The 72,089-nt window shown below is 36.9% G+C and overlaps 1 protein-coding gene across 1 annotated transcript; it reads left to right on the forward strand.

The window, feature by feature from the left end:
• Positions 1-21,935: 21,935 nt before the first annotated feature.
• LOC120782281 (tyramine/octopamine receptor-like) lies at positions 21,936-57,598 on the forward strand. Its single transcript, XM_040114483.1, has 6 exons — positions 21,936-22,603; positions 45,756-46,522; positions 50,670-50,772; positions 51,026-51,151; positions 52,755-52,938; positions 53,738-57,598. The coding sequence occupies exons 2-6, from the start codon at positions 45,805-45,807 to the stop codon at positions 54,683-54,685; spliced, it is 2,079 nt and encodes a 692-aa protein (XP_039970417.1). The 5' UTR covers positions 21,936-22,603; positions 45,756-45,804; the 3' UTR covers positions 54,686-57,598.
• Positions 57,599-72,089: the final 14,491 nt, after the last annotated feature.

Genomic DNA, 72,089 nt, shown 5'->3' on the forward strand with positions numbered 1-72,089 from the left:
AAGTTTAAAATATTTGTACAGCAGTTCACCAAAGTCTCTTGTTCCAACTTACTCCAAGGTCTATCCAAAAATGTAGCAGCATCTCTCAAGTTAATTTTTTTCAATGATTCGATCAATTCGCAATCATTAGAGAAAATAGCTGCTAACAGAGAATTTTGATAATGTAACATTGCTAGTCTTGTTACCTTTCGATCAGTTGGTTTAATCAAAGGAGTGACATTCCGCGGCAAAATATCGCTGTAATTGAGCCATCAGCGTTGCAAGAAGTAGTGAAGTCTCTTGAGAGAGCTTGAACGGCCCATGACGCTTTAATTCTGTAATTCTTGCTTCGTTGTAATTAAAACACTTTTTAAAGCGCATTTTTCATTGTTAGAAGTTCTGAAGTACGGAGTTTTTTACGCGTTATTGTTAACACATTCTAACATTTGTTTTTCTTTTTTTACATTTCCACAAATTGTGGACTTTGTTATATTGAATTTTTTGGATAGAACGAGCAAAAGTGAGAAAGCAATTATCCGTCCCCAGAATTATTCGCTGGGTTTGAGACCCCCAACGTAAAAAAACACTAGTGAAAGTATCAAAACTACCTAGGTTGAGTGACCCCCTGTTTGATGATGACCACTGTAAACGTGTTAAGGATTTTGATTTAAGGGCATGCACCTGAAATGTCCGCTCCCTTAATTGGGAAGGTGCCGCGGCCCTGCTGGTTGTTGTCCTTGTAAGAGTAAAGGCTGACATCACTGCCGTCCAAGAAGTGCGATGGATGGCACTAGGACTGAGACAAAAAGATCCTTGAGACATGTATTACAATGGCCATATAAAGAAGCTCAAATTCGGTGTCGGATTCGTGGTGAGAGCGAAGTTCTTCAATCGCCGATTTCCACCTACGCCCCGACGGAATAGAAGGACTATGTGACCAAAGATGTCTTCTATTAGCTTTTGGAGCGCACGCCAATAAAGAAGAAGAATATCATATGTTTTCGTGTATAACATGATAAAACTATCTTGTTTGGGTTTTAAAGTAGCCAATGGAGAAAAAAAATATTCAAGTTTCCGAACGTCCGAGTTAATGGCGTGGCAGTGGTCCGATTACGCCTATTTACGAACTCGAAATTTTTTTGTACTAAGAAACCCGCATACCAACTTTTATCGAGATATCTCAGTTTTTACTCAAGTTACAGCTTGCACGGACAGACAGACAGACAGTCAACTGGATTTCAACTGTTCTGTCACCCTGATCATTTATAATATTTAGGTTGTCAAAAAAGTCTTGCGGTATTTTCGTTAGTTGGCGCTGAAAGCACGTAGTTCTAGTTTTATTCGTCGCATCGGGTCATGCTATATGCTTTGTTTGATTGATTGTCGTTTCTTTTAAGTCGTTCATAGTCTCATAAAGTTATAAGTTATAATGGTCCGAAAACATAGTATTAGTTGTATTTGCGTAAACTTATTTGAGTATGCAATGCAACAACAAATTTTTTAAACTAGTATAAAAATTTATGATTTTATGATTTTACGATGCTTTATTACACGTTGCGAGTACCCCAATTATATATCTACTTGTATTAAATATGTATACGAATGCACGAGTAGCCAGCTATAAAAGCGCGTTACATATCCGCGTGAACTAAGTTTAATCGTTCACAATCAGGAAAGTGCGATCAAGTCATATATTATTAGCAGTTATTTGAGGGCGGCCACAGCCTTGTTGTTGCAAGTGCCAATGTGTGTTAGCTAAGCAGCTGAATGGCGCGCTAAATTAGCCAATTAGTTTGATTATTACTTTAGGAGATTATTTCTGAACAAAAACGTATTACACATATTAATCGCACAGGTTGCACTGCCTATGCAACTCTGTTATAGAGCTAATGTACGCAGTGATATCATGCCATTGGGACATGTGTGTGACATTAATTTTGTCCCAATACATTTGTATTTGATTGTATTCGCTAGAAACAAGCAGTTATGTACATATGTACAGTGGCATGGCAAAGGGAGCTGGGTTTGGGAATCGCCGACTAATTTTAGTCACCTTAAAACCTTTGAAATTTAGGAGGATTTCAGTTTGGCAAAAAGGAAATTAAGAGATCTTCAATAGAAAGAAAAATAATCCTTATTAAGATTATTTCAAATTTGTTTTATCAAAATATGTAAATTAATCGTATAACAGACTGTTGATATCATTAAATTATATTAACTTATGAATTTTTCTTTAATTAAGCAAAAAACAGGAAAAAATTTTAACTTCTCAAATAAAAATGTTTCCAAAGAAGACGTTGATGCTGATGCATCAGTTTGTATGGCAGCTATATGCTATAGTGATCCGGTTCAACTGTTACAATTCTTCGTAGATTGCGCCATTGCTTTGGCAGTAATCTGTGACAAGTTTCATGATGATATCTCATCAAATAATACAGCTTTCTATACAAGCGCATGATTCCGATCGTTCAGTTTGTATGGCAGCTATATGCTACAGGGTCGAAGTGTAACCAATTTCAGACCTTTCGCGCAGCTGTCGCACTGGAATCAGCTGTTTATAAATTTTCTGAATGACAATTCGGAGTATTGTTCACAAGTGTACAAAAGCGTTTTGTCAAAAGTGAACGCAAACAAAAGTGATCAACGATGGAATTCAAACGTAATAGTGTGATTGCTTTATATTTAGCTGGAAAATCACAACCAGCAATTGTTCGTGAGCTCAAACACCTTAATGTGGATAAAGTTTTTGTTTATCGCACCATCACTCATCACAATGATACTGGTAGCATCGCAAAACGCCATGGAGGTGGTCATCAAAAGACTGCAACGTCACGTCAGATGGTTCGGAAAGTGAAGAAGCGACTTGAGCGAAATCCATGACGAAGTGCCAATCAAATGGCTAAAGAACTGAAAGTATCCGACCGCAGCATCCGACGCATCTTGAAAAATGAGCTCAAGGTCAAGCCTTACAAGTTCCAAAAGGCACATGATCTCCCACCGAAGCAGCAACAAGTAAGACTTGAGAGAGCGAAGCAGTTGCTTCGCTTGGCCGAAAGCGGTCAAATTTCGAACATTGTGTTTTCGGACGAAAAAATTTTTCCAAATGAGCAATTCGTAAACTCTCAAAACGATAGGGTTTACTTGACCGACTATTCATACGAGAATCTAAGTCACAGGTTGGCCACCAGGAGGCAGCACCCGCCACAAATATTGCTTTGGGCCGCTGTCACCGCAGATGGGCGCTCTCCAATTGTTTTCATCGAGCTTGGCGTCAAAGTAAATGCGACAAATTATCAGAAAAGTATTCTGGAGGCTGCTTTGAAGCCGTGAGCAAACAAACAATTTGGTCGCAAGCCATGGACGTTTCAACAAGACTCAGCACCGTCTCACAAAGCGCGAGTGAACCAAGAATGGCTGAAAAACAACGTTCCGAACTTCATTACCACCATATAATGGCTCTCGAATTCACCAGATGCGAATCCAATGGCATATTCTTTCTGGGTCATTTTGGAGAGCAAGGTCCGAGGTAAACAAGTGTGTGAGTGGGCCAAAATACCGGCAAGTCAGATTCGGGCAGCTTGTGATTAATTTTTTGACCGTCTCAAGGCCTTAGTTAAGTCAAAAGGTTGTCATATCGAGCAAAAGTGAATTGCTCTTGAATTTATGATTATTTTCACACATTTTGTACTTTAAAATAAATAAAAATAATTTTCCAAACCGAATTTATGGCTTGTTTAATTGTTTACTTCGAGAGCCGGACCCTGTATGGTGTGATTCAATATCTACTTTCCAACATAACAGCTTCTTGTGGAGAAAAGAATGTTCGATATCTCAAAAATTGCAGGACTAATTCGAGTATATGCAGGCAGACGGGCATGGCTAAATCGATTCAGTATGTCACCCTAATCATTTATAAAATATGTATTTAAGAGGGTATCTCAAGTTTCCTATTGAGCGTTAAAAACTTCGTGGCAAGCTTAATACACCTTCTTCAAGGTATAACTGTAGGAAATTTTTAACTTTTGCAGTTTGAAAAATGTTGAAAGGTGGCAACCTTTGTAAAAAATTAAAATTCCATATTAAAAACATTATTTTGCATTCTAATATTTATTCAGTTAAATAATTTAACTGATGGCAACTCTTTTAAAAAAACAATTGAGGCAAATCAGTCTACGCACTAATGGTGCCATGTACTTGTATACTGCGAGTTTGACGGAATTTAAAAAGCCCCAAGCTTTGTTGCAACTTACTCTAGTCTATAGATGTTTCACAACAAAAATATTCTCTCTAAACGAACATAATTCACATCATACAAGGTGCGTTCCAAAGTAAACAGGACTTTAAAAACAAAAACAGAACAATGGGTTTTTTCGGCAAAATCAATTTATTTTATTCAAAATAGTCTCTTTCTACTTTAATACATCTTTTTGAACGGTCCAAAAGCATGTCGAACGAGTGCTTTAACTCGTTGGTCGGTATGGCCACCAGTATGCCGGTGCAAGCCTTTTGAATGGCCCCTACGTCAGCATAACGGTTTCCTTTCATGGGCAAATGCATATTTCCTAAAAGGAAGAAATCGCACGATGCCATATTAGGTGAATACGGGGAGTGGTTAATGGTTAAAATGTGATTTTTGGTCAAATAATCGTCCTTCGAATGTTGGATTCTGAGCAATTTTTGGTCGTCAGTCAATTTGTGTGGAATAAACCGTGCACACACCTTTCGTAAGTCCAAATGTTCGGTCAAAATGCGATAAATCGATGTTTTGGAGATGTTCAATTCCATTTCCATGAATTTCAATAATGATTTCGGCTGATTAATTCACGCACAGTTTCAATGGAATTTCCGGTGATCATGGATTTTGATTGGCCCACATGTTGATTGTCCTTTATGTCCTCACGACCACTTTGAAAACGTTGAAACCACTAACCATTCGTGCACTCTACTACGGGATAGGCAATCATCGTCATAAACTTGTTTCATCAATTGAAACGTTTCCGAAAAAATGTTACCATTTTTAAAACAAAATTTCATGTTGGCTCTTTGTTCGAAGTTCATTTTCCCACCGATAACACAAACATACTGACACTTAAAACGCAATAACTTCACTTCCAATCAATGAAATATCATGAATTCTCACTGGATAATTGATAAAGATAGCAGATTCTAACGCATCAGTCGAAACATAGAAAGTCCTGTTTATTTTGGAACGCACCTTGTATTTGAGGGGACTCACTACAAAACAACTCACCGCACATCAAAAGCTTTCTTCAGCCAGTAACTTAAATATTCACAGTTGCTTAAGACAATCTTGATTAACATGAAGTTATTTAAAAAGTTCTTATTTGCCTCTTTGCATTTTCTAGCCGCTTTAATCCATCCACAAACGTTCCCACCGAATAATAAACAACAACTGAAGTTTAATGTGTTGCCGGAGATAAAAGTTTTTGCCATTCTTCCATTCTCGACTGCAACTAAAATAGTCTAACACAACAACAAACGACACTTTAGTTTACTTGCAGCACATACGTACCCCTGACTTTCCCCTTCCGCTGATATGCAGTTATTTCGAAAAGCTTTATAAAACAGATTGATGTAAATGACAAAATATATAGAAGAAAAGAACAAATTAGAAAAGAAAAAAAGTATTCCGGAGTTCTTAAGAAAGTTAGTTATTAAGAGTGAAATGCGACAACAAATACAACCAAAGTCAACTGAACGCTTGCTGTAAGGAAAATATACTCTTGTTAATTGGATTCGGCGAAAAGCGTACAATTGTAATACCTAACTGTAACAAAAAATACTTATGAAGCGATCTTCTCATTTTATTGACAAGACAACGCGAACCCGAAATGTTTGCTCAAATGTTAATATTTTCACTTGTGATTGTTAAGTATGCCATTTCCTTTGTAGCAGTCATCCCATTTTGGTTCAAGCGCAGTTGAAGACTTCATTCTATGGTCAAAAGTTTCGCATTTCAACAGGAAATTCCATATTAACCTGACTTGATCATTAGGCGGCGGCCTTGGAATTGACGTTTCATCCGTCTATAAGCAACCACAAGACCCCGGTAAAAGAAAATTTACTTTGCGATGTCAACTTTTGTGCGTATGAGTTCATTAATCGGCCGGGCAGAGAGTCATTTCTCATTCAAAAATCGCGGCTTAGTTTGTAGGCGGAGTTGCACTTTATGCAATACATTTTTGCGAATAACTTCCTGCTTTTTTCCGTATTCCAAGTGTTATGATCTCTGGCGCTTTGTACCTTTCCTGCAAATTGTCCGGTCGTTCAATGTAAATTAAATTACTTTCTTTTTTTTTGAGGAATGTGAGAGCCCCGACTTAGAGTTTATGGTAAAATTAGTAGTTTCTAAGAGCTAAAATAATTTAAGTATAATTTAAATTTAAATGATTTTTTTTTCTTTTTAATTTAAGTATAATTCTTTATGTTATAAATTTTAACAGCGGAGTCGAAATATCGCTGACAATCAACTTGAAGGATGTCAAGTGTTGGAGCGCAGTAAAAGCACTCGAAAATAATCAAAATTTTAACTTCTAAACCATTTTTTTATGCAGCATACAGTTGCGTTCATAATATTAGCATTTTCAATTAGAGTAAATAAAATGGAACATTCTAAGCCCTTAACTGAATGAACCAAAATACTTAATCACGAAGATTTCAGAAACAAAATAAGGCATACGGAGCTAATTAGGTGTTCTCTGAAACTTGAGAAATAAACAAAGAATGAGTGGTTGGTGCGATTATTTAGAAACCATTTGCTGGTTAGGAGTAAAATTACGTATCGGTTTCTCATTGGTAAGTGAACTAGTTACATTTCATAGCAATGATTAATCCGGTTTGTATGCTGAAATGTGAATAGACACATGAATGCTTAATTAGTGTGCTATCGCACTTTTACTGCACTATGTGGAGTGAGCGGGGTCCTTACATTTATTGGGAGTTGGAGCCTAAGCTTGATCATATAAGATGTGCCAAGTCAAATATTTTATTTTTTGTATGAGCATAGGAAAAGTGAAAAAAGTTAAAAAGACCTTAAAGTGATATAAAATGCCTCAGTATACTATAAAAGACGATTCTATTTTCTCAATTGTAGGTCTGCACTGCTATTAATACGAACACTTCTGTATGCCAACATATTCTTAAGCATTTGACAACTTTTTGACATTTCATGCCTTATGGCGGAGATTTACACGTCCCATTGCCCAATCCGCCAAGCATTCCTTTATGAATTCCCTAAATATTAAAAATGTTTTCAACTTTTCTTTTGTTGTTTTACAATGCTATGCTTTGTGTACACGTATGCACACATACACAAGCACAAGTGGCAGAGAAAAATTTGACGTCAAGCTGCGAAGCGAGAGTTGCAAATATTTGGAGAGCACTTCAAGCGAAACCCGCTAAAAAAACTTTTGCTTGTGAACTTGAAAGTTTCTATGGAGGTATATTTCCATAATTTAATTGCCGAGTCGTGTACCTTAAAAATTCAAACATAATTACATACACATACATAGCTTCTGCATAAAAGTTAATTTAATTAATTAGTATAAATGGTTATTGTACAAAAAACCGTCTGTATATACATATATGTATGTACATATGTACATACATAATTTTGAAAATACGTCCATATAACATATTTGTTGTGATATAAACCGGGTATCCTGGAAAAATACTGTCAACGAGAGATCTTTCGGAATAGTGAATTAGAGTTGGTCCAGATAGGTGACACTCTAAAGATATCAGGAGAAAGTGTTGGGCATACTGTTCATGGATGAATCATGAGTATGCGAAAGCTTTTAGGAAATTCGCCTAAGATTCCAATGGTCCAATAATATCAACGAAAACGTTTCTGTTGTTTTTGGAACCCAAATGTGACAATGGACTGAACATGATTCAATTTGTTAATTCTAACCATCTCGATTGAACAATTACACAGATCTGCGGTGGGAGTGTTGCCCTGGACATAATACCGAACTTGGATTCATTTGTGTTCATAATTCATGAAACTATCAATAATTTTGTAAGATTTGCGCTCGCTTATCTTTAAACCTTTATTCTCAATTTACATTACAAAAATCAGACGGCGTGAAACAAAATAACACTTTCGTATTGAAAATTAAGGATACATCGATGAAAACCGAGCGAAAAATGTTAAAAAATATGTTTTAATTCAATAAATCGCCTTTAATGAGGGATTATTTTACAACTTTCCAGTAGAAAATCTACATATTTTTAAGAATCAACAGTAATCTGCCAGTTTTATTAAAGAATATCGATATATCGCTAAGATTTATCAGGTTATAAATATTCGAGCGCTAAAAATTAATCCACTTCAATCATCTTATAGCGCTAGAAGATTGCTAATCAATAGACATCATTTTCAATAAATCAGGACTACCGTTAAAAAATATTTTTATTTATTAATCAAACCAAAATATTTTCATCAGATACGGACATAAGAAAAACTTTTTGATCAACGTGCTCTGCTGTGAGCCTACTTCTGTTGCTGGGTACTGCGAGATTTACAACAGATGCCACTCTCTCTGAGTAAACAAAGGACGCAGGAAAGAACTGAGGTAAAACGACGACAATCATGTCAGAATTTTTCTGGATCTTCTTTTTTAAGTATGACAGGCTGATCTAGGCTTTGCTCTAGTTCGCTAGGCATACCATCATTGCCTTAAAGTAAACTGGAGTTTGGAGCTGTAGGAAAATCTATCAAAATTTTTTCATGTCCAGACGGTGGAAAACTTTTTGAGTTTGAGAGAATTGTGATAGCAGATCTGAGTTCTGGTGAAAGTTGTTCTCGTCTTCTATGTTCTAGGGGTATTTCTTTTGACAATGCGTTTATTGTCGTGGAAACAGTTGGGGCGGAATTAAAACGAATGGGCTTTAAAGCGAGAATGTAAAATTGTTGCTTTATCAAAATGCAAATGTCGCTTTAAGGGGTTAGGGGTAGTCAGAGGCACGAAAAAATGAGAATTTTAAGTATTTTTTTGCTATTAAATCGTGTTATTTTACAAAAGTAGTAATATGACATTATTATACAATGTGTTGACTTGAAGTCACGAAAATTTCAAAAAAAATTCATTTCCAAAGTTGTAGTTGTTTGTGTTTACCCAGTTCCAAAAAAAGATACTTGCGGTGACAACCATAAGTCCTTGGAGATTCATCTAAAATCAATCGGACAAAAAAAATTAGTTTTATAAATAGATAAACTCGGGCCAGATTTTATTTCAAAAATTAACAAAATGGCGGCCTCAGGAAAATTTTGTCTACATTTTTGGGAAAAATCAACAGTTAATTGGTCTTCCAAAACCGAAATTTTTGAAAAAAATCCTTCAATCAAGCCCGAGTTTATTATGTATTCTAAATGCTGTATAAATTTCATTAAAATCTACTGAGCTGTTTTCGAGTTACAGTTGTCACCAGTTCAAAAAACATAGTTTTGAAAAAAAACGCGATTTTTGTCGAATAACTCAAAAAATAAATAAATAAATAAAAGCCACAATAGCAGCTAGCGATCACTTGTTAAAACAATATTCCTTATCCAACTTAATTTTTGTTTTAAAATACCTGTTATAACGAATGTATAATAAAATATTATTAATAGAAAAAATGGTTAAGATAATGATTTAATATTATAAATAATTTGCTTACAGTAGAAATTAAACTCATACATTTTTTCAATCCAGATTTTTCTACACCCGATATAGGCATGATGCCATTGCAAATCATGTGGATCAAAGCTTGATTTATTTGGCAACTGTTTTGACTCCCTTGCTAAAATTAGAACATACTCTTAGAATTAAACATAAACGATATAGTAATCTGATATTAACAAAAAATCCCTTCATAACTTGAACTTCTTTCAAATATATCTGTAACAAAATATTATTACATCTTAAGTCAAGTTAGATCAAAATCGACTTAAGGCCATATTCTAGTTTATCTTCTTCCAATGCACATTTTAATACAATCCGTTTTCACATTCTATGCTTTTAAAAAAGTATCACGGTTTATTTTTCAACTTCCATACTTTTTGAATATATTTCCTACAACATAATATCTTAAGTAAACCTAAGTTTTTTGAAATGTCTAACTGATTTTTAAGGATTTTTTTAAAAAATCTAAATAAAATGTCAGCATAAACTCATATTTACTATTCAATATTCGGCAAATTCAATATTATAAAAGATCTTATGTTTACTTTAGTCTTAATGTTAAAAACTGTTTTTCAAATTTCCATAACTCCAATGGATATACATACGTGCTTACGGTAAAATTAAAATTATCAATCATGTGAAATATGCCGTTTCATATGTAAGTTTGTGTGTGTGTGTTTATTCCTCTTTTTTTTCTACTTGAACTGTTCAGTTGCTTAAATACTGTTGAACAGTTTAGAGTATTTCCTCAATAAAATGGAAAGTGATAATTTACTCAGCCTATTAGACATTATCAAATTGTCTAGTGATGATTTGGTTGTTGATCCAAATTTAGATGCAAGCAATTGCACTGCGCCTAGCTCGTTGTAAGTTCCAACTCATTTATTGGCTAATAATAATCAGAATTAAAATTTAGAAAAATTTAGAAAGTATTGCAAATAAAGTGGTGCCAAAGACTGCGACGCGAAATGAATTAAGAAACCTCGGGAAAGTTATACTTCAACAGCAGAAAAAGCTGTTCCTGCTCGTGTTGTGCGCCCCCTGGAATCTTGCCGAAAAAGATGAACTGATAAAAAATGCTTCAGATTCACGTTATCCGAATTAAATTAAAACTTGAAGGATGTGGTGTCAGTGGAAATTTGCGTGGAAAACACACGTGCTCTAGGCAAGAGTCGCACTATGCTCGTCGTGATACTTTTAGCTGAATTGCATCGCCTCTATAAAGATAAATACTTAAACAAACTGAACATCTCAATCTAGCACAACTAGCTTATGATGCTAAGAAAAATGATAAAGAAAAATCTCCAAATGATACTAAACTAAATGTGTTGTATTTATGTAGATTTACAGCATCGCCTTCCTGCACCTTTTTTGTGAACTTCATTGCCATTCTACAAAAGGCTTTTATGGACCTTTCATCTTATCATACATGACTGTGCAACAGATCAACCAACTTGCTACATGTGGTATGAAACAATAGCTGGACTGGCAGATATGTTTGTGATTTTCTTGCAATTGGAAAACAATGTAAGCATTATGACCATCAATTTATGGTTGCTGATCACACGCACATGGCGTGTAGATAGAGCGATAGAGCAAAGGAAAAACAAAAGAAAAACAAATATTCAATAAAAATCCATCATCCACGTGACTGGTACCAAATTTATAAGAACAGTTGGAGTAAAGAAAAAATGTCTGATTAACGAAATGGGTCAATCAAATATTTTAGACTTTGCATTCGCATCGAAAAATGTATTTACTTGGAGAAAAGTAGATAATAACGGTGATAAATTCAGTTGGCATGACGTTAAATGCTTCAGATTTACAAAGAAATATGGTAAAATATATTTTAAAACTTCTTTGAGTGCAGATGATCCTTTCAAATGCATTCATGTAACAAAGCGAGGAATCAATTGTGTTAAAATAAAGATTAAAAGTTTTGCGATAACTCACTAATGAAAATTAGCGGTAGAAAGAAAAAAATGTCTCATGGACCTGCTGCCGCTAGTATAGATGAAATTTATAGAGACTTTTCTATGAATTTAACTTCAGAAGTTATTTTTCATTGTCATCCAGATCTAACCGAAAACGACGGAAGTAACGGAATGATTATTTAATTACATTGAAACCAAATATTAGTAAGCTTGAGAGAAAAACTTGAATATTACATTTCACTTTCTTTTCTGTTTTTAAATTAATATATAAGAAGTAAACACTGTAAAATATTTAATTAGAAGTTTTTTTTCAAATAATAAAAGCTAACAATGTTCCTTATAAATTGAAGAACTGTCGTTGCGGCTATTAAGTCCAATAAGGCAATCTTTTACTTTTACTTTCGTTTTATAAAGCATTTTAAAGTACAAAACAACTAGAAAAATATTTTCAAAGGAACAATTTTTAAAAATTTGCCTAAATTAACTTAAAAGTAGTTTTTATTACTTTAAAATATTTATAAAACTTTAAGACAACAGATTTTACACAAACTCATTAATATCACCATATACGATTTTGGGGTTATGACAAAACGACACAGTTATTTATGGGTGAAATCTTCTTCTTCAAGCCTTTGCTATGAGCATTTTTAGATGATTCAGTCCGAAAAAATCATTGAATATTAATGACATATTTTACTACACTTATCGCTATAAAGAGTGTTAAACTTTAAATGAAAACTGCAAAATATAAATTTATTGATATGGTACTTTAGTAATTACACAACATTAATTGACTGGTATTTGTTATGAAAGAGCGATAATTAGATTTTACACCAGTATCAGCGTAAAATCGAAGATTTTGACAACTCATAAGTTATTTTCTACCTCCAGCAGGTTCATCAGTCATGGTGGTCATATAGTATTACTTGAATTCGTCGACAAAACAGGTCAACTGGGTTCTTATTGTCGTTCGGTGAGGTCATGACACCTTCGGTATAATATTCACTTCACTTGACATTGCGTTTGTATTTGTAATTCTGAAAAACGCATGGCGATGTTTATTTTTAGATTTGCAGCCAAATTCGTCGTATTGCCGCTTGTGTTATAAGGTTTCCACATAGATTGCAGGAAACATTGGGTTTGTTTCTTTTTTTTTTGAAAAGCTCCATACAACACTATGCTTAGAAAATAGAAATTCACTTCAATGCTCATATTATTTTGTTAATTAAATTGATCACTCGTTGATTGTTTGAGAACTGTGCAGAATGCTGAGAAATATACACGTACTGAGGTCATAATTTCTAAGTCCAGTAATGCCAACAAAAGGACGGACAGTTAAAAAAATACATACTGTGAGCGAGGCTACCAAAAATAAATCTGTGAGTGTCAAAATAAGTAAACAGCAGTTCTATCAATATTAAAGTGTTTATAACAACGCAGTCTTTAATGCAACAATAAAAAGTTGTATTACAGAATTCAAGGCTTATATTATAAGAGTTTAACTTAATATAAATAATAAACAAAAATTAAACACAGCCAAAAATAATTCACATAAACTAAAAATACTCTCATTTTTTCGCGTCAAAAAAAAGTAAACAGTAGCAACAACCGTTGATTGTTTTTAATACTTATTTCGGGGAAGCGCCAAATATCCTTTGGAAACAGTTATTATTCAAGAGGTTAAGTGCAGTAAAACATATTTTTTTATATCATTATGTTTTTTTTTTGAGGTTAAGTTGCTAAAATATCAATATTTGTAATGGGTAAGCGAACGACCACTGAAACGGTTGAAAACTCATATTAGACATGCATAAAAAAGATAAATCTTTGCGCGAAATTGGAGAAATGGATGGAAGACACTATTGCACAATAAAAAAAATTATTCATAAACATGGTACACATCAGACTGTTGAAAATTTGTCACGGCCGAGACGACCAAAGCGCCTTACTGACACTGAAGCGCGATAAATAGTACGGGAAGTAAAAACAAATCTAGCTTCAAACGCTGCTCAAATATCAAAAGATATAGCGGAGACATCGGCTTGCAAACCAGTAAGTGCCAGTACAATCAGGATAACTTTGCACAAAAGCGGTTTGCATGGACGAGCACCACGCCGAATGGCCCATACATCAAAGACGAATAACAGATGAACTTGGAATTTTCAAAAAAGTATACAAATCAGGCTGAAAATTTCTGGGAAAACATTTCTTTTATGCAGACGAAAGCAAATTCGAAATATTTGAATCGAAAAAGTCTCCAAAATTTGAGATCCAAAAAATAAAGCCTTTACTGATAAGTGTGTTACCCACACCGTAAAGCACGGTGGAGGATCGCTTATGGTCTGGGGCTGTATGGCAGCATCTGATGTTGCGAATTTGGTTTTATTGAGCCCACGATTAACACATTGGATTATTTCAACATTTAAAAAAAAAATGTTGCTCAAAGCATTGAAAAATTAGGTCTTCCTGTCCGAGGAAACTGGATCTTTCAACAGGACAACGATCCTAAACACAAGTCCAAATTTGTTAGTGAGTGGCTGTTATATCAAACACCAAAACGCTGATAACCCTCCTCAGACCCCAGACATTAATAATATCAAGCATCTGTACAAGCACCTTGACCGAAAAAATCAGGCAGAAGGACATTTCAAGCAAGGACGACCTAAATAAGGCTTTTGATTGAAGAATGGAGCAAATCTCCCAGAATTTGCATAAAAAAAATTTGCAGAATACATGGCCAGAAGAGTAAGTGATGTCCAGAAGTCCAAAGGAAAGTAAACAAAATACTAGAATAAATATTAATTTAGTTTACGTACATAGATTTTAACTTTACAGAACTCTGTTTACTTTTTTTTGACGCGAAAAAATGAGAGAATTTTTAGTTTATGTGAATTATTTTTAGCTGTGTTTAGTTTTTGTTTATTATTTATACTAAGTTAAACTCTTATAATATAAGCCTTGAATTCTGTGATACAACTTTTTATTGTTGCATTAAAGACTGCGTTGTTATAAACACTTTAATATTGATAAAACTGCTGTTTACTTATTTTTGACGCTCACAGTACGTAAAATAGAATATAATAATAATCGATATAAGCAGAAAACAAATTTTATTTTTCATTTTAATATTTTGTTGTGTGCACACAATTTTTTTAGAATTGCTTGGCATCGTCTGGGCGTGCTCTCCACTAATATCCTGACACCTCGTTTGTGGGTTTGCGTACCATGCCTCCTTGCATTCAGTACAAAGGTTTTCCGAATTTTGAAATTTTTTTTTTCTGGGCAATTTGTATCTTAAAGTCGTTCCATAAATTTTCAAACGAGTTTGCATCGGGACTTTGGGCTGGCCACATCGGGGCGTTAACACTTTCTTCAGTGCGCCAGTTCTTCATACTTTAAGCTGCCTGCTTTGGATCATTGTCATGCATAAAAATCAATTCACTAGCATCGATTCCAAATCGAGATGGTTCTATGGTAGTTTGAGAAAGTTTAAGTATGCAAAGTGCTCCATTCTACCATCTAACCTTACCAATGGTCCAACACAGTACCAGTAAGACGCTCCCCAGACGCTACCTCCGCTGGAAGGATGGAAAAATGGTTTCCATCCTATCCGATACAGTTCACCTTAGTTTCATCGCTCCATAGATACCTTTTCCAAAAATTTGACGTCCGTTTCTAAATGTTCTTTAGCAAAGTCCAGCCGTGATCTTATGTTTTTTTTGCCAGGGTGTGGTTTTTCGACTTATTCGTCCAAACAACAGATCTTCATATAGACGGCTTCGCACAAATCTACTGGAAACGTTAAGCCCGAATTCGTTGTTTATTTCCGCCATAAGCTCTCGGGATGATTTAAAGGATGCCCCTTGCTTTTTCTAGTGATGGCTGTATCGACAAGTTCCGTTGTTTACGCCCAGGAGCTTTGTGTAGTTTTTACTTTCGATCAAATTTTGATCCCTTTTAACAAAATTGATGGCGTTGTATACCATTTTCCTCGAACAACTCATAATTTCGGCAATCTGAGGTTGAACTTTTGCCTTTTGCATGGACCAAATATTATTATCCTTTTTTCAGAATATAATGCATATTTCTGCCCATTTTGAAAATTAATTATGTTAATTTTTTTTATAGTTATAGTTAAAACAGGTATTTTTGCACGATTGCTATTTAATAATTATTATTTATATACATAACTAAAAGTGTGCTATTTCATTGTCCAACCAAACTAGTTACTCTCCGAGTAAAACGAGTGACAACAAAAACGCTTACCGTTATAAGTTGCGGAAGTCATGCCACACATAAACGTGGAAAATTGTTAAGATTCACTTACTTCATGAAACTGAAAACTTATTTGAATAACTTACTTTGAATAATTTATTTGGACAGAGAAATAGCCATGACTGTATAGATTTCTGCCATCATGTGATGATCTCATCAGTTTCACAGTCACAATCTCGATACTTCATTAATTACCGTATTTGAGGACCACAAAATTTCCAAAATGATTATTTTTTGAACCAGGCTTTAGGAATTTTCAACAAATGAAGTTAAAGCAATATCCTTGTAAGTCCTGAATTGAGAAAAACTGATTAAGCACATATTTTTGCGGAAAGCAAGGGGAGTTTTCATTGGGTAAAACGGGATATTTTGTGAGAGCGTAGGCCTTTATTGCACCAAGTTTGATTTTACTAAAACATTCCACATAATATTTCGCTATATTTTTTGGTAAGGAGCTTGAGTAGAGAAGGTATAGCCTCCACGATGACACATCCCCAAATTTGTTGAAGCTGATCGACTGCGCCGGGGCCCGAAATAAGGTTATCTGTAGTACTAGATTCCAGCATAAGAAAATTCATCAAGCCACCTGGCTGCCTCTGGATCGAAAAGCCACTAAACAGATCGATCATGTGGTATTAGACGGAAGCCACGTCTCCAGTGTTTTAGATGTGCGTACGCTCCGAGGTTCTAACATCGACTCGGATCACTATCTTGATGCAGCTAAGATTCGCACCCGCCTCTGTGCAGCAAAAAACGCACGCCACCAAACCCAAGGAAGGTTCGACGTCGAGAAGCTGCAATCACAACAGACGGCCGAACGATTTTCTACTCGGCTTGCACTCCTGCTCTCTGAGAGCACTCGTCAACAACTCGGTATAAGGGAACTGTGGGAAGGCATTTCAAACTCCTTACGTACAGCTGCAACCTAAACCATTGGTTTTCGGAAAGTGCAAAAGAACAGCTGGTACGACGAGGAGTACCGTGTCGCAGCGGAGAAAAAACAGGCTGCCTACCCCCCAACGTTATGATCGACCACTACACGTGCGGAATGGGATAGATACCGATAATTAAAGAGGAAAGCGAGACGCATTTGCAGACAGAAATAGAGAGAGGAAGAAATGCGTGGGTATGAAGAGCTTGCCAAGCTGGCCGACAGGGGTAATGCACGAAAATTCTACGAAAAGATGCGACAACTAAAAGAAGGTTTCAAGACCGGAGCATACTCTTATAGAACCCCACTTCGCCAGCCTGCTGAATGGCGGTGAAAGTACAACGCCAGGAGAAGGCGAACCCGATTCCCCAATCGATGACGATGGAGCAGACGTTCCATTACCCGACCATGAAGAAGTTCGAATAGCAATTGCCCGCCTGAAGAACAACAAAGCGGCAGGGGCCGACGGATTGCCGGCCGAGCTATTCAAACACGGCGGCGAAGAACTGATAAGGTGCATGCATCAGCTTCTTTGTAAAATATGGTCGGACGAAAGCATGCCCAACGATTGGAATTTAAGTGTGCTATGCCCAATCCATAAACAAGGAGACCCCTCAATCTGCGCCAACTACCGTGGGATTAGCCTCCTCAACATCGCATATAAGGTTCTATCGAGCGTATTGTGTGAAAGATTAAAGCCCACCGTCAACAAACCGATTGGACCTTATCAGTGTGGCTTCAGACCTGGAAAATCAACAACCGACCAGATATTCACCATGCGCCAAATCTTGGAAAATACCCGTGAAAGGAGAATCGACACACACCACCTCTTCGTCGATTTCAAAGCTGCTTTCGACAGCACGAAAAGGAGCTGCCTTTATGCCGCGATGTCTGAATTTGGTATCCCCGCAAAACTAATACGGGGAAGGACCTCTCCGAGCCGTTCGATACCAAACGAGGTTTCAGACAAGGCGACTCCCTATCATGCGACTTCTTCAACCTGCTTCTGGAGAAAATAGTTCGAGCTGCAAAACTTAATAGAGAAGGTACCATCTTCTATAAGAGTGTACAGCTGCTGGCGTATGCCGACGATATTGATATCATCGGCCTCAACACCCGCGCCGTTAGTTCTGCTTTCTCCAGACTGGACAAGGAAGCAAAACAAATGGGTCTGGCAGTGAACGAGGGCAAAACGAAATATCTCCTGTCATCAAACAAACAGTCGTCGCCCTCGCGACTTGGCTCATAACTTTGAAGTTGTAGATAATTTCGTCTATCTTGGATCCAGCGTAAACACCACCAACAATGTCAGCCTGGAAATTCAACGCAGGATTGCTCTTGCCAACAGGTGCTACTTCGGACTGAGTAGGCAATTGAGAAGCAAAGTCCTCTCTCGACAAACAAAAACCAAACTCTATAAGTCACTCATAATTCCCGTCCTGCTATATGGTGCAGAGTCTTGGGCGATGTCAACAACTGATGAGTCGACGTTGCGAGTTTTCGAGAGAAAAATTCTGCGAAAGATTTATGGTCCTTTGCGCGTTGGCCACGGCGAATATCGCATTCGATGGAACGATGAGCTGTACGAGATATACGACGAAATTGACATAGTTCAGCGAATTAAAAGACAGCGGCTACGCTGGCTAGGCCATGTTGTCCGTATGGACGAAAACACTCCAGCTCTGAAAGTATTCGACGCAGTACCCGCCGGTGGAAGCAGAGGAAGAGGAAGACCTCCACTGCGTTGGAAGGACCAAGTGGAGAATGAGCTGGCTTCGCTTGGAATATCCAATTGGCGCCACGTAACGAAAAGAAGAAACGACTGGCGCGCTGTTGTTAACTCGGCTATAATCGCGTAAGCGAGGGTGTACAATAAAAAAAAGAAGAAACCTGGGAGCGTGATTTGTTTGCAATAATCATTATTGGTCCCACAAAATTTACCCAGAAATCAACAGTTATAGCGGAGAATGCATAGCCTCCAAATACAATTTGCGATGCATTTTCCTTTGATAAGAACTTTCCAGGCTGTTTGGTATTCTTGCACATAGCCATACATGTATACACATTTATGGAAGTTTGAAAAAGGTTAAAACGTATTCCTAACTTCCTATAACGTCCTATAAAATTCTAATAGAATACCTATAAAATTTAATAAAATATTAATAAAATTTAGAGAGTAACTTTCTTATAACAGTGTACATTTGTGCTCAGAATGAAGAAAATCGGGAAAGAACTCTCTCTAGACCCCATATCACTAAGAAACCTTATGTACTTGAAAGTAATTAGCTGCCTTTAATTCTTGCAATTTGCAAGAGTAAAAAATGTTCCGTTATAGCCGAACTTAGGTCTTCCTTACTTGTTGTTTTTGAGGTTCAGATAGCACAACACTTTGATTGTCAGTTACGTCATCAACCCAATCGTCTACTTTATACACCGATGAGTATGTACAATTAGACTTTTAATATGAATAGTCAAGCTCCTTGAATTAAAATGCTTTCAGCGTCACTGAGCTTTGCGAATTTTAAAACCATTTTTCATCACTTCTCTTCACTTCGTAAAGCGATTCTGTACACACCGATCCGTCGAAGTAATTGCACAATGTAAATGAATAACTAAAAGAGACTAGCAACAAAAACAAAAATACACACACAAATTGATGGCTGTGGTGGTTAGCTTGCCATTTGTCACAAGAATTGCAGTCACGTTCCGCAACAACAGCATTTGCAGTACACAACAGTTACTCACAACCACCGCCCCCACAGTGCAGCAGTTTAGAGGTCCAGTTACGTAGCACAGTCAGATCCTCCCCCTGGTCGAGGTTGGCCAAAGTTAGTTGCGTTGCAAAATGCTTCTTCGTCTAATGACATCATTTTGCACTGTTGTGCAGCCCATTAAGTGCATCATTTAACAGTAATATTTACATCTACCCCTTTTTGTTGCACTGCCGACGTAATTACTTGCATGCACAAATACAAAAGTGCACCTCCATTTGCACACACCGACTTGGCTGTGTCAATATTTGAATTGGAAAAGTCGGTTTTCTTTCGAATACTTAGCGACAAATGAGCACTTTCGAAGAAGGCCGCTTACATTTTGACGGAGTGAAACATTTGGAGTTACTAAGCGAAGTTATAAACAATCTGCAAGCTTGATAAATAGAGTAGACAGAGTTCAAAAAAGCAAACTTTGCACATTTACTTAAACGTTTTTCAAAAATAGAAACTTGAGTTTTCTCTTAAGAAGAAAAAACGTTAACTTCGGCGCCACAAAAGCTATTATACTCTTCACCAAAAAAAATATTCCATACCAAAACTTGAGCTTGATCCTTCAGTTTGTATGACAGCTAAATACTTACATAAATGGTCCTATATCGACGGATCTGATAAATTATCAACTTCTTGGGGAGAAAAAGGTGTGCAGATCGATATCTCATAGACTGAAGGTTCGCGTATCTACAGACACACAGGCGGATATGGCTAAATCGACTCAGCTCGTCATGCTGATTATTTTTATACTAGTATAAATATATTTTATATGTTCTCCGATGTTTCTTTCAACTTAAAAACTTATGAACTAATTGCAAAGGTTTCACTCATTCAGATATTAATACCACAGAATGACATAAGCTAAGTTAACCTAAAAAACGGTGGCCAAACCCTAATACTCGGTCGTTTAAAATAGTAACGAGTAAAATGTTTTCGTTGAAGATTTTCAATTTGTGTTCAGGTTTAATTTACACACAATTTATTTCAAATTTCACCGCTAATAATGCGGCGAATATTCTCTTCCAAGTCGTCAATCGACTGGGGCTTACCTCCGTAGACAAGCGACTTCATATGTATAGCCCCACAAAAAAAACCAGCGGTGTTAAATGATCTTGGCGGGCACGCCAAGGGCCCTTGACGCGAGATAGTTAATGCGCTCACCAAAAGTTTCCTTCAAGAGATATATTGTTTCGTTGGCTTTATGGCACGTAGTGATAGATATTAATCTAACTGTAACATTATGGCTGGCTTCACAGAGCCACACCTAACGGTGATGTTTTTAGGATGTAATGGCGTCTCAAAAATGGAATCTCTCTGAGGCAATGTTTGAAAAGTTAGCTTCTTCGGTGGTCGCTCGGCGTCAATTATTGCCCGAGTTGGATTTTGCAAGTAATCCAAGGTCCTTCCGCAAAACTTTCCATACTGCGAATGGACACAACTCTTATTTTTACGCTAAACATCGAAAAGTTAAATGGATGGTTAAAGATAAATGAAATGCGAGTAACTTTGAGGTGATTTATAGTCCACGTGGAGATATTTTTACATGCTTGTTTCTTGTTTCGAGTGCTTACAGGTTGCAGGTTTTGGGGAAAATAACAAATTTTTGCTTACACACTTAGTTACCTATAATATTATTTCGTATGAGTTGCCCGAAGTATACAAATTGTACATTTTTTATATTTTTATTCCGCCAAATTTACATAAACACTGTTAAGTACGTAATTGACCTGAGACCTTCTCCCTCACACCCCTGTAGCACTTTCTTAATTTCTGTTCGCTCTGAAAAGCAAATTGTTTCAGCCGAAACGTAAACATGTCTATGACCATAAACACGTCTGCTGGGGTTTGTAGACAACATGAACCATAATTCTTCTCCAACGTACACAATTTAAAGTGTGGGCAAAGCATTATAGCTGCTTGAAGACGCTGCGGCACCAAATGCCTCCGACCCGCTATTAATTGAACTGTACAAGAGTGTCTGTTGTTGCTTCTTGTTTTGTGGCCTCTTGGCTGAGAATACGCGGTTTAACAATCAACAAGCGAGCATTTTGGCGCGCTTTTCGCAAAATCTTGTGTTTGTTTATTCGGGCAGTGCGCATGTGCTACACATACACACACCTGATTCCAGCGCGCTGGAAAAGTTCACTGCCGCACTCCGTTAACGCTGACCGAGCATAGCTGCAGTGATTTTCTGTTAATTCACACGAAGGATGCTAGCTACAGAACTGTTACCGTCAGCGCCTGCTAGGCAAGCAGAGCCGCACAAATCTTGGCGAATGTTTGCAACAGTTCGGTTGAAACGCTGCTTTGGATCGGTCGTGGTTAGCGCGAAGAATCGTCCACCGTTTTCGGATTGATTGCCCATCAAAGGCAAGTAAAAAACTAAAAACAAATTTTTAAATTCTTTTAAATGCCTGCGTCCATATGGCTGTTCGCGAGCTCCGCAAAAACGCAGTGTGATTGTTGCTAAGTGACTACGAAGTGTGAAAAGTGCTGATTTGTGCCGTTAGTTTTAATATTTCGGCTGAAGAGATGTGTGTCAGCAGTGGCATATGTGCAGAAAAGGTGTAAAAGTGAGCTGTGAATGATTCGTTGATTAGCTTTGGATACGAAACGACAGCCGGAAACGGAAGTTCGAGTCCATGCGTTGAAAAGACGCTGGGCTGAGCGGCTGAGAAGCTGCGAGGTGGAAGTGAAAAGTAAAAATCGCAATTTGCATTCGTTAAAACCTTAAGTGAAAGTACAAATAATCCGTTAGCGAGACGGAAGCAATTACGGGTCGCAAACTTCCGCGCCTAAGAGTTAGCAGGCGCATATCAGCGCTCGTCGTGCGTTGGCCGTCGGCCACCCGGTCAATCGGATAGTCGTTGGGCCATTAGTGCCGCTGATGCCACTTTTATGTAATTTTTATGTGTTATCTTAAGTGCATAATCGTCAACAACAATTACAACCAGTGGACCTCGGTCAACACTTTTCCACTTGCAGCCATCAGCGCGTGGGAAAGCGCACAATCATACTTTCGCCAGCAGTCCGGTAAGTGTATTGTGTTAGCAGCTTCTATTTGTGTTTGTTCAGTGCACTTAAATCTTGCCATCAAACGACTCTCGGCAAGTGGGGTCTTACTCAGCAGTCTTTTCTTGTGGCCTGCGTTGTTGAGAAGCTGTTGGCTTTGATTATTGTTTCTGCTGTTCAAATGAGCACCTCCTCAACTGTGTTCAACATTTCATAAGACAGTGAGCAGCAGGTGCCGGCGTCCTTGCCACTTTTTGTCTGTTGCAAGCCGTAGTGTTGGCCGCTGTAATAATGTATTATACTCGATCCTTGGTTGGTGTTGCCCGGAGCTGTGCGAAGACGGTGCTTGTGATGATAATTAAATGCGAGCACATTTGCTGTTAAAAGTACTGTTCACAATGTTCTATAAGTGCTACTAAGGCGAGAATCTGCAGTGAAGTATCGTAATTAACGGACTCAACTAATTCATTTCCTTGAAAGGCCCTAAATTGTTAAGAATTATTTATGAGCAACATTAAAAAAGATGAGATTGTCTGGTTGATGTCTTTTGAGCTTATTTTGTGGGAGTTTTCCAGTTAAAAAACTCAAAACAAATTATTACATAAGGTGGTTCGGAATGAGTGTCCCATAAAATTAAACATCAGTAAAGGACCAAAATTTGAACTTGCTAAATAATTAAATAAATAATTGAGCATAGCTTATTTTACAGAGCGTTATTTTTAAGAATTCAGAGGGTTTTGATTCATAAAAGTCAGCTTATTTCATGACTTATTGCACACCACTAACTTCTACTATATATAAAGGGTAATCCATTTCGAGATTACCTACTTAAAAAAAAAATACAGAAAAATTCGAAAGAATACTCTTTAGCATTTATTTTTTGAAGATTAACTCTTTCAAATGTTGGCCGCGGCTACGCCTCAGATGGTCCATTCGTTAATTCCAGTTTTCCATGATTCGTTCGAGCATTTTAACTGGTAACTGGCGAATGACACTCATGATGTTTTACTACATACAACGCCTGAATCGAAGCGGGCTTATCCGAATAAACTTTAGACTTTACATGCCCCCACAGCAAAAAGTCTAAAGGTGAGATATCACATGACCTTGGTTTTCTCGCAATAAATCCAGTAAGAAGTGTCGCCGTCTTGTTGAAACCAAATGTCGCTGACTTCACGAGTTTCTGCGTGCTCGACGTGGTCTAATCGAATTTCATCCAATAATGCATGTTGGGTTTCAAGGTGGGTGGTGGTAGTGCGAATAGTACGCTCAGTAGACCGATTATGTTGAAGATAAGTTGAGCGAAGCGAGCGAAACATGTTCTTTACAGAATTTTCGTTATATAGTTAAGCGATTTGTCAACGTAAGCCTTTCCATGATGAAATGCCAAACAATACTGAACAAAAATAACAAACAAGTTGACGCGAATCAAGCGCGATCTGTCAAAATAAGTCTATTGAAAAAGTACCTCTAGTTGAATCAGCCATTAATCTGTGTAAAGATATTCTTCTTCATTAAAGGTTTGGTAATTTCGTGACCGCATTCATATTTGTGTTTTAAGAATACGACATGTGTCTTATGTTTAACTACTGAATACTTAATGGGGAAATTTATAAATAAAGTGCATATTTTATCGATTGTAACCCCAATAGATTTGTGATTGGAGGCTTTGTACTACATGAAGAAAAGTTTTTTCTAATTCAAAGAAATTTTAAATTTCCTTTCGTTTATGGCAAATATTTACCGAAGAATATTTGAGAAACTGTTTTGTATTAAAAGCAAAGTTTATCACAGCGATTCTTGAAAAGAACCATTTTTGTCTACAATAATTGATTATTTACAAGAGCTTTGGTTTTTTTCGTTTTAAACTACACAATATTCAAATATGGTGAAATGAGAAAGCAATCAATTATAACCTTCTGTCCCAGTCAAATGCGTTAGTTTCGAAAAATGTAATGTAATTCAACTATATGAACTTAGTCCGAAGTAGCTCCTGTTGGCAAGAGATATTCTGCGTTGGATTTCGAGGCTGACGTTGTTGTTGGTATTAATGCTGATTCCAAGACAGCTGAAATTATCTACAACTTCGAAGTTATGACTGTCAATAGTGACGCTCCCTGCGGGGAGGGAGATAAGAATATTCCCGCGGTAAGGCATGCCTGTCGTATGAGGCGACTAAAATCCAAATGCACTATGTCCGACATTCGCATGTCTGGTTTATTGAATGTCGGCATGGTGAGAGATGTCAGAAAAGTGCTATATCGAAATACTATCAAATTCATTGAATGGGTTTGCGATTATATAACAAACACAAAAATGAAAGGGATAACAAAAAGATCATACAGTCGGGTTCTTAAGAATTCCTCGGAATTTTTGGGGGCTCGACTGGCAGTAGCTTAAGCGCAAGCTTGGGCTACAGGTCACACCAAAGACTAAAACATGGTACCACGGGGAGCAGCCGCCCCTGAAGTTCGCTTCAGTCTGCTCATTGGGTCTTGGCCCTTTGGGAGATTCGTGGTGGCTGTGGTTTACACCTAAATGCAGGAAGGGCAATTGTCCAATGTGGAGTCGCACTGCGGCCGGGTGCCGGACCCAGAGTACGGCAGAGGTTTTAGATGGGCCTCGAACCCGACCAAGGTGGCTAGGGTGTTCCTTTGGTTTTCACCCGAACCGATTGGAACCAAAGTGTATGTGTGTGGGGCGGCACTCATACCTTGGTTTCTTCCAGAGTGTAGTGTCGTGCATGCACTTACACTTTGGGGCGCTGATCAACGCATTAACTTGATCTATGTGCTACTAGCAATAGATTGCACCGTGGATTTGAGCCTTCGCAGGCAGATACCCACGTAAAACACATTGACAGTTGTCCCTATCTACGCTCCCTGCGGGGAGGGAGATAAGAATATTCCCGCGGTAAAGCATGCCTGTCGTATGAGGCGACTAAAATCCAAATGCACTATGTCCGACATTCGCATGTCTGGTTTATTGAATGTCGGCATGGTGAGAGATGTCAGAAAAGTGCTATATTGAAATACTATCAATTTCATTGAATGGGTTTGCGATTATATAACAAACACTAAAATCTGAATGGGATAACAAAAAAATCATACAGTCGGGTTCTTAAGAATTCCTCGGAATTTTTTGGGGCTCGACTGGCAGTAGCTTAAGCGCAAGCTTGGGCTACAGGTCACACCAAAGACTAAAACATGGTACCACGGGGAGCAGCCGCCCCTGAAGTTCGCTTCAGTCTGCTCATTGGGTCTTGGCCCTTTGGGGAGATTCGTGGTGGCTGTGGTTTACACCTAAATGCAGGAAGGGCAATTGTCCAATGTGGAGTGGCGCTGCGGCCGGGTGCCGGACCCAGAGTACGGCAGAGGTTTTAGATGCTCCTCGAACCCGACCAAGGTGGAAAGGGAGTCCCACCCTTTCAATTTGGAACCAAAGTGTATGTGTGTGTGGCAGGCACTCATACCTTGGTTTTTCCAGAGTGTAGTGTGGGTGCACACACTTACACTTTGGGGCGCTGATCAACGCATTGTTTTGATCTATGTGTTTCTAGTAATAGAAAACACCGTGGATTTGAGCCTCCTTAGGCAGATACCCACGTTAAACCACATTGGATTCTGTCAATAGTGACGTGAGAGTCGCGAGTGGGACGCCTGATTGTTTGATGACAGGAGATATTTCGTCTTGCCCTCGTTCACCACCAGACCCATTTCCTTCTCCGAGGCTGTTGGTATTTTTTCATTGGTCAAAGACCGGAAGTCGTGAGCTGTTTGAGCTACATACAATTGTTTCTAATATTTTTGTAAAGAACCTTCAGCTATTTGATTATTTTCTGTTGCTTTGTATGAATAGTCACTGGTAAAGAGAGTGGGCGATAAGAATATCACGTTATATAGTTTTTGTTATTATCGTTTATTTTTTACGCAAAAAGAGTGCCTTTCCGTACATACCGTATAAAAAGAAAACCATTTGAGATATTGAAACAAAATTTTCAAATCTGAATTAACATGAATCCATAAGTATATTTTAGATGAAAAATAAAGCAAATTTTATAGTTGATGTCTTACGTAATTTTGAACATTCATTTCTGAAACAAAATAACGTACGATCAATCTAAATTTGTATAAAAATTAAAAAATTTTAATATTAAAATTTTTTTTGTAATTAAAACAGTATTTCATATTTCATGTTATTTTTATTATTAATGTGTACATAAGTACTAAAACAATTAAAGTATTTAAAAGCCAAATAATGAAGAAAAATTATTATTTATTAAAACAAGAAAAAACGTTAACTTAGGCTGCACCGAAGCTAATATACCCTTCACAGGTGCATTTCTTTTAGTAACTATGTGTTCAGTTTATATGGAAGCTATATGCTATAGTAATCCGATCTGAACAATTTTTTCGGAGATAATATTAATACCTTAAGCAGTTATCCATGTCAAATTTCGTGAAGATACCACGTCAAATGTGAAAGCTTTCCATACAAGAACTTGATTCCGATCGTTCGGTTTGTATGGCAGCTATATGTTATAGCTACATATATCGGCAGTTCCGACAGACGGACATGGCTACATCGACTCAGCTCAACATACTGATCATTTGTATATGTATATACTTTATAGGGTCTCCGACATTTCCTTCTGGGTGTTACAAACTTAATACTCTCGTATACCCTTTTCAGGGTATAAAAATAATTATTCAAAAAATATATTATGATAAAAGAAATGAAAGTAGACTGGAATCAAAGTTTTAGGTCCTGCAGATCCAGATGATGCCATTTCTTCTTGGTTATCGATCAACTTTGCGGGTGAAAAAGATTAGTCTGCTGAATTCTTAAAAGAACACGGGTTTAAACACTCGGAAATCCTCACTCATATCGGATCACTTGGATCATGGAGTCGCTAAACCGAACTTTTGTGGCTAAGTTCGGATGTAACCGAACATTTTAAACTCTCGCAACTTCTAAAGGTCAAAGCTGGCGAAATATGTATGCATAGGTCTTGGCGAAACTTTATAATACAACGACCTTCGAACTTCCGGTTGACATCGAGAATATGTGAGCTAGCTTAACGTAAGACCCTTTCAGTATATTATGGTAATCGTCTGTACTATTTCCAATACTTCTCATAGCCTACATATACTCAATTTCGAACAGTTCGATATATTAATCGTATTTTATTTGACCGTCATAAGCTAATAACCAAACCGTTGACAAATACATAAAACGCACTTGGCTTATTTCATATTTTCATCTGTCAAAATGAGGCTTCTCGCTATTGCCAACCACGTTGTTTTTGGAAATAACTTAGCTATTGCGAATGAAAAAAACGATGAACTGGCAATGCCTCTAGTTTAATATGAATTGAAATTAATCCTTAACCACCAGCTGAATATGAAAGAAGTCGGTCTAAAAGCTAACTGTTGACATAACATATAACTTAAGTAAAGTTAACAAATGTAATTGTGATCCATTTATAATTTAGTCGAATAGTAAATATTGAATTCTTTCGCTACATTTTCTAATGTAAAGATTTGCCAACTCCAGGAAATATGACACCGGCTTTGTTTTTCGAAGCCGTACTTGTTTCTGCTTGAAGTTAGGCTGTAGCCAGGAAAAGGAAGGTAACTTAAGGAAGCAAAAGCGACTTTTTGTAGCCTCTAGAAGAGCTTGTTATTGGAGCGTGAAGAGATAAATCGGCCTTAAATGAGTTATAACGACCGCTCTTTAGCTGGCTGGCCGAACCAGCCCAGCCATTGTATTGCTATCTATAAGTTAAACCACATAAATCACTGTTTGGCGCGCGCGTTCATACAATTTGGCATTCAATGTTGTAAAATTGAATTACTCTCGCAATCTCATCACAATTCAATTTTAAAATTATTCTAATTTGTATGCGCACAAAGAGACGTTTGTGTGCGATTTTGACGGCGACAACGATCTGTATGGTGTGCATATTTAGCACAGATGTCGAGCATATTCACGAATGCGTTGAGCGGTTTGTTTTCAGACACCAAATCGATATGGAAACCGATGCGCCAAAAGAATGCTGAAATAACAAAGTATCAAATGCAGCATTGGATGTGCCCTCCAGCCATTGTTGCTGGAAACAATAGCCCGTTAGCCGCTTTCCCGGCATCACCTATGTTCTGCTGCTTGCTACGCAGGCACTTTGCATCGCCATGAATGTCTGTACTTTACATATGTACACATATACATATGTACACATATACATATGTACACATATACATATGTACACATATACATATGTATGTCTGTGGTGGCTATTCCCACTTGCATGCAAATTGGGAAAATTAAATGCCAAATCTGGCATGTTGTGAACAATGTTGGTGGCGTTTGCTGCAGACTTTGCAGTGGTCTCGAGTTGCATGCAACTGTTTGCACTGAATGCTGCCACATACCCAAAAATGTTTACAGTGACTGCAACATGTGAAACAAGAAAACACGTTAACTTCGGCTGCATCGACGTTATAATACCCTTCACAGATGCATTTTTTTGGCATAAGGGGTATATGTTACAGTGATCCGATCCGAATAACAAAGTGTAGAAATGAGTGAGAGCGGAGAATAAACACTCCACATTTAATGTAACAGTAATTATAATATAGCAGGTTCAAAACGAACAAGCAGCATGACACCGACCACTTTAGACAAAATCTCATAATTAGACTACAACCATGCCTACTTGCTTCATGTCGAAAAGGAACTGAGCAGAAATAGTTTATTTTTTTTAAATTGCTGAAATTCTCATGAAAATATGGGCAGAAAGTCACCATTCTTTACCGCTAAATGCAAAATATGAGAACCTCTGTATCCTCCCTGCATCCAACGTTCCTCACTTTGATTGACTTTGATGCCGTATAAATACAATATACTTAAGCCGGAATACTTGGATTAGCATTAAATAATTCGTTCATAGAAATGGGTGGTTTCGATCCATACCTATCCTAGGATGAGGAATATAGGGGTAATATTTCAGCTAACATAGAAAACTAGAAGCAGTCTTCTAAGAAGTAGTTTTCCTGAATCGAACTGGTCCCTAGGGTTAAAAGTCGTGAGCCACTGTTGGGTGTAGTAGTGACCCATATACACACAATTATATGCAATTTTACAAAGTCTATGTATGTATGTCTATCGTTACATGTGTGCGCAAATATGTTTCTTTTTTCAGACTCTATTGATTTTTGCTTTTCATTGGCAGCCGTCAACGCAAACTTTTTGGTAAGCGGCAAAGAGGCATTCATTTGAGTTGCGACCTTCATCTGCCAAAGCAAAGTAAAGCGTTGAAGTCAATATTTATATTTAATTTGAATAAAATTGGAACAATTCGTTTATCTTAAATGGCCCGCTATAATGTCAGCATGGATTCAATTACACAGTGTTTTTAGACTGTTCGAACCACAATCAAAATATTGGACGATTTAATATATTCAATTTCGATGAATACTTTATGTCGTTTCATGTTGAACTACTTTGTTATATATTTGGGTTTTATTAAGGCCAGCCATAAAACATTTTTCTATTCTAGCATGTTTCTCAGACATTCTCACGGTATATTGTGAAAATCGGTTGAATCGGTCAACAATTAGGCCGACTTCCCATATATGTACAACAATTTTAGACTCCATAAAATTCTTTCACTCTACAGAATATAAATCGAGATCTAACGAAGTTGTTGAAATAAAACTTGGCATCTCATGTCTAAAAATTTTCGAAATCGGACCAAACTCACAGTCACCGAATAGGTCGACCCCAAAACATACTGATCCTTCATTCAACTATATAAAATACTGAATTCTACCACGATATGAGTCTCTGCTTGCTTATTGTGGGTCTTGATCATGTGCTTCGAATTATATTATATAGTCTGAACAGTGTTCTTTCATATAAAATGACGTGGATTCAGTGCTCCCTTGGAAGATAATTGCCAGCACGTCTTTACTTGTACAATGTTATTCTCGTTACTATTATTTTGATAAGGTTAATTTAGATATTATCAACAGTAAAAAACTGAGTTTATATTATAATCGGCAATAAGATCCGATACATACAGATACAGTTTTTACATCCTGAACAGGATATATTAAGTTTGCCACGATATTAGTAAAACCCAAAAGCTAACATTATAGGACCTATAAAGTACTTATACAAGAATATATAAATGTCTTGCGTGAGTCTGTATACGACCAAAATTTGGCAACCGTATAATGATAACTTAAAGAAATCTAAAAAAAAATGTTTGGAAAGCAAAGGCAGACCCTTGTCAGATTTTTCTGCATATCGACAGAAAGCTGCAAACAATCGGCAAGACTGAGTAAGATACTGTCTAAGGAACACATCAATATATTTTACCTAAAGACGGGGCGAGGCTGGACCTCCTCTGCTAAAGAATCTGTACAGGAAATCACTAAGTGATCAAACCGCTATGGAGATACAACCTGACATACTTGCAAATACAGCAGAATGATGCGATCACATATTCGTGCTACTGCTTCATCTTCAAGGTTCTAGAAAGGCTAATGGACGTAAGATCAATACCTCGAATGCGCAACATGCATACCCAAAGGGTCTGCCGTACACGAAGTGATAAATGTATTGAAAAGTCACTATATCACAAACAATACGCAATGGCGGCCTTTCTTGATTTGAAGGAGCTTTCAACAATAAAAAAATAGGCACGATTATCGATTTTCTCTCAATTGGCGGCTTAGACGATTGCTGCTTATGAACGGTTTATAATGGCATCAAATGGTCCAGGACACGAACAAGCTACCTAAACTGAGGCTGGGGATAGTCATGTTTCCTTCAGTGAGATTATGGAAAGGGCCCTACGAAGGTTACATCTATGAGCAATGAATAACGACCCTTCCCTCATTCGGAGTTACAACACTTTCTCTTCCACTCACATCTAAATATTTGGGGGTTGAAATCGATATCAAACTAAATTGAAAGATTAACCTTGAATAAAGACCAAAATAAAGCGTATATGGCCCATTACACCTGCAAAAGAACACTTAGCAAGCACTGAGGCCTTAAACCAAATGTAGTTATGTGGATGTACACGATCATTAAACCAATCCGAGATGTCCGTACGGTTGGTTTGGTGGCCAGTTTTAAAGAAACAATATAGCATGAGGGAACTAATTGGATTACAGAGAGCAGCGTGTGCAGGAGTTACTGATGCTATTGGGTCATGTCCGATTGATGCTCAATGCACACAAGCATCAGCTGCCTACAGACGCCTTTATTCGGAAAGTATCAGCATGTTCTGCCATAAGAATACAGGATTTAGTGTCTGATCTTGAAATCTCTCTCTATCTGACTACCAATCTCAGCCAGAATCTTCCAAACGGAAGTTCTGGATATAGAGAAGGCTTATGGTACTGTATTAAATAACTACGGAAAGATATAGAAAGCAAGCATATACACCAATAGCCAGACAGCACTGCAGGGCTTGTCGACGCCTTCTATTCATTCCAACGTAGTTAACAATTGCAAGAAGTCTTTTGGATAAGAGGCGCTTATTATGGTTCTGCCCTGTAACAATGTTTGCCGCAGCAGCAAGCTATAAAGGAATAAGGAAACAGTGATTAATACAACATTTTTTTATTTCAAAGTAAATATAATTTAATGCACCATTGACGTAGTGCATTATATTAAACATTAGAAAAATCACGTGGCAGCACTACCTTTGTTTTGTATCTTTCTCATCCCTTTTAATAGGGCGTAAAATTGTTTCTTGTTTTTTCTCAATTGGACATTTCTTGAAAGTGACGATAACCTGCTCAATTGACATGTATTTTGAGGATGATGAATTTAACGTTCAAATACATACCTCTCTATTATTTTGATCACTGCTCTAAATACATTGTATTGTGTATTACTAAAGTAACAAAAAAATTTGTATTTAAACTTACCTGAAGCATAAAATCTCAAATTTCCCAACTCTAAAGAAATAAGTTAAATAAAAATTAAATGAAATTTGTCTCTAGTCACATAAATTGGATTTAAAGAGGCTTAAATGAAAGTTATCTCTCCTAGGAGTGGTAGGGTAGTTAAAATATTATTTCATCACAGTTAAAATGCCATTAAATACCTTGAATCATAATTTTTGTGATCGATTTATTAAAGTTAATTTAGGATTTTTGTTAATTTTTTTACGCATATATTTAATACTTTTGTGGTTGGGAGCCCTTTGGCGATAAGCATTTAATCGCTCATCCATACTATTGCTTAGTCATAGTTGTAACACATATTACAGTTATGTTTGTCCTACCGTAATGTAAATATTATGTTCATTTTAGGCATTTTCCCATTATCTCTTAATAGACACATAATAACTGAAATGGATTTTGACATTTACTGTGTTAACGGCTCTTTGCTGGAGCTGAGCAAGTTAGCTGTGTGAATGTGCTAAATGTCAAAATTATCTCTGCAATGCATTTGCAATTTATAGCCACTTGTTTGCTCAGTGTTAATGCTGTTCATGCTGAATTATTGTAGTGAGCAATATGAATTTCACTCTGCTGACACCCATGACACGGAAACATTTAAAGCAGAGTTACAAGCATAAACGCTTAAATAACTTAGCGAAAATCATGTTTTGTGGACTTCTGCAGTCTAATATGAATGCCTACATTAATTGAAATAAGATTTCCTTTACTTTCTTCGATATTTCGTATCTACATAAATAAGGAAAATCTTTAAAAAGTAGTGACACATGAAATAATCTCTGAGTTTTGGCTAATTTAAGTTCAGCAAATGGTTTCAAGATGAATTATTTACAATATTATTTACATGAATTTAAAATAATGTCGCTATACTAATACCAACATGTAAGTTTAGCATTCCCATCGATACTGTTTGAAAAAAAACCCTGAAATATGACAAGACTCACAAAATGGTCTACATCTTTTCCCACCGGTTTATAACAAACATGTGCATGAACTGTGTTGTATAGGTTGGGGTTGCCCAAAGCCCGACCTTAAATCATATTGAGCAATTATAGCAAGCTCGACCGATTTTCTTGTCGTTCCTGGAAAAACATACCAGTTATATATTTTATAAATACATATGTATATGTATGTTATATAGAAATCAGGCGAATCCGTTGCGCTATTGAGTATTCATGCTCAATAGCCTGCATAACAAACTCCTTGATGTGGTTCAATTTACCAACAACTCCTTCCTTCGAAAGTACTTTTTTACTAAAATATGTATGCATTATAATGTATATATAAATGTATATCGGTTTGTCCCTATTACCATTGCAGTTCATTAATGTAATTTCATGCAAATTATTCAATTACGCAAGTTTTGCTAACAGACTTAGATGCAATCTCTTTTCTTGGTTCCTTGCAACGAATTTCAAAACATTTCACTTGCCACAACGAGACTACACTTACGGTGTCTTTTAATTAACTAATCTTTTGAGTCAAAGCAAACTATTTCAAAAGCGCACCACAAATACTTGTCTTGGCGTGTCGCTTTGAATTCACTTTAAATGGGTTCGTTTCCAATTGCCACACCTTCGCCTTCGCCCAATATAACTAGCTGCCTCTAATACCCGTTCTCTGGCACTTTGCACTGTGACGACTTAATTACGAGATGCGCATAAATTACCGTCACAACGATAGCCAGAGCTCATCATGAATTTCAAAGCAGCGAAGGGACTGTCTGGCCATGAGCAGGTAGGAGACAGGGCTAGCACCGATGCCAATACAGCCATGCAGGGAAGAGCAAAAGCTGCGGTTATTTATAAGCCAAGTTGGTTTGACACTCTATTGGTGTTGGGGTTGGTGTAGCAAGTGTTACTTATTTCTCGCAATTAGCAAGAACCGTACAAAGATATCAATGGGGTCGATGGGTGCAAGGAGCTATGCAACATGATGTTGGTTAAAGCTTTGGCACAGTCCTGATCTTTTCATCCTATTACAACATTTTGCTAGAGAGTATAACAGTTTTGTTCTCCGTCTGGTTGTACGTATCACCTAAAACTAATCGAGATATATAAAAGGTTGTATATTATATATAAATGATTAGGATGACGAGATGAGTTGAAATCCGGGTGACTGTCCGTCTGTTCGACCGTGCGTCCGTCCGTGTAGTCAATGAAAATTAAAATATTTTGATGAAACTTGTGACACATGATCCTTGGCAAAAGAGTGAGGTGGATTGGACCACTGCCCCGCCCACACATAACTAAGCGTTGAAGGCACATGGCATCGCAGTAGCAATGAGCACCTCTGGGCTAAAAAATTTGAAAAAGTGGGCGTGGCCCTCTATTTTGCTTAGTGTACATATCTCCTAAACCACATAAGCCACAATAACCAAATTCGCTTAAACAAATTCTTTAGCACCCTTAGCGGCATCTTAAACATGGATGAAATCGGAAGCTAGTCCCGCTCACTCTTCAAAACGGTACTATTAAAAAATACAAAATGTGCGATAAATCAAAGACTAAAGATGCCACAGAGGGGCCTCTTATCCGACGCAGATTTCTTCTTTTCATTGGTGATGCTTTTTTGGTGGCGATTCCTAAACCCAGCAAACAACCCTGGGGAGGGGACGTTTCGCCTTCTTACTTTAGCTCGCCTTCAAACGGATGACGGGGTCTAAGACCGAAAGTCATGAGCTACTTGAACCATACCATATGTAAAAAATCGTTTCTGACCTGTGAGCCTCTAAATTCATTGCAGAACAACTCTTGCCAACAGGTGCTACTTCGGACTAAGTAGGCAATTGGGAATGGAATTCCTCTTTCAACGAACAAAGACTCTATAAGTCATTCGTTATTCCCGTCCTGCTATATTGTGCAGAAGAATGGACGATGGTAACATCTGATGAGCCGACGTTACAAGTTTTCGAGAGAAAGACTTTGCGCATAGGCAACGGCGAATATCGAATTCGATGGAGCGATGAGCTGTACGAGTTATACGACGACATGTCGTCCGTATGAATGAAAACACTCCTGCTCTGAAAGTCCAGCACAAAAGGAGCAGAGGAAGACCTCCACACCGTTGGAGAGATCAGGTGGATAAGGACCTGGCTGCACTTGGCATCTCGAAATGGCGCCAAATCGCTAAGAGCAGAAACGATTGGTGCGCTATTGTTAACTCGGCTATAACCGCGTAGGCGGTGTCCACGCCAGTAAAGAAGAAGAAGAAATATACCGGAAACATGAAACATTACACCAGAGATGCCTTTAAGCGAACCGGGTTAAAATTGGACGCTGGGCCTGGTACCGCCCACTTTTCTGTAAAATCACATAGCTCGGGACTCGACCGACCGAAGTAAGCGAAATCGGACTACAACCACGCCTACGTTTCATATAGTAGAAGTTTAAATTCCACTTGCTTCTTTAAATTATATGTCTCACATTTTGATCGATATTTTCGGAAAAAATTCAGCCGAAGGCTGTGTAATCCACATTTCCGGTATCTGGGGCTTGAGTAGTTATAATTCGATTCGGGCACTTTTTAGTCATAAAGTGGCACACCTCAAATGCAATATAGAAACCATGTTTAATCCGGATATATTGATTGGTTCTTAATTTGTTTACTTGAAAGTGAATGAATAGATTTAAATTGTGTCATATGGGAAGTGGGCGTGATTCTTATCCGACTTCGACCATTGTAACATGGGAATATGATACGTGTATATCAAATTTGGTTAGAATTGATGAAGTAAGTCTATCTCGATTAGTTTTAAGTAATACAAGTACAAACAACCATTAGGTGAACAAAACTACTGTGCAATCTTGCTGTATTAACAGTTCAGTTTGATATCACAAGTGTCTAAATTTGAGATTTTAAATTAGAGAAAATTTTAGGAAAGAATTCTTATTAGTTTTGTGATCTGTTAACAATCAGGTGACAAATTTGCGACAATATTTTGTGACTAAGGACTAGAGGCTATATTGTGAATAGTAAGTGATCATAAATTGAGACTTTGCTTCAAAAGGTCTCAAATAGTGATTAGAGACTGCTAACTGAGGCGCGCTATTCTGTTTTATAAAGTTGTCACATTTTAAACAATTTTGCATCTAATCCCTTTACCGAGGTTAATTTCTGAGTTCGTCGTACGGATATAACTAGTGGTAAAATTCAATGTTCAAATTTGTTTAGCAGTTATGAGGTGTATTCTAAGAGTAATCTTTGTATTAGCTCTGTATCCTAAGCTCGTCAAAAATTAAATTAACCGTTAATATTTTTATTAGACCATTTTCACATTTTTGACACGAATTAGAAAACATGCAATGATGAAATAAAATAGTAACACTCGGTAAATGCACATCTGGCATTGTCAAAAGAGACACGATGGAATTTCGATATTCCTATTGTGTCAAAAAATATTGAAATTATTAAGCCAGTGATGACACAATTTTTGTTTGACAGTTCAAACTATAAATAGGCACACATATTTCAATATTGTTTTTATTTGGATCTTTTTGAAAAATATTGGAAATAAAATAAATAAGTGAAAACAGCTAAATCTGATCTTGAAAGTTTTTATTAAAAGGTACTTCTTCAAAAGCGTAAATTCAATTTATCCGTCAAAGCAAAAGTCTGAAGCAAAGCAAAGCAGAATTTGCATGTAAATCAGCTTTATATGTTTTTATACGCTTTCAAGGCCATCAACGAAAAAGGATTGTATGCCCGTGCCTTTTGAAAAAAGAAGTATAATAACAAGTAAGGATGACCTTAGTCCGGGTGTAACCGAATATTTAATACTCCCGCAATTTGAAAAGACCAAAAGCGGGAAATTACCTTCAAGAGTTGGCACAACTTTATATTAAAAACAGTTCCAAAATAATGAGAATGAATGACCGTTCGCGCAGCTGTCGCACTGGAATCAGCTGTTTATAAATTTGCTGAGTGACAGTTCGGAGTATTGTTCACAAGTGTACAAAAGCGTTTTGTCAAAAGTGAACGCAAAAAAAAGTGATCAACGATGGAATTCAAACGTAATAGTGTGATTGCTTTATATTTAGCTGGAAAATCACAACCAACAATTTTTCGTGAGCTCAAACACCTTAATGTGGTTAAAGTTTTTGTTTATCGCACCATCACTCGTCACAATGATACTGGTAGCATCGCAAAACGCCATGGAGGTGGTCATCAAAAGACTGGAATGTCACGTGAGATGGTTCGGAAAGTGAAGAAGCGACTTGAGCGAAATCCATGACGAAGTGCCAATCAAATGGCTAAAGAACTGAAAATATCCAACCGCAGCATCCGACGTGTATTGAAAAATGAGCACAAGGTCAAGCCTTACAAGTTCCAAAAGGCGCATGAAAGCGGTCAAATTTCGAACATTGTGTTTTCTGACGAAAAAATTTTTCCAATTGAGCAATTCGTAAACTCTCAAAACAATAGAGTTTACTTGACCGACCGTTCATATGAGTATCTAAGTCATAGGTTGGCCACCAGGAGGCAGCACCCGCCACAAATATTGCTTTGGGCCGCTGTCACCGCAGATGGGCGCTCTCCAATTGTTTTCAGCTTGGCGTCAAAGTAAATGCGACAAATTATCAGGAAAGTATTCTGGAGGCTGCTTTGAAGCCGTGGGTAAACAAACAAGACTCAGCACCGTCTCACAAAGCGCGAGTGAACCAAGAATGGCTGAAAAACAACGTTCCGAACTTCATTAGGAGCACACAATGGCTCTCGAATTCACCAGATGCGAATCCAATGGGTTATTCTCTCTGGGCCATTTTGGAGAACAAAGTTCGAAGTAAAAAATACACCAGCTTCGACATGCTGAAGAAAGCCATTGTCCGTGAGTGTGCCAAAATACCGGCGAGTCACATTCGGGCAGCTTGCGATTCGTTATTTGACCGTCTCAAGGCCATAGTTAAGGCAAAAGTGAATTGGTCCTGAATTTATGATTATTTTCATACATTTTGTACTTTAAAATAAAAAAAATTAAATAATTTTCAAAACCGAATTTATGATTTTTTTTAATTGATACACTTCGAGTGCCGGACCCTGTATTATGTTGAATATATGAGCCAAACGTCCACGAAATAATCGGAAGTCATTATATTACTACAATGAATTTTATCATATTAAACATTAAGCCACATTATTTTGGAGAAATCCACTTAATTTCATTAAAAACTCAGACATTCGAAAACGTGTAAGCTCTAATATATCCAAAATTATACGTTTACTTAATTTAAATTACATACATAGGCTATAAATTATATTACTTATAAGTATATGGGGATGGGGGACGGGTGATGGGTGATTGGGTTATTACTGATCCTATTTGAATAATTTTAAACACATAGACACATTCTTATTGGAGCGAGCTGCTCTATGAAGATATATCAAAGGTATGTACAGTATAAAGTCAACAGAAAGTTCGAAAATGTTTCTATTAGATATATGGGGGCTTCGTGAAGTATTGAACCGATGTTATTCCTTTTCGGTAGTTCCATATATTATTTCAAGAAAAAAATGTTCGCTGAATATTATTAAATCATCTCTCTATCGGCCGAAATTTTAAGGAAAAAGTCAGCCATAGCAGCCTTGAAAAATTAAGGTCCGATTTCGAATTTTTGCACGTGAGATCTCGTACTTTAAAAGTTATATTTCAAGCTGCAATACCAACCTCACACGGGTGCCAAGAAACGTTTGTATGAAGTTTCGTTAAGATGTCTTAAATTCTACTGAAGGTATCTCCCGGTATACTCGTCTTTTCATCCCGATCCAGTGGTATCAATGGAAAACTTTGCAAAGTTGCGGAGACCAGATACATATCCATATATATGTACATGTGTATATTAAAGTATCCAGTTGTCTCTATTTATTCTGTCAACCGAAGAGGTGGTGTTGAGTCCACACTCGCAAAAGAAAAAGTCCATAAGTATGTAGAAACCAGTGAGTTTTTAATGCCCTCACCACTTGAAGGACATCAATACATTTGCGAAATATGTTTGGTATACTAGTATAAGGTAACAAAAATACCTATTTCGTTACGAAATCAAGTGAAAGAATTAACTTTCAAGTTTGCTGAATATCTACAAAATGTAGGAATTATTTGGAGGAAAGCAAATTTTGTGAAGCAAAACCAAACAAAATCTCATTAGAAACTTTGAGGCGTTACACACTCCTCTTTTAGCATATACGAGTATACTGTTATTATTTACCAAGGTACCTTAAATAACCGTTTGTTCAAGTGAATATGCGAGCACAATCTGAGGATTTTTACCCTGTAAAATATAGGTACGTTCTTTTTCTGTTTTTAAAGCAAACTTCTTTTACCAAATCACTGAAATAAACTACAAAACTTGGCAAATACACCCACATTCCTTGCATTTTGCTGCACCGCTCAGCCGCCACCTACATACTCTCCACCTTTCTCATCGTACCGATGCCCTTGTTTGCACATTAACGCCTTTGAGGCCCATTCGTTTTGAAATGCAATTAGTCGATTACCCACACAGGCGAGCGGTTGCAAATGCATTGGAGGCACGCATTTCCGACTTCTGCCTCACAAATTGCACACACACACACATGTTTGTATGCGGCAGTTTCAGTAGCAGGTGCTTAGTTGCTTCAATGCATGCCGAAAATGCACCCTCAGGCGTATGCGAAAACCGTTAACTTTTTGTTTTCCGTAGTTTGTTGCATTTAGGACGGAAAGCATTGGCCTCGAAGTGCAGTCGCTTGCAGCAAAATACAAATACCCTTGACAATTACGGAGCCAAGTGGAAAACTCTACAGCTCAGCGCTGCCAACTACTTTCCCGTTCTGAATGAGTGTAGGCATGCATGTGCATATTAAAATAAAATCTCTCACCCTCAGAACGCAATTGACACTTAATCAAAAAGCCCCTAAAATTCCTTCCATTGGATACAACTACATATAATTACGAAACTTCAATAAGAAATTAAATTAAATTAAAACATTTTATGCAAAAGCTTTAAAGGAATTTCGGCTAATTCGCTGGAAATTCGATTGAAATAATAATAATTTGGGTTTATGGAGAATATGCGAAAATGCGCACCAATTTAAAAAATTCTTGTCCGCGGGATGCCCTGTTGGTTTATAGTATACTGAGTGAAATATTAAGGTAATGATTTAATATAATAATAATAATCAAAACATCTGCTCATTTTTGCATACAGTACAATTTATTTTGCAACAATATATGCGGTATAAAGTCACCTGGAAGTTCGAAAATCGTTGTGTTAGGTATATGGGAGCTAAGGGAGCTGATTGAAACGATTCATCCCATTTCTGACACACGGACATACCATTGTCAAGAACAGTATAGAAAATCTCATTCCATCTCACTGGTAAAATGCAATGTCTCTGGCGTATTTAGTTATGGATTTAACGCGCTTTTAGTAGTTTTTAATAGTATTGTGGTGTAGGAGATATCTACAGTAAACCTATTAGTGGGCTGGTCTCTCCCTCTTTTTCAAAAATTTCAGCCCCTTGCCACTGCTATCCTCTATGCCAAATTACCGTTCTAAATTCGATAAATGGTGGTCAGAGTTTCTCCTTAAATAAGAAGATCGATGCTGTGGGATGTCAGAGTGAAGCGGCAAATGGAGAATTATATATTTCGAAAGGAGTGTTTGGCATACCTAGAAATACATGTAGTAAATTAACAAAGCAATGTAAACAGTGAATTTAGCATCTTATCGTTAGAACTACACCAATATCCAAATAAATTTTATAACTACGCATTAATAGACATTCGACTATATCCTTAATAAAATTGCACCACATCTTCGAAATAATTGGACATTTTTTATTAACACACTTTTCCACCATGTGATAAATTAATAAAAATAATAATAGTAATAAATGGAAAACAGTAAAGAAGAAAGCAACAAACACTAATAATAGCGAAAAGATTTCAAGTATAAATTTGTATACCCTTGCAACATGATGCTTCAGAATATAACAGTTTCGTTCATAGATATTAGGTTATTGATGATCAAAATGACGAGACGAGTTGAAATCCCGTTGTCTGTCTATTGACCATCGGTGTAACTTGAGTAAAAATTTAAATATGGAAATTTCTTTCATAAACTGTGAAGATGAGCGAAATCGGACTGCAACCATGCCTACTTCCACATAACAAACTTTTTAATTCCATCTAATTCTTTCATTTTAAAAATAGTGCTTGCGAAGCTATTTAATCTTATGCTAAAATTTTCGATATCGGACACTTTCGAAGTCGCATGACTTTTCATGGATACATATAGTACACCACATTCTATGTGTATCTTCTTGTTCTATATGTGGACCTCAGTGCACATGATTGTTTTCTTACCGAACATATCGGTCAATATTTAAGCTGTAGTCTTGAAATTCGGGGAAAATATTCTTGTGATGACAATATGCCAAAAATAGGTAAAATAGGATCAATATACTATATATCTAAAATAAATATTCTCAAACTACACTTTGATTTTAGACGTCCAATAACTGTAACCTTAATGAAATTCAGTAAGAATGTCTTCCTTATAACAGTTCATGCTTTTGCCTAAAATGGAACAAATTAGGGCAATACGATTCAATAACTTCCAAACACCCACTTGAGTTTATACCTTGAATATTGGCGAATCCGTCAGATTTCTTAATGAAATTCAGAGAAACTGAATTAAATCGTGTCAAAATGTTCCTTAGTCCCCTAATACTAATACATATATTTTATACAAGAAAATTTATAAAAATTATACAAGAATTTCAAACTTCGGCATGGCTTTATAGCGTATATATCGGTTGAAATGTGAGATATCTTAGCAAAATTGAATGAAAGTATAAATTTGGATGTATTAAATATACATACATAGTAATTACTTCAATTCCCAAATAAGTACTGATTTTGATTGGTTGAAAATTAGCACCTTTGATTATACTTTTACAAATACTATCTCATATGAGTTAGTCACGATTTTGAGAAAAAGTATACCAATTGGGTCCCGAAATTGGGCTGACTTGGTGTCCAGCCTCACTTAATAAAGGAAAATGATTTCCGTCGTCACACAACCTGCAAAATGTGTTTGTTATCCAGCAACCCTATATTATTATTATGATATGATATAATGCTACAGAACCAACCATAGGAAAGACCTAAAATTCATAACGGTGGGTATGTGAATCGTGCCCCTCTCTGGGGTAATCTTCGGCACAGCACAGAGTGCAGTGATTTTCCAAAGCTTTTTGGAAGCACACATATCGAGCCATTACCGCCAAAATAATGTATCCCACACCATAATCGATTTTTGGTTTGTTATCGAAATCGATAGTTCAACATCATTTGCATCATCTGTCAAAATTTCATGGCTTTAGATTAAACCGTTATGATTTTATAACAAAAACCATTTTAATGTAAATGCATATGGTGACTCGATTACATTTTCTTTGAACGCTTGTGTGGGATACAATTAAATTCTCTTTTAAAATAAATGAAACACAAGGGGAAAAAAACGCAATTTTTTGAGACTTTAATTAAAGACAAAGCTTTAGAACAATATGTCGAAGGGATGAATTTGTTTTTTTGCAAAATATGTTTTTGTTTTCAATTACTGGATATTTTTACAGCTCTCCCTGGTACCGTATAGCGATTCAGATGAATCTTTCGTTGATTTAAATAGTTTGGAAAGTTTAAAAGAAGTCGAGGAGGAAACGTGTGTTGAGAAAAGGGGCTACAGAAAGCAAAAGAGAATACCTAAACGGCTGCAAAAAGTTAAGAAAAAAATACGAGTGTTTTGCCCAACCCGTGCTTAAAGAAAAAATGTCCAAATTCGTGTCATGATAAAATTTCTGAAGATGAAAGAGTAAGAATAAATGAACATTTTTGAGGAATCGGCAACAAAATTAGACAGAAAGATTGGCTGTCTTCTTGTGTTAAACAAGTCGATATTGAAAGGCGATATGGAGAAAGTGACAGAAAAAAGTGCAGCTTTAATTATTTTATCAATATCAATAATAGCAGTTTTAAAGTTTGTCAAAAATTTTTATTGAAAACGTTGAACATTTCACAAACGATTTTAATATCCGTAATAAAAAATAGAAGTTCGTTTAAAACTTGCCTTGAAAATATGAAAAAGCCAACTGCACACAACAAATCTAAGGAAGCAAGCATATCGCTAGTAAAATCCTTTATAGAAGAATTACCAGCGGTTCCTTCACATTATTGCAGGAATAAAAGTACAAAATTATATCTACCTCAAGAATTTCGAAACATAAAAACTGTACATATATCAGCACTATGATGAACATTTGAAAACTATTAATAAAGTAAATAGTCAGTTATCGTTAAGAGTATTCCGCAATATTTTTAAAAACAGTTTCAATTTAGGCTTTTATTTACCTAAAAAAGATAAATGTATCTTATGCGAGAATTACAATAATTTAGACACAGAATCCAAAAAAGCAATTGCATTCATCAGAAGAGTATCAAATTCATCTAAAGGACAAAGAGAAATGTAAGCAAATATTTTTGGAGGACCAAAAGCTATGCAAAGAGAATCCGGCTTATTTATGTACAAGTTTCGACTTGCAAAAGGTCTTAAATACTACCTATGGAAAAAGTGTTACTTTGTTCTATTCTAGAAAATATTCATTCTACAATGAAAGTTTTTATGAGAGTGGTACAAGAGATGGGTTTTGTTTTTAATGGGGAGAAAAGGTTGGTAAACGAGGGTGTAATGAAATTTGCACAACTGTTTTCCAATACCTTAAATTAGTCGATGAAAGAAAAACCCAGTCGATAGTCCATCTTTATTGTGATAGCTGCGCAGGACAGAACAAAAACAGAGCTATGCTTGCGACATTAACCTATTTTGTTGAAAATTCTAATTTTGTGACTAATATAAAAATCACATACTTGTTGCCTGGACACACCATGATGCCTGTTGATTCGATTCATAGTACAACTGAATCGTTTATTCGGAATAGGACTATTTGGGCTCCAAGGGGGTGGTACACCATAATATCAAATGCAAGAACTAACCCAAGAAAATATAATTGTATTGAATTAACTAACAGTAATTTTAAAGACTAGAAGACATTTTCACAGGCGTTACTTCCAAATTCAGTGAAAATTCAATTTACAAAATTATGCTCTGTTACATTGGAAAAAAAATTTCAAATATTACTCTTAAATATGGCTACTTTGATGAATCTGAAACCATAAATTATGATCTAGATTCAATTCCACGATCCAGGCGAAACCCCCAAATAGTTTGTGAGGGACCTACTCAATTATATGATCATATATTAAACATTTCTTCTGCTAAATATAAGGATTTGAAAACGCTTTGCGATAGAAAAACTATACCCGTAAAATTCCAACACGAGTATTTAAATTTAAAATGGGATGGATCTGTTAAAGATTTGCTACCTGAAACCGACCAGGAAGATAGTATTTAGCGCTCTTTATATATTTTTATCTATCGTTATTCAAGTTTACAAGATTTTAATATGAATAACATCACTTTGTTAACAGAAAACTTTAAATATATGATTTACATTACTTTATTTTTGTTTTATCGAATGTACTAAGAAATGTATGCATTTATTTTTTTTAAATCAAATGTAATTTAATTTTAAGGACTAAGTAAAAAAATTAAATAAAAAAAACGGGAAGTCACTTCCTTAAAATAATTTTTTTGTGTAACCCACACACTTTTTTAATAATAGGTTGCCAGAAGGAAAGCAAAAAAATGTATCCCACAAAAAAAACCGTTATGATGCAAATATGTATTTAAAATTATTAAAATTAAATGTATTACGCAAAAAAATATTTACATTATAAATTTTAAAATAATGGCTTTATTCAAACTGATTTAATTTAAAAAAAACTTTCCCCTGTACAATTTCGAGTTTGTGGGATACATTTTTTCGGCGGTTATGGCTCGATATGTGTATATATGTATGTATGTACATATGTAAATAGTCTGCCAAAGCAGATGTTTTCCGTAATCGGAGGCCGACAAGCTTCAAATTCGGTCAAGAACAAAGCCGTGAGTGGCATGTGTTGAAAAGGATTTGCGTGCAGCGACATCGTCTGTGTGGGTGAAAGACATATGTACATGCATATATGTATTTGTTTATGTATATTACAATTTTTTGATAAGCCAAATTTTGAATGATTTCTATCTTCATTTCAGCATCAAACGTCAAACTTAGGACTTTGAAAGCGGCAAATTAGTGTCTATAATGACAGTTTGGCCTTCCGATGCAAATTCCAACGAAGACCTACTCGCCATCATCTGGGCAATACCAGCTGGAAAGAAGAATGGCAATGGAAATAACTCGTTGCACAAAATCGCCAAAAATGTACCGTTAATGATGACGCGTAACGAAATTCACAATCGAATGGCACAAAAAATGCCATATGCGATGTATTACAGCGCCAATCGCTACGACAACAACAATAGTCCATATGACACTGGCAACAGTAGCGCGCAGCTGCTACATGCACCCACAATAACAACAGTGACAACACTAACTGATTCGACACACACGAGTACAATCATGTATGACGAGCAAAACCTGGAGGTCATCAATCGCTCACTCTTGCTGACGACAGCTGTCAGCGCCACCGCAACGCCCGCCAGCGGCAGCAACAACAGCAGTCCGCTTCAAACGGGGTTTACGGCCAACATCACTAATAACGTCGCAACTGCCATTGACGCGGACGAGGAATGGGCGCGGTTCTACGACCTGATGCTGTCGTGGCAGGGCATTTGTCTAATTGCTGTCTTCAGCACTTTCATTGTGGTTACCATCATCGGCAACACTCTCGTCATATTGGCCGTCATAACAACGCGTCGCTTAAAAACGGTCACCAACTGCTTCGTTATGAGCTTGGCCATCGCTGACCTTCTGGTGGGTATATTTGTGATGCCACCCGCTGTAGCTGTCCACTTGATAGGTGAGTCACAGTACGAGAAATGGCGGTCCAATGATATTTCCGTTCAATTATGCCGAAAATGATTGCCACAACTCTAATATTGATTTCGTATTTACATACTTACCTATGTTCATATGTATGGAAGTATATAGTAGGAATCATATTCATTACAAGATTTAATCTTCTCGATTCAAAATTACCGTTGCTTATTATAGTAAGGTTTGTTTCCACACTATTTTGTAGCATTATCTTAGCAGCTATCAGGAAGAAGAACACATAGTTTAAAAATCGAGAGAATTTCATATCGCAAAACTGTTATCGAAAAAATCAACAAATGTTGGCCAAACAATGTGCTTTCAGCTGTTTATAACAAAATGTTTTATGAAAAATTCAACGAGAACTTTTCGACGAAATAGCAAATGGATAGCAATCATATTTATTATTTTATATCATTATTTGGTAGCTCATAAGCTCCTACCATGAGTCATAGACTCGCTAAGTTTTATTACTTTATTTTGCTTTGTCTGAGTTATTTATATTAAATCAACCTAATTAACTTAAATAAAATATGTATATATACATCTGGATGTGATATTATCTCTAAAGAGGCTGCACTACAATTGGTATATAGGAAAACTCCAACCAGAGAAAAATCTGGACTGATTGCATTACTCAAGTAAACTTCAGAATATGCATTAAGATATAGTATATCCAGTATTATTCGCACTTAGATATACATATGTATGTACATATATGGTATAAAGCCAAGCATTTGAATTTCTTATAATAGGTATATGGGGCCTAGGGGTATACTCATTTGATTTTATCCAATTTTGACATTACGACATATTAACAAAAAGAGACTATATGAATTTCCTTAACTTTTTATATACTATTTCTATATTTTTAACTCATATAGTGACACCTTAATATTAAGTATTAAGCTTATAAGCGATGTTGCGTCTTCCTTTATGTGGATTGGGCACAGCACACTTAAAAAGAGCTTGGAATGTCGTCCCATAGTTGCTGACGAGTGTTCTCGAAGAGCAGAAATGCAAGTCGAGTAGAAAATAGTTCGGATCTCCATCATTTCTTGTGTTTGTTAACCTGCGTTTTTTGCTGCGCAGAGAACTCGGAGCGTACGCACATCTACAACACTGTAGACGTGTCTTCCGTCTATCACAACATGATCGACATTGTTGGTGGGTTTTCGAACCGTAGGCAGCCAGGTAGATTGGTGAATTTTCTTCTGCTGGAATCTAGTGCTATAAATAACCATATTTCGGGCCCCGGCGATGTCGATAAGCCTTAGCCCATTTGGGGATGTTTCATTGTGGTTGCTGAATTTACCGGCCTTTATGCCAAAGATACCTTCTTTGCCTACCCTGGTGTTAAAGTCGCAAATCACGATTTTGCCATCTTATGCCCTCCAAGCGCTCATAGAAAGCATCTTTGGCCACATCGTCCTTCTCTTCCGTCGGTGCGTAGAACCAAATTAGCGATATGTTGAAGAACTTCGCTTTGATGTGGATTGTGGCCACGAATATGCGCTCATTTATATGGCCTCTGTAGTAAATCAGACAATAACCTACTCGTCTCAGTCCTTGTCCCGTCCATCGCACTTCTTGGACGGCGGTGATGTTAGTCTTTATTTTTACAAGCACATTAATCAGCTGGGCAGTGGCACCTTCCCAATTAAGAGACCGGACATTCCAGGTGCATGTCATCCAGGGGTATTCCTTAATGCGTTTGCCGTCATCATCAAGAGGGGTTCCTTTTCAGTGGGTGTGTGTTTTACGTGGCGTGTCCCAAACATAGCTCACAGCCGTGGGGAGGGATGACTCGCCTTCCTACTGTAGCTCGCCTTCAAACGGATGTTCTTTGGCTACCCAAAGGATACTTGGTCTGGGACCGCAAGTTTTGAGCTGCTTGGGCCATATGTAAAAGAATCGTTTCTAGCCGCGTGAACTTCAACACATGACATCCTCCCATGTATATTAATAGTTTGCGTAATAATGTATATACGATTTGTATATTTTATTTTAATTCCTATTTTAAAACCTATCTTTTATTATACCAACATATAGAACTTATATGTATGTTGTATAAAAAGTTGATTCAAGTGGCTTTATTTTTCCGCTACAAATACTGCTCTGAGATACTTTAGGGAGGAGTTTCAGCTTTAGGTCATGTACATCCAGTGCAAACAACTCATTGATTAAATATTTGCGCTAACAAAGACGACGTTGGTTTTGAAATTCAACTTTGGTTTCCAGTAACTCGGTTAAAACTGTTTCGCTTTTAAGAGGATAACAGTACATTTGTATGTAAATAGTAATGGTGCATCCATATGTATATAGAAGCAATGGGTGGAAGGTAGAAACGAGATAAAGAGGAAACGAAGTTCATTCAGCACTGAACTTTTCAACGTTCTCTTTATTACAATAAGCCGATTTGCACCGTTACTCAAATTTTGTGTTACGAAAATTCTTATATTTCATTCTTTATACCCTCTAAAGGTAAAACTTGCGACTATATTCTTATTCTCACTATATTTGTATTTTCGGAAATAAAGTAAATAAAGAACAAGTAAGGAAGGGCCAAGTTCGGGTGCAACCGAGAATTTTATACTCTTGCAACCTGCAAGAATCAAAGCCAGGGCAATACCTTAAGGTGTAAAACGTCAACCAGAAGATTTTATATATACTTATGTACATCTATTGTATGTATAACCCTTCATCCGTCTCTATTAGTGTTGGGTGATACGTGCAACCGTTAGGTGAACAAAACTATTAAACTCTGTAGCAACATCTTGCAGTACTATAAAAAGGGTGGCATGTTGAGCAACAGAACCCTTTGTCGCATAACAAAAGTTTTCGCCATTTGACCCTTGGGTGCAAGGTGAAAAACGTTAATGTCTTCGAAAAATAATTTGTTTTTTTCCATAAAAGTATCTTCATTGGCAAGCTTGTGGAATAGGGTTGAAGAGGCATTAAATTTTTCAGTACACTGGCGGGAGGTGAGCTCGTTAGGTAAGCATACTTTACGTCGGTACCTGTCCGTTTCCAGTCAAAGAAATCTTAAGCTAAAATTTAAAATAAGAGACAGACTTTGCGTGCATGTGCAACTGAAGGATAACTTTTACCCTGATTTGTTAACAATTTACGGGTTTATGCTTTTGAAAGTTAATTTCGGCTTCACCGACTCTGGAATACCCACCGACTTGAAAAAAGTTAGCAGCTTGATGAGAAAAGAGCGTGTGCAAAATTTCACATAAATACTTATTTCAAATACTGAGGGACTAGTTCGCATATGTACAGAAAAAGCCGCAGATGACTAAATTGAATCAGCTCGTCACGCTGATCATTTATAAATACACTATCTAGGGTCTCCGACGATTCATTATGGGAGCTACAAATATATTAAATTGGCTTAATGCATACATTCTTCGGTGTATAAAAGTACAGGACAGGTTAATCAAAGGCATTGAAATCGAGAGATCCGTACCAATTATTGCGTCGAAGAAAAAGATTCAGGTCTTTTGGTACGAGTCCAGCATAGAAAACAATAACCGAAATGTGTTGAGTCGATGCATAATATATGTTGAGATCCTAAGGAAATGTTGAAAATGAAAACTCAATCAGTTCGTCGACAGAGCCCTTTCACATACATGCCATAGTAACCTACTGATTCCCCAATAATCTATATGTATTGTGATATCACCGTTCTGTTAATTCGGCAACGCTTCCTTTAGCCTAAAATTTCAGCTCATCTTTGAATAGTTCACAATTTTGCTCCGCACTAATGCTCTGTTGAAAATAGCAGATCTGTTCGCATTCAAAACCACCGTCATTTTTGTATTGTCACCTTGCGCCGCAGTGACAGCGCTTCCTTAAAAAAAAGACATTTGCCATTTTCATCTCACCTTTCTATCCATGGACAATACAACACATAAACACCTTTTCAGAGATCCTTAGGAGAAAAATTATAGTTTTCGACCGCTCGTATTTTCAGTGGTGTTTTTTATTTTTATTTCGGTTTGCTTTGCACTTTTTATTTCGGTTTACTTTGCATTTTTCTGTGGAAACTTTTAATCCAATTTTATTGGTGCTTTGCTTGCGAGGAAATCACTTAAATTGCATGTCCCTGGCACTTCGTTTCTTTGCAGGCTCCTGGCGTCTGGGATGGGTGCTGTGCGACATTTGGATATCACTGGATGTGCTGCTCTGTACGGCATCTATACTGAGCCTGTGCGCCATCAGCGTCGACAGGTGAGTACGAATAGGGGCGAATGAGCGCCTAATGACCAGGTCATACCATGCAATTATCCGTTAAATCTTTGAGTATGTCGAAACGTTAAAGGGAACCTTTAATGAGGAACAAATTTGAGATAATGTTTTTTGTTTTTTTTGGAAATGAGCATCGGAAAAAAGAAACATTTGAAATTTTTTTATCAATGCCATTAATTTTTATAAGCCACCTTCACTTGAGGTGTCCTCTACCTTGCTCTTTTGTTTGCTTTAGGTACTTGGCCGTTACACAACCTCTGACCTATTCACGCAGAAGACGCTCCAAGCGATTGGCGTTCATAATGATTCTGGTTGTTTGGGTCCTGGCTTTGGCTATCACGTGCCCGCCGATGTTGGGTTGGTAAGTATGTGTGTATGTGGGAGTGTGTATGTGGGAGTGTGGCTGTGTAGGTGCGATTGTACTTTTTACAAATTGTCTGGCGGGCATTAAAGGTGCATTGCTTGATTAAATTGGAAGAGTCCAAAAAGCTCTCACTGCCAGACCATTATTATGTGAACTGTGGATGTGAACGTTCCTTTCTAACCAAAGTGGGGCACACGTTTAATGAATATGACATTGTTAGGAAATATAAAGTTCGCAATGACTTCTGAAAAGGTTTTTTGATCACTTTTTAATTACTGGGAAATTTTACTTCGGAAAATAAATTTTAAATAACTGAGCTGGTTTGAAAGGAATATTTGCTAGTATTTCAGCAGTTTATTTTCGAGAAAAGCTCATTGATTTTCTATCATATTTAGCATCTATAAACTCCGCTTTTTTGATCCTATAGGTGACACACAACAAAACTTCTCCGAGTATAACTCTTGGTTATTGTTGGTTTATAAAAAATGGTTTAGTGTGTGTGTATGTAATCTTGAATAACTTCGACATTTGCTAATCGATTGGGTTACTGGTAGATATTTCCTGGAAGCAAAATATTGCACTTCACATTGAAAATAGCACAGGTCCACCAAAGAAATTATTTAGGGGTTCTTTTCACCAAACCTGCTGTTTCACATGTTTTTGTGCTCGCTGAGCACGAATCTGAAGTTCGTTTTGCCCCATCAAGCCATAATTTGTTTCTAACCTCAAGAAACATGGTGGATTTTGAGTGGCAAACTCAACTTTTTCACCATTTTTAAATATTGACAAATTTGCTTGAAACCTGTTACTCGGGGGTTTTCGGGAGTTTTCTATAACGTCGAAATTATAATGACAAACAGTTTATTGTGGAATTGTGTGGGTACGAGACTTTTGGAGCCTGTCAGAATGGTGTCATGTTACCTAAAATCCTCAAAAGACGCAGTCCAAATATTGGTGTCAGTGACTTCGTGTTCCCAGCCATTCTCGAACTATTGAGATGCTCGTGTGACTTGAACATCCGAAGTTGGCAATTAGAGTTTGAATTATCATACTCTTATAAGAATTCCTTCGAAATGTCTATTAACATTACTTAAACTTTATTTCGATAGTTGTCTGAAATCGGGGTGCAACCACGCCTACTTCTCATACATTTGTATATCACAATTCTAAATTCTGCATGATTCTTTCAGCTTACTTTACCAGAACCCATATTATCGACATGTAACTGTGCACACCAATTTTATTAAAGGTATGCATTCTCACGTCCAAAACTAGTCGAAATCGGATTATAACTTTTCAAGTCTCCTACCGAATATATGACCTTCAATGCCTACGGTTGACACTTTACCGTAAATATCGGCCAACCTGAAAGGTATTAGAGTCAGAGAGTTGATTGATGATATTAACAAATAGATGCTTATAACGGATTCATAATCTCAGCATTAGTTAGTTTTAATCACAGTGTCAACAATTTTTGTCTTTCTTTTGCTATTTTTGCTTTTCTTTTGCTTTGTACGGATGTTTATTGTGGATAAAAAATTACATAACATTTTCAATTTAAATACTGCATAATTTCCAAATTTTGCCTCCGACCAAACAGGTACGAGCCAGGGCGACGCGACCTAAGCGAGTGCCGTTACAATCAGAACGAAGGATATGTGATTTTCTCCGCCATGGGCTCATTCTTCATTCCGATGGCCGTTATGATTTATGTTTATGCGAGAATTTCATGTGTTATTGCGTCGCGCCATGACCACATGACGGACATCAGTGTACATAATAAGGTGAGTAACGTGTGTCTTTCTGGCAAGGTGTTTTTTAGTTGAATTATGATTAAATTCATGTGCTTTGACATTGAAAATGTCGGGTCGAAAATATAAATATAATTTCGGAAATGTGTTGTTGTCCTTTTCGGCATTTTTATACTCTTGCAACATGTTGCTACATAGTATAATAGTTTTCTTCACCTAACGGTTGCACGTGCCACCCAAAACTTATAGAGATAGATATAGGATTATACAAGTATATATATAAATGATCAGGATGACGAGACGAATTAAAATCCGGAAGACTGTCTGTCCGTTTGCCCAGCTGTTACTTGGCTAAAAATTTAAATTTAATAAACAGTGTGAAAATGGATGAAATCAGAATATTACCCCGTTCACTGCCCAAACAACGGTACTGTTAATAACTACTAACAGAACGATAATTCAATAACTAAATATGCGTGAGACATTAAATTTTACCTCCGAGATTGTATGAGAGGGTTTATGGCAGCCATTGTGAAAATTGGACGATTGACGTGGCACGGCCCACTTTTTGGTGAAATCGCATACCTCGCTACCCGACCAACCAATTTCGACTGAATTTGCTTTGATTCCAATCCTATTTTAGTATTTCCCTGGCTTTGATTCCTGTAAGTTGCAGGAGTATAAAATGTTCGGTTGTACCCGAACTTTGCCCATCCTCAAAAGTTCATCTAAACTTTAATTTCCGTGCTCGTTTTGTAGATGTTCAGCAATTTTGAGTAAAATAACAAGCTTATTGGATATTTATGTATTTTTCTCTGCTCTGGTTTTCCAGAAGTTCAAGCGCTACACAGCCGCCGATGTAGAAAATGACATTGACCATGACTTCTCTGAGCAGGAGCTCAGTTCGGGCCACCGAAAGCAGGCAGCAGCCCGTACATTTTCAAACCAAACCATCGCCAAGGAGTTGCATGACGTGATGCTGTGCGAAGGTGAAGCTGGCGGCGCCACTACCACGGCAGCTACTGACGGCAGTGGCAATGATAACGGCAACGATGGTGGTGGTGGTTCTTCACCTCAATGCCACTCTCTACTTGCTCTAAGCACAGCGAATGCCAAGAATAGTTGCTATGAATTAACGCGTCCGTCGTCTTTACGGCGCACTCCGACATCGTCCTCCACCACGACCGTTATGACAAGCGGTTGCGGCGGTGGCGGTGGTCTGAACATTCCCGCAGTTGGCAATACAAGCTTAAGTGATCAGCACTGGCCGGCACGTACGCTTAGCGTGCGGCACAACCATCATTTTGGTGCTTCCGGGGGCGGCAGCGGCTCAGGCTTAAACGCGATTGCTTCTGCAGCCAGTGCGACCACATCGCCGCATTTGCAGCCGGAAGCGGCTGCACTGACACGTCACACACGCATACAACAACAACACCATCACCACCACCCCAAATCCCTTTCGAATCGCATCACTTCGCTGAAAAAGGAGAATAAAACTACGCAAACGCTCAGCATTGTTGTGGGCGGTTTCATCGCCTGTTGGCTACCATTCTTCGTATACTATCTGATAACCCCCTTCCTGGAGGGGCATCAAGTAAGTCAAACGCTGGCGAAGGGACTCACCTGGCTGGGTTGGTTCAATAGCGCCATAAATCCCTTCATTTATGCCTTCTACAGTGTTGATTTTCGTGCGGCATTCTGGCGACTGACGTGCAAGCGCTTCTTCAGTGTCTCCATGAAACCACAATTTCCAACGAACACTATGTCCATAAGACGATAGTTGAATGCGCAGAAAATATGTTACGTATAAATAGTTATATCTAGCTTATAAGTGTAGAGTAAGGAAAGGGGAAGAAGGATTGGAATTTTTTTTTTCATATTAAAATTCATTTAATTGGAATTCGGTAGGACGACGTGGCAACGATTACTTGAGGCTTTTGTGTGCTGGGTTCAGGTTACAGTTCACTTCAGTCCTGCACTGACTTAGCATTCAGGGCTTTCAGAGGTTAAAACAGTGCGTAGATCTAATAGTGAACTATCTAGTAGTACTAGTTCTTTTCCGCATAAAATTTAGAAATTTAGCCCCTCTTCAAAAAATGCAGTCGAGCAAATGGATTAAAAATTCTGCGCAACTGCTCCATTTCATAATTAAATAAATTAACGTACTATGTGAAGTATCACCTTTTTGCACTGAAAACAAAACGATCTCTTTTTCAAATTTTATCAAAACCGTTTTACCGCCGACGAATGAATAAAACCATCGAACCGAACGTTCACATTGACTTGACGAAAAGCCCTTTGGGCCGCATACAGAACTGCAACAAGCGTCAGTAGCTCAAGGGCAACAGTTGGAATTTATCTACGCCTCTTAATGCAAATCGAGCTCGCTCACATGCACCAATACATAGGCGCAAGCTCACCAATATCTGAATGAATGTTTATGTATGGCGGTTGCCACGCTAAACTGATTTCAAATCTGTAACGTTGGCATATTTACGAGTCCGTTTTTATTTTTCTATGCAAAGTTGAATTTCAAATTAACTGTTTTCGTTATTTTGTTGCTCTTTCTTTGTATGCACCACGCCGAACACACAAACCGAAAAAACACACGAGCTCACATGTAGTGTGGATCACTTCGAATGCGGCGCAAACGTTTTGCTGTGGCGCGAAAATGGCCGAGACGCAACGTGACTAGCATTCGCTCCGCAGCAGCGTGTGTCGCACTAATGTAATTTAGTTGGACGGAATTTGTGGAACTGCCAAAGCAAAAAGTTAAACTTTCGCCTGTCAGACGTTTGTTCGTTCCAAAGTTGCGTTGCAAGAAAACAAAAACAATAAACGCAAAAATTAGAAAATCGGGTGCAATGCAGCACAATAAGCTGTGGGCCGGGGTGTGTAAGGCTTGCTTTTGCTATAACATACTTTAGCTGAACAGATAAAAGCGTCCGTGGCAAGTTTGGTGGAAACTTCTAATTAAAGTTGCCACGGGCGAAAGCGCGAAGTTGCGCAGGTAAGCGGCTCAACAGTGCGTATAAGTAACTTCGAGATTTTCCCAATAATTAAAGAACAAATGAGCCAAATAATAATATATAATGTATGTATTTTCCATGTAAATAGCTTGCCGAAGGTCTCTTAGTGAATTCTGTTTGTTTGCTAATGGAACAAGCTCAGCTTATAGAGTTGTAATTAGCTTAGTTCACGTAAGCACGTACAAAGTCATCAAAATTTCTCACCAATTCAGTTCTCTAAAGCACTGCTTTCACAAAAACAAATTTGAAATAATAATTAGAAATGGTAAAAAATCTTTGGGCACACGTATTTCGGACTATACTCGTACATACCATTGTATCTGAATTATGAAAACAGAAACTTTATTTAGACTTTTATTTTGCGAAAATTTTAATTAACTTGGTAATTGCATTATAACAAGAAGCAATACGATCGTTCAAATTGAAAAACTATTTCCATGAAAATATTGTATTTAAGGCTTCATGTTAGCAGTCCACTGTGAAACTTTTTTTGTGAAAAGTGAATTTTCTGCGGAGGATAAGAGCTATTGAAAATGAATTTGTAATAGTGTTAGTCCAATAAGAAACGTTATTTTATTTCCTTCTTTATTTAAGTTCCATTAATGAGAGCGAAAATAAACACGCTAAAGTACTTCAAGTAATCTTTACAAGCCGAGCTCGCGAAGCTTGGTTTTATAGTTCCTTTTATGACTTACATACATAAAAGCAAAGGTAAATATTGGGTTTTCTCATTCTGACTTCTGGAAATAAAACACATAGGTTAGGTTACACTGGCCGGCAGTCACACCATACGTAGACTCTCTGGTGCTTAATAATGCCAGATGGAGGCTCAGTTTAATTTGAAGTATTCATCATACAGCAAGTCAACGCTTTCTGCGAACTTTAAACGCGACATGATATCTAATTTTGATACTTCAACCAGTCACTTGAACTGCGGAGCTTCTAGACATCTAAAACGAGCTCTAGATAAGGCTGGACAGAAGCATAAAAGGTGTTCATGTACCGTTGTTACTAATGCCTTGCGAATATAAGTTATTTTTCCACTACCATTTTTAATACCCTGCATATGTATATCTCATACTTAGTACTTCCGTATACTTGTAATTTATTAAACTATTACCTCAGGTTTATCAAAAACCTTTTGTAAATTCTTATTTCCCATATATACATAGAAAGATTATGAGGTAAGGATACATATTTCTGAATATTACTACTTTCTATGTTCTAATAGGTCTATAGAACTTAAGGTTACTAGAATAGCAGGCAAGAAATGATTTTTTTAACTTAGATTGGAGCATATTTTCTGTGATTTTCCGAAAAGTTCAAAAAGTTCTGTGAGGTGTAGAGCAAAATCTGATTCAAATTACTAGAAAATATAATGTTTATTCACCTTGAATTAACAGCAGCGAAAACCTATTTGTCGAAATATTTTTTTCCTAGGCTGGTATGGCTGTCAGTGATATCTGTGCCAAATGTCACATCAAATGTTCAATTAATTTTTTTTGTCGGGAGCAGTGTTTTTGATTGGCAAAAATTATTCAACGACGGACCACGTCTTCGACGGTCATCAACATCAGCGGATGATCAACACTTTAATAAAATAAAGGGGTAGATGCTAGAGCATCGACGATTAACAGTCAGAGATCTCACTGACATCGTTGAAATATCGGAGGGATCAGTGAAAATCTAAGAAAAGTGAAAGCACGATTAGTTCCAAAATCACTAAATTTTTTCGGAAAACAGTGTCGCGTTAACGTCTGGGAAATGACTACCAGGATGTCGTGAAACATACTATTACTGGCTATGAGTCTAGGATCTGTGTTTACGACCCGGAAACAGACGACAATCCGAATTCTTTCCGACCGACCAAACTGTAAACAAGGACACTATTTGTGTGTTTTGCGTCGTTTGCGCGAAACTATTCGTAAAAAGAGGCCGGAATTACTCATCGTCAAGTCGTGGTTTTTGCATCACAATAATGCACCCTCGCACCCTGCCTTGATCCTTCGTGAGTTTTTCGTCAAATTTTCAATAAATATCGTGCCACAACCACCGTGTTCGCTTGACTTAGCTTCATGGGACTGCTGTCTATTCAGCAAACTCAAACGACCGCTTCGGGGAAACCGTTTTGAGGCAACTGAAGACACTACATTTGAATCGCCACGCGCTTTGAAGGCTATTTCGGAAATTGACTTTGATAACTGTTTCGAGGATTGAAAAAAACGTTGGCACAAGTGTATTGGGGCCAAGGGAGATTACTTTGAAGGGGACGATATAGATTTTGAAGAATAAATTAAGAACATGAAAATTATAAAGAAAGTCTTGCTATATTTTGTTCATAGTTGTATAACCGCTTCTTCAATGCTACCAAGTTTTATTATAAATGTAGAAAGGTATACTCTATTTATTGGGGCTGTTTTCCGGCTTCCCACTTTAACTGAATGTTAATATTTCAGACTCTACTGTATCCAATGTATCTTGTGTAGGGTTTTTGTAAATTACTGTTAATCATTTCATTTGCTACAAATTTTTGCTACAAAGAAAGACGTGTAAAGTTCGCAAATTAAATGCAAATCTCATTTTCGAAGCCACGTCGTCACAACCGATCATAATTGCTCTCAAAAATATTTTCTGAGATAGAAATTCCAAGCTTTGTGATTTAGTGTTTAGTTTATTTACTTAAGTAGAACTGTGTACAGTCAGTGTCGAAGGTTAACGGAAAAAATTGATAATTATATTAAAAATGTATTTCAAGTCCAATCGCTACTCTTGATTAATTTGTTATTCATAAGTTATATACATAAGTGGTGGAATTGCAAATATTAAGGAAACAGGCTGTTGGGAGGAAATTAGACTAAATTACAACAATTTAAAATACAATTAAGTTTAAGCAATTTATACTCTAAGGCTTGTGTAAGAAAACAACTTATAAATGCTGCATAATTAATGATCGGTTCACATTTTCAAATGATTACTTGAGGCGTTTAGGTAAATAAATATCCAAGCGCGGGCAATATCAACGAGTATTTGTGAATACCGCAGAACTTGGTTGTCGAAAGCTTAAAATGTTTCTGTAAATAGACGCAAGTTCTAACTCAAACATAAGCGCTGGCCACATACATGACACAAATGACACAAGCAACCACAGAGCCACAGCAGAGGAAGCCAAACCGTCAACGCTCAAAGCTCATGCAATGCCCTTGGGTGGGTTGCTGGCAGCACGACAAAAATCTTGCCGATGGCACACACTTTGAACCACTATGTAATGCTATTCTTAATTAAAATTCTTATATACATAAACGCAAAGGCACGCGAACCCTAAGCAAATGAGCTGACTTAACGGTGTCAGCGGTGTCAGCATTGTCGCATTGTAACTGATAATAATAATTACCGATAAAGTGTGCTGACAAAACTAAAACACTTCCCAGAACTTGTGAAGGAAAAAATGTCTTTTCTCCTGAGTTTGTTTATTGAATTTATGTTTCGGGGTGTCACCGGCAAGCGCGGCTAGTTGCGGAGGCGGCCAACTCCCAAAGCGCGAGCTGGCAAAGAGCCGCGTGTGGCGAACGGTTGGTCAGTTGTGCGCGCGAGCTGGGCGGTTGCACGGTGCCTAATTTATTACCACCGCAGTGAACCGGTTTCGGCGATTCTCCAACACGGTGTGTAATTCAATGCCGTAAATTGAAATCGCAAGCGCTGCTAAGCACCCACAAAACCAAATAGTGTTGGCATACGCGTAGCAGTCGCAGGGGAGCGTGTCCCACCTAGTTTCAGTGAAGCAGCAGGTCCACAACATGGCACTCAAATGAAAGGTATGATAAATGAACCTTTAAACAAAGCAACGTGTTGACCCGCGGCCATAGCTTTGCAGTCGAAATATTCCAGCGAAAAAAGACTATCGTAAACCATCCTTGAAACGTCACGCTCTCCCGCTTCCGCCTCCACTTCGCGGTGCCTTTTTCAGTTGGAAGAAAAGTTTATTTACCTCTTAATTACTCATGAAATTAGTTCCGCTAAATGTTCTCTCTTAAGTTCCAAAGCATATACAGGGTATTCCATTATTTGCTAATTATAAAAGAGCGCTTGGCAACATTCGAAGGTATGAATATGACCTTTTTCGCACAAATAAAAATATATAAAATAATGCTCTAAAGGAGAGAGGGTTATTGTTGTTAACGTTACATCGCTCTTGAAGAACCCGTTATATTCTTAAGTTATTCTTCGGCACACATTTCCACTTTTATGAAGTGCTAAGTCAGCATAAAAACAAAACAAAATATGCAATTAAAATCTATAATATATACATATATTACATGTAATACATAGGCAAGCGCATACCAGTATATACATATGTATGTGTTTAAAACGAAAGAATACTGTGAATTTTTAATGTGTTGTTTTCGGTAAGTCTTAATCCATTAAAATAATTAGAATTGAATATTCAAATTTAAGCCCATTGTTGGCTATAAACATGATTTGTTGAATTTGTTAGACAAATCTAATTAATAAATTAGCAAAAATTAAATAGTCACCTGGATTTTGTTTCATTTAAATTCATATTTGCATAATTTTTTGAGTTATTGCAGTTTCTTTAAGCAATATTTCGAGGCAGTCTATGTTAAATTGCTGAACTGAGGCTACAGCGGAAGATATTGTCGCATTATGTCTTTAAGTCACTAATCTGTCTCTCGTTCACCGGTTATGTGGGGTAAGTATCACAGTTTTACGTTTACTGGACCTCTGGTGTTTCACCTTATTAGAGATACTATAAGTAATCAAAAAAATGAATCCCTAATGCAATTTTAGTTGCTCGCCGACGACCTCGTTGTCCTTTGTTCAGGGATGTACCTTAATCGCATATTCCGGCTGACAGAAAGGTCCTTAATATCTCCGCCATCTGGGCGTAGAGTCACGGCTTAATTGTCAATCAGGAGAAAACAGACATCTATCTGTCTTTTCACATGAATGAAAAAATTGCGCAATTCGAATTCTCCTCTTTAAGGGGTAGACCTCGAGCTCTTCCAAATATCTCGTAGTTATCCTAGATAAAAAAAACTGAACTGGAAAGAACACATTTTCTCTTTGGACTCCTGCAGAAGAGCCATTTTCCCAAAAAGTACAGCATTAATCTTCTGGAACAGGTGCAGTGGGCCAGCTTGTTGAATATTACAAGCGCAATTAAAACTGCATCAATAAAAGCTCTCAAGGTTATCCTCGATATCCGGCCAATCCATAGCGAAGTATGATGCAATGCCTACGGTCAACCGGCCACTGATTTCAGGCCATTAGAACCAGACTCGGAGTCACTCTCGCGCTTCTTCTGTAATAATCCATACGCAAAAAGGATATTTAAAATAAATAACTCAGTCACTCAGGCCCAAAGTGTTGATATAACGTACCTTCTGTTATATGCAGTGATCGTCTGATCTAACAACCAAGTCCATAAGGCTTCTATTTTTACTTCAAGCAGGCAATACCTAGACAGTCATTAGGTAACTTGGTTAGTATCATCTGTGTACCCAGTCATATATGGATAGAAGGAAAGGAAAAGGCAGACGAGTTGGCCTCTTTGAGGCAACGGGCAACACAATTCAACCCTAAAGGAACACCTGAGGTCTTAGAACACTAGCAAAGCACAGGGCACACCACAAAGTTACTTTTGGATAGCGTTGATGGTCGACTGACCAAAACGCAAAAGGGTACTTAGTAATATTGTAGGGATTATCACAGATCACCTACTCCTTAATCCCACTTTCACAAAAACGGAAAAGTGTATTGGGCGCAATGCAGAGCAGGAGGATATTATATTGGCGGAATATATTCCCTACCTTCCTATGCTCCAATTTAAAAAACATTGCGAAACAGGAGTAGGAAATATAAAGTATTTTATCAGACCAACTGAGTTAGTGGATAAGGCTTAATTTGGTTACCATCCAATGAGCGTAATGAAGACCTAAGTGCGGCCGTCTATGGTCTGGCGCTCTCGCGCCTTCTTTTTCAATCAACCAACCAAATAAAATTTTCAATAATTAATTGACCACTTTGGAAAAGTACAAAAATTATATTTGGGCGGATATTTCTTAATTCAGTTCCGCAAGCTTTCTACAGGCATTATATATAATGACTGATTCACAATTAAGTCATTGTTGAGAGGTTATACAAAGTGCGTTCCAAAGTAAACAGGAATCTAGCGCCCCTGGTGGCGCCATCTATATGTCCACAGAAGCGTTAGAATCTGCTATATTTATCAATTGTCCAGTGGGAATTTCATGATATTTCATTGATTGGAAGTGAAGTTATTGCGTTTTAAGTGTGAGTATGTTTGTCTTATCGGTGCGAAACGAGCTTCGAACAAAGAGCCGTAATTACCGGAAATTCCATTGAAACTGTGCGTGAATTCATCAAAAATCAGCCGAAATCATCATTAAAACCATCATTGGAATGGAAATGGAATTGAACATCTCCAATACATCGATTTTTCGCATTTTGACCGAACATTTGTTCTTACAAAAGGTGTGTGCACGGTTTGTTCCACACAAATTGACTGACGACCGAAAATTGCTCAGAATCCAACATTCGAAGGACAATTATTTGACCAAAAATCACATTTTAACCATTAACCACTCCCCGTATTCACCTAATATGGCACCGTGCGATTTCTTCCTTTTAGGAAATATGCATTTGCCCATGAAAGGAAACCGTTATGCTGACGTAGAGGCCATTCAAAAGGCTTGCACCGACATACTAGGGGCCATTCGGCCAACGAGCTAAAACACTCGTTCGAAATGATTTTGGACCGAGCAAAAAGCTATTTTGAAGCAGAAGGAGACTATTTTGAATAAAATAAATTGATTTTGCCAAAAAAACCATTTGTTCTGTTTTTTTAAGTCCTGTTTACTTTGGAACGCTCCTTGTATAAGCAGTTCTGAAAAATAACTGCCGGAAAACGACAGAGAAATATTTAGTTAAGAACTAGAGGACCCGTCACGCTTCACTGTGGCTGATACATATATAGTACTACTACTATCATCTATATGATTTCTATTAGTTGGATTATAACTATTAGTTAATGAGATATACATAGCATTTTTGTGAAGCAACTTGCGTTAGTTTAAAAAAAATTTATCATAAAGCATTTCGTGGGTTAATAAAACATTGCTCTCTGGGGGAAAATACTGTTGGATTTGGTCTCAGGGAAATCCACTGTTGAAAAGATATTTGCTAAGCTGGAAACAGGTGCAATGAGCACCCAGGACAATGATGCTCTAAAGCAAAGTGGGTGCTTCGCAAGTTCATAATCAAAAAAAAACATCGAACAACTTATTCTGAGAAGCGTTTGAGTGCTCTTTAATTGTAATAAAACTGAACTTTTGCGTCGGTGTGTGACAATAGAAACATAGCTCCATCATTTCCCACTGGAGTCCAATCGACAGTCATTCTAGTCGACTGCACATGATGAAGCGGTTCTCAGCCGTGGAAAGACGAAAAAGTCGGCTGGAAAGGTTATGACATCAGTCTTTTGGGATGCACGTGGTATAAGACATACTCAACGACTAATTACTGAGACAGTTATAATCTATTTCACTGCGTATTTGGTAGCAGTTCTTTTCAACTATTCCAAATACTAAGCAATTGTATTATGTTTGAGGATGAATCTGTTTAAAATTGTACGCATATATTCAAATGATTCCTACAAATATGAATTTTGAACAAATGCTTATGATTTGAAATATAATTTTTGTATTTATGAGTTGTATTAAATTTTTACATAAAGAGAAAAAAGGTATCCTATGTCCTTACCCTGGTTCTAAACTACCTCTCCACCAATTTTCAGTCAAATCGGTTCAGCCGACTTTCTTTTATATACATACATATATAGACTAAATCACATATTTTTTACTGAAATAATTAAACCAGAGTGTTTCAGGTGCCTGGTGCGCTGAAAAGTGAGCACAATACGGTGTCTGGATATATTGTAGATCATACCTGCGTCTGCAAAGCCATCGGCTTGACTGTGGTAGAAATCCGAATCGGGCTGTGGTCATTTCCATTTGTTACGGCTTCATTATTTATTTAGCGTTTACTCTTACTAAATATATGTATATACTTGCAACGGGTTATCATCTGAACACAGTATGAAAATGGAAAGGGGTGGCAAGATTATTCAAATGAATAGCATCGAGTATTGTTTTTCAGAAAACGATTTAATTGAATCGAGTAGGCAATTAAGAAGTAAAGTCCTCTGTCGACGAACAAAGACCAAATTATATCATTCCCGTCCTGCTATATGGTGCAGTGGCAAGGACGATGACAACATCTTATGAGTCAACGACGAGTTTTCAAGAGAAAGGTTCTGCGGAAGATTAATGGTTGATGCAACGATGTTTGTGCGAGTTATAGGTCTCATGAATGAAAACACTCCAGCTCTGAGAGTAGGGGGGTGCAAAGGAAGAGGAAGACCTCCACTTCGTTGGAAAGACCAGGGTGAGAAGGACCTTCCCTAATCCCGATTATGATTACATTTTACGTGTATAAAAACGAAAATATTCAGTTGAAGCAAAAAACAGTTACTATTGAAATTTTACAGTCAAATCGCCGTTCATAATGTACTGGGTAGTCGAAAATAAAATGTCGTATTTTGTCAATAGATGTCGTTGCAGCTGTATATCTCCAGTGCAACCAATCACATTGTGACATACCACATAGGAATCGATTAAGATTACTAAGGGGTAAGAAAAAACGAATTTCCGTATAAATGGAGTATGTGCGGATAGGAGAGCTTCCCCAGAGGGGGAATATGCAAAAATAGTGTAACAATAACTTATATTTTTAAAATATTCCCGATTAAAAATTCAAAAATTTGCACTAAAAACACATGGTATTTCCCTATGTTTCACTAAATTTTTTTACATTTTTCACTTGGTATATTTAAATATTCTCTCTAAGCATTGAAATAAGTTCACATTTCACTTTTCTTTTGTTATATTTTACCTAAATTTATAAATTTAAAAATCACTTAGCACACTCATCGTTGAAAGGTTAGATTCTTAAACACCAAATATGTGTGTAGGATTTTTAACGGTTTTTCTTTGTTTTTTTTTCGGGCGATTCTTCTTTCTATATTAACTATAATAAAAAATACTTTCCAAAATTTTTCATGCTATAATTGAGTTGTTAACACTTTTTCCATAAACGTATGTCTATGTATAATATGTGATTTATATTATATTTAATAAACACAAATAAGTTAAAATCGATGATAATACATTATTATAAAATTTATATCACATCGGAGTACTTTCGCGTAGTACTCCTTTCTGCGTTGGCGGCTTTCGGCCGACGATATATAGTATATACATACATATTATATAAACTAACACAAATTGGTTTACAAAAATTCTATATTTTTTTAATACCTAAATCATATAGATGGTAGTAGTAGAGTAATAGTATTATCTATGTATGTATGTGTCAGCTTCAGTAAAGCGTGGACGAGTCCTCAGCCGCACTTTTCTTGGAATTAAAAAAGAAAAGCAAAATTTCCCGCAAATGACGAGAATTTGGCTCAATAAGAGACATTTTTAGTTGAGAATAAGTTTGGAATGCAAACAGGTCTCTACAAATATTTTGTTGGGTTAATGTTGACACAAATGTCCAAGATCGATATAAAATGATTTAATCGACCAGTGCTTGACCCTAGAGACATCTAGACATCTATTGGAAAACGGCGGAAGCAAACTTGTACTCAGTGATTTCCATTTTTATACCCTGAACAGGGTATATTAAGTTTGTCACTATGTTTGTAACACCCAGAAAGAAGCGCCGGAGACCCGATAAAGTATATATATATAAATGATCAGTATGTTGAGCTGAGTCGATTTAACCATGTCCGTCCGTGCGTCCGTCTGTATATATACGAACTAGTCCCTCAGTTTTTAAGATATCCTTTTGAAATTTTGCAAACGTCATTTTCTCTTCTATAACATATAGCTGCCATATAAACTGAACGATCGGAATCAAGTTCTTGTATGGAAAACTTTCACATTTGACAATGTATCTTCACAAAAGTTGGCACAGGTTATTTTCTAGGGAAGCAATGTAATCTCCGAAGAAATTGTTCAGATCGGTTAACTATAGCATATAGCTGTCATACTAACTGAACACATAGTTACTAAAAGAAATGCACCTGTGAAGGGTATATTAGCTTCGGTGCAGCCGAAGTTAACGTTTTTTCTTGTTTTGATGATACGTTGTTTTGTATTTTAGGTGACAATATATATAATATTACTTATTTGAATAATATGAATAGAGGAATTTTCGCGAAAAGGAGGAATTTCAGCGAATTGCCTTGTTATTATATGGCAGCGCACCATTTCGTCGTAATTGCTAGCACATACATAGATGTTGTTTACTACGATTGTGAAATGTAATTTTTAAAATAAAGATTTCTCAGCTAAAAAACTTACAAAAAGTGTAAAATATGGATTTATTTAAGTGTTTATAGTTCATTTTAATGAATTTGTAGTGAAAACTGTGCGTAGTGTGTAAAACGCGGTGAAACAGCTTGTTAAAATGTTCGAATTTTGGGATTTTTTGAACTTTAAAGTCGAATATCTCGTAAATTAAGCGTTTTTTAACCAGACGGTCTTCGTCTTTCTAACGGTACCTTCAGATCGCGGCGTCACAGAAATCGGAATTGTGTCTCATATAGTATAGAAAAAGTTACAGCCGTTCAAAAATGAGTGAAAATAATAAACAAATTCGCTTTATTTTAAAACTTTTGTATACAAAAGGTGAGAATGGCATTCTCACCAATTCACCAATGAAAATTGTGAACTTTACGGAGACGATGTTGTATCAGTTCTTGTAGCACAACAATGGTTCGCTCGCTTCCTTTTTTAATTTCCTCTTTAAAAAGACCGTCTTACTCAAATATGATTAATTTTCCAGTTTAACATTAAGTAATTAAAAGACAGTTTTAAACAGAGTTAAAACATCTAATAACATTGTGATAATCACAATTGTTTGATGAAAGTGACACAACTCAAATAAAGAGAAACAACTTCGAAGAAAAAAGCTGAAAATTTACGATTTATTTCAACAATAGCGACACATCCACAAATAGTACACAAGCGAAGCAAACGACGCAATCAGCACAAAAGTAAACCTAGCGAGGACATTTTCTAGATAAGTGCGTTACGAATTGACATGTGGAAAAAAATGTATTTGAAATTATTTGAATTCTGACTCTTTTGTATTTAGTGTGCGATATATTGCAAACAGCCGTGTGGGGCTTTATTTCATTATATGAGAAAATTTAGCATAGTAGTGTATACATATATTTTTTATACCATCAGAAAGATATTTATGTGTAACAAACATAAGCCCTGCTGACTTTTCAAAGCAGTCCGATATTTTGGCGTTAGAATTTCTGATTGAAATTATATCTTTCATATGTACATATATCTTTCACCAAATTTTTTAAATTTTTTAATTTAAATTCTTATGCCCTAAACTTACATACTACACACTACTGTGATCAAATTAAAGGTGAATTTTGTCCATTTCATCTCCTTCAAAGTAATCCCCACCCGCTGCAATACACTTATGCCAACGAATTTTTCAGTCACCATAGCACTTGGAAAAATCGTCCGGTGGTTGCGGCACTATAGTCGTACTAGTTGAAAATGTCTCGAAAAAGATGTCACCACCAACTTACAGAAAAATTTACCAAAATTTACCGATTCGAAAAAAACGCGAGGTATAAATTGAATTCATAACAAAATCCTAGAACTTGGATGTTTGAATTTTTACATGAATTTATTTTTTTCTTTTCATATTTGTATATACATATATTTGAGTTTAATCCTAATCTAAATTTAAAAGATTATTTTTCCGTTATATCCGCGCAAGCGGTGTCTACGCCAATAAAGAAGAAGAGGGATATGCCGTTATTTTGTGCATAACTGTTGCAATCTTTAAAAAAAGTACATACTAACATTCCGTAACCCATATGTATGTATGTATGTACATATGTGCATTCGCTAGTTTTCGATTAGTGAATATCCAAGTCCGGATAATTGAAAACGCAAATCTGACGAGTAAAAATAAATGCTGTCAAAATTAATGAACTGTGAATTACATGGCATAACGGCACAAACCCGATTCCGAAACCGGTTTACTGTTTGCGATTTACTTGTATATACATATGTACATATAAAGCTTAGCATATCCCCAGCGTTTATTTCTCTAGATAGTTCGTGGAATTGCGTGTATGAGTTACCAAATTACCTCCTAAATATTATAGAATTCCCCAGTAATGTGCAACTGCGTATAGTATATTATATACTATGTATGTATGTATATTAATGCATGATTTAGCAATTTTAAAATAAATGCGCTGTCAGAAAATCAATACTCATATACATATGTACGAGTATAAGTGTATATTATGCTTAAAACTGACCTGAAGTTAGTAAGTGTTTCTGGGCTTTCATCTTCATAAAGGATTTATTGGTACATTCGTATTAGATACAGTGAGTCACAATTAAAGTGAGACACATAATGGTGTTATCGGAAACATAACAATTAACACTAAAACCTTATTATACTATTTTATTGTCTGAATATTAATCTGTAGTAATTCAATGTGCATTCCAAACCGCTTACTTTGAGTATAAACGAATTAATTAAAACTAAAGATGTTTACAAATTTACCTCATCACATATTTTAAAAATAACGTAAGTAAGACGTTAATATTTTATTGGACCACCTTTCGCAGACATCTTGTAAACGTTTGGGCATCGATTCCAACTAATTACATGTACATATGTATATGTGGAAAGAATTCTGCGCTACTCCGTGTGTGCGGCCTTCAAAAGGTCAAAAGGTTTTCGAAGAAATCCTATATTTGCGGACATTTTGGTTGAGGTAGGCCCATAACTCTTCAATAATATTTACATGTGAACAATTAATATATAATAACCATTCCCGCGCAAAAAAAGTTTTGTGCTTGGGATCATTGTCCTGACACAAATAAGAATCTTCTTCGATAACTGGTTTTTAGACACTCGGCTTAAAGTTTTGACGTAAAATGTCTATATAAACGAATTTTTTCATTGTGCCCGGAATATGATGTAGATGTCCAATAACACCACCTGCCATGCAGCCCCATGCTATGACAGAGCCGCCTCCGTGCTTCATACTGGAAGTACGTATAAGATGTTCTTTTTCCGTCAAACCATTTGTTTATCATCTGAGCCAAATTAATTAAATTTACTTTCGTCAGTAAATAAAACTTAAAAAAATAATTTTTGTAGCTTATACGTGCTTTTTTACGTCACGAACTTTGCCAAAAACTTATATCCTTTACGACATACTTCTTCGCAAACTCCAGGCGCTTTTTTCGGGTTTTCTGGCTAATAAATGGTTTGTTTCGAGATATTCGTCCAATAAAACCGTGCTTCCTGTCACAAAGGTTTGAAGTCCGCAATTTGAAGACATATTTTTGAATAAGAGATGGCTGAATGTGACTCACTGTATATGAGTTTGTTAAACACAGAAAAACAAAAAAAAATACCTGTAGAATTTAGTTTAGAATGAGTCTGGGGGATTCTCTTAATACCACTAGAATTTAGATAATTAGCTCAGAGAAGGAAAATTCGAACTTTCGGAACATTTAAGATTAAAGCTATATAACAGAAAAGTGGGTTCTTTAATTTAACGAATTTGTCGTTGATTTCTAAGGAGAGTTTTCGAATTTCTTCAACAGTATTCAATTGATAAATAACGGAGCTATCTTTGCAATTGGTATGATATACTTCATAAATACACTCATTGTTAAAAAAATTGAAATGTTTTTTAATTATTCTTTATATATAAAATCGAATTAAGTTCTGATCATCACATCAACTCATGACATCACTCAAATGGCACCCAGACTTCTTCTGCAGGAACGTTTTTCGATGGACTTAATTTTCGAGTACTTTTTCCGCTAAATCAAGTAGTATGTCATGAATAGCACGTTCAATATTGGGAGTCTGGCTTATTGCTTAAGACTAATTACTTCAAATAAACGCCCAAGAAGTAGTCTAATGGTGTTAAATTATAACTTCTTGGAGTCCTTTTAATGCATCAATTTCTTGAAATAAGCGAATCTCCAAACATTTCTCGCAATAATTCGGTTGTTGCACGTGCTAGGTGACACGAATCGCCGTCTTGTTAGAACCAGATGATGTCGAGGTCAACTTCTTCAAATTGCGGCCATAGAAAGTTGGTTATCATCGATCTATGCTCTCCATTGACAGTAACGTTGTCACCAGCTTCATTTCGAAAGAAGTACGGACCGATCATTCCACCAGACCAGAACCTACACCGAACTGTCGATTAAGGTGAATGTAATGGCTGTTCATGAATAAATTGTGGGGTTTCTTCGCACCAGAAACAACAGTTTTGTTTATTTGCCGCACCACTCTAATAAAAGTGGACCGGATCGGAAAAGATGATTTTCTTAAAAAAACGTAATCGTTTTCAAGCGTTCTAAGGCTAAATCAGCAAATTCACCACCTTTACGGTGGTCCAACGGAGTTCTTGAGTAAGCCCAAATCCTTTTTCAAAAACCGTCAGGCTGTAGTTTGAGACAGTCGTAATTCTGGAGAACGTCTTGGAGTCGACAAATTGTGGTCTTCAGCAACACTTGCCTGTCCTTGCAACGGCGGTCCTTTGACTTATTGGCTCTTGAACATTATGTAAAGAAAATTTGAGCTTGAAATTTTTAACAATTCGACGAATAGCGAGCACAGGTGGACGATTATTACGACAATAAAATGGCAAAAGCGCCCGAAAAGTTGCAATTGAAGAACATTGTTCTTGCGTATACCTTTCCATGATGAAATTGTAAACATTACTGAATTCCATGAAAAAAATTACAGATAATGAGAAATTAAAAATTGCCGAAGTGACAGGTTGAAGTCATAGCATCCTTATCGGAAAACCTGGAAATGCTGAGGAAAATTCTTATTGGCAACGATTGATATTAGATGAGAACCACACCCGCTTCACATATAACGATTATGCTGAAAACTAATGAATGTGTGATTACTCACTAAGTAAATACATCGGAAGCAATAAATTGAACAGGAGGATGGTTAAAAAAGTCCTTCCTAGAAATCGATGTATAAAATAAATAACGTGTGTGCAAAAACTGCTCAGCTCCAACATAAAATATACATATTGTATAAGTACGAGGTGTGTTCAAAAAGTATCGCGAATTTTGAATTTTCGCGGGTTACGTATATTCGACTTTCGAATTTTTTGTGGCGTTATGTTGGAACTCATGTCTCTCACTTATGCCGACAAGCTCGGCCATTTTGAATGTTCATTTAATTGTTGACAGCTGCTTTGCTTGCACGTGTTTTGGATCGTCTTCGATTTTTACCTATTCAAAAAAATGGATCAAAGAACCTGTATCAAATTTTGTGTGAAAAACGAAATTAAGTGCGCGAATTAAGTAAAGAAGTTTCCTCGAACAAAATATAGTTTAGCGCCAAATTAGAACGAAATCGGTTCTAAAATGGCTCTATGGCGCTTAGACACTTTGGCTTTTTCTCATGCAACCAATATATAAACGTCGTCCATTTTGTTAAGGCTATAACGAATATACTTATATCAAATGGAGATGTCTCATGGAAATTAAGCTACAATTTTTCTATTAGTATTATGTAATTTGGTAGCAAAAATTATGCCTATTGTAATGCTTTGACAATTCTGTCAAATTAAATACAGGCATGTATTCGTATATTTGCTCACTTTCATAAGGGGGTTCACATAACACTTTTTGGCGCTTTTTTAAAGTCATATTCTCCTTCCACTAATATTTCAAATAAATAATTTTTTCAACGAACGTATTTCCCAGATCTTATTATTATGTTCAGCGAATTGTTCCACCAATGTCTCTACATTACGAAAACATTGCAAATACTGTTTGGATAATGGTGCTCGCAAATTGACCTTGTAGAGTTGCAGTTATGTAATATACATACTATATGCATATACAAGTATGTATGTAGGTTCATATATACATATGTATTTTCTTGCAATTTTGGTTTCTGTCCAACTCAAACACAAATGTTGGCAGTGAGCCTTGGTGGCGAATA

The sequence above is a fragment of the Bactrocera tryoni genome, chromosome 1 (assembly GCF_016617805.1).
Source record: "Bactrocera tryoni isolate S06 chromosome 1, CSIRO_BtryS06_freeze2, whole genome shotgun sequence".
Lineage (NCBI taxonomy): Eukaryota > Metazoa > Arthropoda > Insecta > Diptera > Tephritidae > Bactrocera > Bactrocera tryoni.

Bases quoted from the DNA above. Each gene is read 5' to 3' on its own strand.
- LOC120782281 (XM_040114483.1), top strand. From the start codon at position 45,805: ATGACAGTTTGGCCTTCCGATGCAAATTCCAACGAAGACCTACTCGCC. The intron at 46,523-50,669 runs GTGAGTCACAGT...GTTTCTTTGCAG, and splicing joins TGTAGCTGTCCACTTGATAG to GCTCCTGGCGTCTGGGATGG. The intron at 52,939-53,737 runs GTGAGTAACGTG...CTGGTTTTCCAG, and splicing joins ACATCAGTGTACATAATAAG to AAGTTCAAGCGCTACACAGC.